At 44.3% G+C, this 71,900-nt stretch overlaps 3 protein-coding genes and 1 pseudogene across 5 annotated transcripts; 2 read left to right on the forward strand and 2 right to left on the reverse strand.

Moving 5' to 3' along the window:
• The first annotated feature begins 15,455 nt into the window (after positions 1-15,455).
• Positions 15,456-18,469, forward strand: LOC125509299 (protein TIFY 6b). The gene is made up of 7 exons (XM_048674242.2): positions 15,456-15,863; positions 16,455-16,615; positions 16,712-16,986; positions 17,065-17,149; positions 17,239-17,590; positions 17,695-17,752; positions 17,887-18,469. The coding sequence occupies exons 1-7, from the start codon at positions 15,752-15,754 to the stop codon at positions 18,089-18,091; spliced, it is 1,248 nt and encodes a 415-aa protein (XP_048530199.1). The 5' UTR covers positions 15,456-15,751; the 3' UTR covers positions 18,092-18,469.
• Positions 18,470-20,939: 2,470 nt separating this feature from the next.
• TDX (tetraticopeptide domain-containing thioredoxin) lies at positions 20,940-25,463 on the forward strand. Of its 3 annotated transcripts, none has more exons than XM_048674241.2 (9): positions 20,940-21,192; positions 22,737-22,853; positions 22,962-23,049; positions 23,205-23,285; positions 23,367-23,431; positions 23,518-23,658; positions 24,166-24,279; positions 24,647-24,677; positions 25,035-25,463. In XM_048674241.2, the coding sequence occupies exons 2-9, from the start codon at positions 22,752-22,754 to the stop codon at positions 25,370-25,372; spliced, it is 960 nt and encodes a 319-aa protein (XP_048530198.1). In that variant the 5' UTR covers positions 20,940-21,192; positions 22,737-22,751; the 3' UTR covers positions 25,373-25,463. The 3 variants fall into 3 exon arrangements, with proteins under 3 accessions (XP_048530198.1, XP_048530196.1, XP_048530195.1); XM_048674239.2 differs by having other exon boundaries at positions 20,940-21,159; positions 22,740-22,853; XM_048674238.2 differs by having other exon boundaries at positions 20,941-21,159.
• A 144-nt stretch (positions 25,464-25,607) lies between these two features.
• Positions 25,608-30,246, reverse strand: LOC125509297 (ABC transporter G family member STR). The gene is made up of 4 exons (XM_048674237.2): positions 29,015-30,246; positions 28,725-28,904; positions 28,015-28,283; positions 25,608-27,874 (listed from the first exon to the last, which is right to left on the reverse strand). The coding sequence occupies exons 1-4, from the start codon at positions 29,684-29,686 to the stop codon at positions 26,284-26,286; spliced, it is 2,712 nt and encodes a 903-aa protein (XP_048530194.1). The 5' UTR covers positions 29,687-30,246; the 3' UTR covers positions 25,608-26,283.
• A 21,981-nt stretch (positions 30,247-52,227) lies between these two features.
• LOC147971631 (uncharacterized) lies at positions 52,228-53,561 on the reverse strand (annotated as a pseudogene).
• Positions 53,562-71,900: the final 18,339 nt, after the last annotated feature.

Genomic DNA, 71,900 nt, shown 5'->3' on the forward strand with positions numbered 1-71,900 from the left:
GATAAAATGCCATAATGTTAGATCTAGAACCAAACAGCCCCTACGTAACAAGTTATTCCTCGGTACTGTCACTGTGGCACGTATGGGCAAGCAAAGCTTGTCTTCTTAAAAAACGTGGTAAGCAAGCAAAGCTGCCTAGCTCGCGAGAGAGGAAAAAAAACTTATACAGATGCGTTCTTATAATAATGGAATAAAGGAAAATGATTAAAGTATGTAGTCCTATATCAGAAACAGAGTACCTTGCCTGATATGGGAAGACATGGCTCAGTGACCGTCACGTGGCGCCGTACCGTCCGGGAGCGTGGTGGGCCCGTCCGGTGAGAGGCCGCTGTCAGACTGGCAGGTTTTGTTTTCCCTTTTCTATCTACCACGTGAACATCGCTGGCGCATTGTACCACGGGTGTTAACCTCGAGGAGATCTCGATTTGTCAGTCATGATTCCCTAATAAATGCTCAACCGCTACTCCTAGAGCATCAATTTATCACGACCGAGTTGTACTAACAATCCTAGAGCAATTAGTGCTAAGCATCGAGTATCCGGAAAAAAAATCGTATCGTGCAGTTTGTTCTTGGTGAGAGAAACAGTACGCGCCAATACTTTTGAAAAGCATGCAATGCCAATTTGCCAAATACACTGAAAAGTCGAGAAAATGATTTAAAAAACGTGACTTTCAAGAATATCACAAGCACGCGCGTAAGACGCAACTTCACGTAGCCCCACTCGTTTGAACGGGAAACATAAAAAAAGAAGAAAGGCCCCACTTGTACGAGATCGTTAATAAATCCGGCACGCCATGCTGATATCATTGGGGAGGGCGAGCGACGGGTGGACGGATATGGACACATGGCTTGGGCGAGGCAGCGCAAACACATGGCCATCGACCCGTACCGGCGGCTGCTGTCACGCTGGAATCTGTGGATATGTCTCAGCGCTGATCCATCCATCGGGTGCGCGCAGGACGACGGGGGCGCAACCACACGCGTACGCGATGGCCCAACCGCAGTTCCGATCCATCGTACGCCCCGGATGCGCCACACCGCAACGCCCCGTCCGTCTCGGTGCGGCTGGGTGTACTGTGCACGCAGGGTTCACATGCCACGCGCGGCCGGTATGTCGACGTCTAGTAGCCAAAATGATTGGAGTTAAATCTCTTCCTTTTTTTTTGGCGAAAGGAGTTAAATCTCTTTCGGGCTCTGGTTAAGGAGTTTCAGTTAAGACTCAAGCACCGTGTGACGTAGATATGTTCTCGATATAGTGTGCTATGCATATATTTAAGAATTGTCTGCTACATCTGGATTTGCCAATTTTGTTTATCGGTTTTTGTAAAGGTTGATTAATTCATTATTTTTTTTGATCGATGACTAGTTTGTTATGCTGCCTTGGCATGTAAGCACGGCCAAAATCACTATTTTTGACCCTTTGGACTAAACTTGGCGCAAAAAAACCCCTGCTAAAAACTTTAGCAATGATATGACCCTTTTTTGCAAGATGCAAGTCACGGCGTTGTTGCTGTACCGAAAAACGCCAAAGTTTCCGACGTTGCACCCTTGGGCAATGCCATAGTCTCAATCGCTGCCCCCACTACAATGGTGACTGGTGCTAGTACGGGGCAGCTCGGGGCAACACCATTGCCCCTTACGTTGCATAGTGCAATTTCAACGTCAGAATGTTGGGCGTTTCTAATGGTCAGATCGGGTGAAAGTTTTTAGTAAAAGTCATTTCGTGCTAAATATCAAAAAGGGTCAAACACTATGATTTTGGCATGGAAGCGTGTATGATGCAGTTTTTTTCCTTCTAAACCATACACGAGAGTTGCATGTCAATTCTTCGAGAAAGAAGATGATACAACGCTAAAGAAAGGCATGACCCATACAAGCAGAACAAACACAACTGGAGAAAAACTTAAATGACTAAGGAGAGTTGATCTAATAGTCGGCGATCCACGACTCGAAGATGACCAACCCCGGCCTAGGCTAGAACGAAAATATACAACACAAGCCATAAAAGCAAGAATCATCTGCTCCAACAACCATAACATAGTCAACTACAACATAGCCCCAATGTCAACAACATGGTGACTACGACTGCAATGGCAGAAGCACGACACTGTTGGGACGAATGTACCACCAACCTTGAGACTGCACCACTTGCATGATCATAGACGCAACATCCCGAGCAACGAGGCCACCAACCCGAAGCAGCCGAACCTGTCCACACATAGGTCGCAGAGGGAATGCCATATGTGGGAACATGCACCAGTCGAGGTGATGGGGAGGAGGGTGCACAGGAGGACCAAGGACGAAGCCTACAACAAGTTCCACAACCAACAAGCACATGGCTACAAGCTAGAACACGACCAATGACCAAGTGCTCCGACTGGCTGTAGACGAGCCGACATGAGATGGATGGGCTATATCCAGTGGAACTACTACCAAATATGGCAGATAACGAGTGAGTGGGGGCGAGCGACACATCGGGGAGGGCAAGGATTGGGAGGCTCTCCTGGACGACCCAGAGAAACAACCGTTGTGCGAGTGAACAACCATGAGCCGAAGCCCATCCAAAGCACAGTCACAGTGACCAAACTAGGCTTAGCGACGACGCAACCAACTGAAGGAAATATGCCCTAGAGGCAATAATAAAGTTATTATTTATTTCCTTATATCATGGTAAATGTTTATTATTCATGCTAAAATTGTATTAACCGGAAACATAATACATGTGTGAATACATAGACAAACAGAGTGTCACTAGTATGCCTCTACTTAACTAGCTCGTTGATCAAAGATGGTTATGTTTCCTAACCATAGACATGAGTTGTCATTTGATTAACGGGATCACATCATTAGGAGAATGATGTGATTGACTTGACCCATTTCGTTAGCTTAGCACTTGATCGTTTAGTTTGTTGCTATTGCTTTCTTCATGACTTATACATGTTCCTATGACTATGAGATTATGCAACTCCCGTTTACCCGAGGAACACTTTGTGTGCTATCAAACGTCACAACGTAACTGGGTGATTATAAATGTGCTCTACAGGTGTCTCCAAAGGTACTTGTTGGGTTGGCGTATTTCGAGATTAGGATTTGTCACTCCGATTGTCGGAGAGGTATCTCTGGGCCCTCTCGGTAATGCACATCACATAAGCCTTGCAAGCATTGCAACTAATAAGTTAGTTGCGGGATGATGTATTACAAAACGAGTAAAGAGACTTGCCGGTAACAAGATTGAACTAGGTATTGAGATACGGACGATCAAATCTCGGGCAAGTAACATACCGATGACAAAGGGAAAAACGTATGTTGTTATGCGGTCTGACCGATAAAAGATCTTCGTAGAATATGTGGGAGCCAATATGAGCATCTAGGTTCCGCTATTGGTTATTGACCGGAGACGTGTCTCGGTCATGTCTACATTGTTCTCGAACCCGTAGGGTCCGCACACTTAAAGTCACGATGATAGTTTCATTATGAGTTTATATATTTTGATGTACCGAAGGTTTTTCGGAGTCCCGGATATGATCACGGACAAGACGAGGAGTCTCGAAATGGTCGAGACATAAATATCGATATATTGGACGGCTATATTCGGACACCAGAAGTGTTTCGGGTGATTTCGGAGAAAACCGGAGTGCCGGAAGGGTTACCGGAACCCCCCGGGGAAGTATTGGGCCTTAGTGGGCCTGAGGGGAGAGAGAGGGCAGCAGCCCAGGAGGTGGCGCGCCCCCTCCCATGGGGAGTCCGAATTGGACTAGGGGAGGGGGCGCGGCCCCTCTTTCCCTCTCCCTCTCCCTCTCTTTCCTTCCCCCTTCCCTCTTCCTAGTTGGACTAGAAAAGGGGAGTCCTACTCCTACTAGGAGGAGGACTCCCCCCTCCTTGGCGCGCCTCAAGGGCCGGCCGGCCTCCCCCCTTGATCCTTTATATACAGGGGCAGGGGGGCACCTCTAGACACACAAGTTGATCTTCGTGATCATTCTCTTAGCCGTGTGCGGTGCCCCCCTCCACCATAATCCTCGATAATATTGTAGCGGTGCTTAGGCGAAGCCCTGCGACGGTAGAACATCAAGATCGTCACCACGCCGTCGTGCTGACGGAACTCTTCCCCGACACTTTGCTGGATCGGAGTCCGGGGATCGTCATCGAGCTGAACGTGTGCTAGAACTCGGAGGTGTCGTAGTTTCGGTGCTTGATCGGTTGGGCCGTGAAGACGTATGACTACATCAACCGCGTTGTGCTAACGCTTCCACTTCCGATCTACGAGGGTACGTAGACAACACTCTCCCCTCTCGTTGCTATGCATCACCATGATCTTGCGTGTACGTAGGAATTTTTTTGAAATTACTACGTTCCCCAACAGTGGCATCCGAGCCTAGGTTTTATGCGTTGATGTTGTGCACGAGTAGAACACAAGTGAGTTGTGGGCGATATAAGTCATATTGCTTACCAGCATGTCATGCTTTGGTTCGGCGGTATTGTTGGATGAAGCGGCCCGGACCGACATTACGCGTACGCTTATGCGAGACTGGTTCTACCGACGTGCTTTGCACACAGGTGGCTGGAGGGTGTCAGTTACTCCAACTTTAGTTGAATCGAGTGTGGCTACGCCCGGTCCTTGCGAAGGTTAAAACAGCACCAACTTGACAAACTCTCGTTGTGGTTTTGATGCGTAGGTAAGAACGGTTCTTGCTAAGCCCGTAGCAGCCACGTAAAACTTGCAACAACAAAGTAGAGGACGTCTAACTTGTTTTTGCAGGGCATGTTGTGATGTGATATAGTCAAGACATGATGCTAAATTTTATTGTATGAGATGATCATGTTTTGTAACCGAGTTATCGGCAACTGGCAGGAGCCATATGGTTGTCGCTTTATTGTATGCAGTGCAATCGCGCTGTAATGCTTTACTTTATCACTAAGCGGTAGCGATAGTCGTGGAAGCATAAGATTGGCGAGACGACAACGATGCTACGATGGAGATCAAGGTGTCGCGCCGGTGACGATGGTGATCATGACGGTACTTCGGAGATGGAGATCACAAGTACAAGATGATGATGGCCATATCGCATCACTTATATTGATTGCATGTGATGTTTATCTTTTATGCATCTTATCTTGCTTTGATTGATGGTAGCATTATAAGATGATCCCTCACTAAATTATCAAAGTATAAGTGTTCTCCCTGAGTATGCACCGTTGCGAAAGTTCTTCGTGCTGAGACACCACGTGATGATCGGGTGTGATAGGCTCTACGTTCAAATACAATGGGTGCAAAATAGTTGCACATGCGGAATACTCAGGTTTAACTTGACGAGCCTAGCATATAACAGATATGGCCTCGGAACACGGAGACCGAAAGGTCGAGCGTGAATCATATAGTAGATATGATCAACATATTGATGTTCACCATTGATACTACTCCATCTCACGTGATGATCGGACATGGTTTAGTTGATTTGGATCACGTGATCACTTAGAGGATTAGAGGGATATCTTTCTAAGTGGGAGTTCTTAAGTAATATGATTAATTGAACTTAAATTTATCATGAACTTAGTACCTGATAGTATCTTGCTTGTCTATGTTTGATTGTAGATAGATGGCTCGTGCTGTTGTTCCGTTGAATTTTAATGCGTTCCTTGAGAAAGCAAAGTTGAAAGATGATGGTAGCAATTACACAGACTGGGTCCGTAACTTGAAGATTATCCTCATTGCTGCACAGAAGAATTACGTCCTGGAAGCACCGCTAAGTGCCAAGCCTGTTGCAGGAGCAACACCAGATGTTATGAACGTCTGGCAGAGCAAAGCTGATGACTACTCGATAGTTCAGTGTGCCATGCTTTATGGCTTAGAACCGGGTCTTCAACGACGTTTTGAACGTCATGGAGCATATGAGATGTTCTAGGAGTTGAAGTTAATATTTCAAGCAAATGTCCGGATTGAGAGATATGAAGTCTCTAATAAGTTCTATAGCTGCAAGATGGAGGAGAATAGTCCTGTCAGTGAACATATACTCAAAATGTCTGGGTATCATAATCACTTGACTCAACTGGGGGTTAATCTTCCTGTTGATAGTGTCATTGACAGAGTTCTTCAATCACTGCCACCAAGCTACAAAAGCTTCGTGATGAACTATAATATGCAAGGGATGAATAAGACTATTCCTGAGCTCTTCGCAATGCTAAAAGCCGCGGAGGTAGAAATCAAGAAGGAGCATCAAGTGTTGATGGTCAATAAGACTACCAGATTCAAGAAAAATGGCAAAGGGAAGAAGAAAGGGAACTTCAAAAAGAACAGCAAACAAGTTGCTGCTCAGGAGAAGAAACCCAAGTCTGGATCTAAGCCTGAAACTGAGTGCTTCTACTGCAAGCAGACTGGTCACTGGAAGCGGAACTGCCCCAAGCATTTGGCGGATAAGAAGGATGGCAAAGTGAACAAAGGTATATGTGATATACATGTTATTGACGTGTACCTTACTAATGCTCGCAGTAGCACCTGGGTATTTGATACTGGTTCTGTTGCTAACATTTGCAACTCGAAACAGGGGCTACAGATCAAGTGAAGATTGGCTAAGGACGAGGTGACGATGCGCGTGGGAAATGGTTCCAAAGTCGATGTGATCGCGGTCGGCACGCTACCTCTACATCTACCTTCGGGATTAGTATTAGACCTAAATAATTGTTATTTGGTGCCAGCATTGAGCATGAACATTATATCTGGATCTTGTTTGATGCGAGACGGTTATTCATTTAAATCAGAGAATAATGGTTGTTCTATTTATATGAGTAATATCTTTTATGGTCATGCATCCTTGAAGAGTGGTCTATTTTTGATGAATCTCGATAGTAGTGATACACATATTCATAATGTTAAAATCAAAAGATGTAGAGTTAATAATGATAGTGCAACTTATTTGTGGCACTGCCGTTTAGGTCATATCGGTATAAAGCGCATGAAGAAACTCCATACTGATGGACTTTTGAAACCACTTGATTACGAATCACTTGGTGCTTGCGAACCGTGCCTCATGGGTAAGATGACTAAAACACCGTTCTCCGGTACTATGGAGAGAGCAACGGATTTGTTGGAAATCATACATACAGATGTATGTGGTCCAATGAATGTTGAGGCTCGTGGCGGATATCGTTATTTTCTCACCTTCACAGATGATTTAAGCATATATGGGTATATCTACTTAATAAAACATAAGTCTGAAACATTTGAAAAGTTCAAAGAATTTCAGAGTGAAGCTGAAAATCATCCTAACAAGAAAATAAAGTTTCTACGATCTGATCGTGGAGGAGAATATTTGAGTTACGAGTTTGGTCTACATTTGAAACAATGCGGAATAGTTTCGCAACTCACTTTTGTTGCTAAATTCGGAGTTTTTCTACAGAAGGAGTTTCTCTCGAAAGAAATGAGTGGGAGAAAAGTAGAACTTGATGAGGTAACTGTATCTACTCCCTTATTGGAAAGTAGTTCATCATAGAAACCGGTTTCTGTGACACCTACACCAATTAGTGAGGAAGCTAATGATAATGATCATGAAACTTCAGATCAAGTTACTACCGAACCTCGTAGATCAACCAGAGTAAGATCCGCACCAGAGTGGTACGGTAATCCTATTCTGGAAGTCATGCTACTAGATCATGATGAACCTACGAACTATGAAGAAGCGATGGTGAGCCCAGATTCCGCAAAATGGCTATAAGCCATGAAATCTGAGATGGGATCCATGTATGAGAACAAAGTGTGGACTTTGGTTGAGTTGCCCGTTGATCGGCAAGCAATTGAGAATAAATGGATCTTCAAGAAGAAGACTGACGCTGACGGTAATGTTACTGTCTATAAGGCTCGACTTGTTGCAAAAGGTTTTCGACAAGTTCAAGGGATTGACTACGATGAGACCTTCTCACCCGTAGCGATGCTTAAGTCTGTCCGAATCATGTTAGCAATTGCCGCATTTTATGATTATGAAATTTGGCAAATGGATGTCAAAACTGCATTCCTGAATGGATTTCTGGAAGAAGAGTTGTATATGATGCAAACTAGAAGGTTTTGTCGATCCAAAGGGAGCTAACAAAGTGTGCAAGCTCCAGCGATCCATTTATGGACTGGTGCAAACCTCTTAGAGTTGGAATAAACGCTTTGATAGTGTGATCAAAGCATTTGGTTTTGTACAGACTTTTGGAGAAGCCTGTATTTACAAGAAAGTGAGTGGGAGCTCTGTAGCATTTCTGATATTATATGTGGATGACATATTATTGATTGGAAATGATATAGAATTTCTGAATAGCATAAAGGGATACTTGAATAAGAGTTTTTCAATGAAAGACATCAGTGAAGCTGCTTACATATTGGGCATTAAGATCTATAGAGATAGATCAAGACGCTTAATTGGACTTTCACAAAGCACATACCTTGACAAGGTTTTGAAGAAGTTCAAAATGGATCAAGCAAAGAAAGGGTTCTTGCCTGTGTTACAAGGTGTGAAATTGAGTAAGACTCAATGTCCGACCACCGCAGAAGATAGAGAGAAAATGAAAGATGTTCCCTATGCTTCAGCCATAGGCTCTATCATGTATGCAATGCTGTGTACCAGACCTGATGTGTGCCTTGCTATAAGTCTAGTAGGGAGGTACCAAAGTAAACCAGGAGTGGATCACTGGACAGCGGTCAAGAACATCCTGAAATACCTGAAAAGGACTAAGGATATGTTTCTCATATATGGAGGTGACAAAGAGCTCATAGTAAATGGTTACGTTGATGCAAGCTTTGACACTGATCCGGACGATTCTAAATCGCAAACCGGATACGTGTTTTTACTGAACGGTGGAGCTGTCGGTTGGTGCAGTTCTAAACAAAGCGTCGTGGCGGGATCTACATGTGAAGCAGAGTACATAGCTGCTTTGGAAGCAGCAAATGAAGGAGTCTGGATGAAGGAGTTCATATCCGATTTAGGTGTCATACCTAGTGCATCGGGTCCAATGAAAATCTTTTATGACAATACTGGTGCAATTGCCTTGGCAAAGGAATTCAAATTTCACAAGAGAACCAAGCACATCAAGAGACGCTTCAATTCCATTCGGAATTTAGTCCAAGTGGGAGACATAGAAATTTGCAAGATACATACGGATCTGAATGTTGCAGACCCGCTGACTAAGCCTCTTCCACGAGCAAAACATGATCAGCACCAAGGCTCCATGGGTGTTAGAATCATTACTGTGTAATCTAGATTATTGACTTTAGTGCAAGTGGGAGACTGAAGGAAATGTGCCCTAGAGGCAATAATAAAGTTATTATTTATTTCTTTATATCATGGTAAATGTTTATTATTCATGCTAAAATTGTATTAACCGGAAACATAATACATGTGTGAATACATAGACAAACAGAGTGTCACTAGTATGCCTCTACTTGACTAGCTCATTGATCAAAGATGGTTATGTTTCCTAACCATAGACATGAGTTGTCATTTGATTAACGGGATCACATCATTAGGAGAATGATGTGATTGACTTGACCCATTTCGTTAGCTTAGCACTTGATCGTTTAGTTTGTTGCTATTGCTTTCTTCATGACTTATACATGTTCCTATGACTATGAGATTATGCAACTCCCGTTTACCGGAGGAACACTTTGTGTGCTACCAAACGTCACAACGTAACTGGGTGATTATAAATGTGCTCTACAGGTGTCTCCAAAGGTACTTGTTGGGTTGGCGTATTTCGAGATTAGGATTTGTCACTCCGATTGTCGGAGAGGTATCTCTGGGCCCTCTCGGTAATGCACATCACATAAGCCTTGCAAGCATTGCAACTAATAAGTTAGTTGCGGGATGATGTATTACGGAACGAGTAAAGAGACTTGCCGGTAACAAGATTGAACTAGGTATTGAGATACGGACGATCAAATCTCGGGCAAGTAACATACCGATGACAAAGGGAACAACGTATGTTGTTATGCGGTCTGACCGATAAAAGATCTTCGTAGAATATGTGGGAGCCAATACGAGCATCCAGGTTCCGCTATTGGTTATTGACCGGAGACGTGTCTCGGTCATGTCTACATTGTTCTCGAACCCGTAGGGTCCGCACGCTTAAAGTCACGATGACAGTTTCATTATGAGTTTATATATTTTGATGTACCGAAGGTTGTTCGGAGTTCCGGATATGATCACGGACATGACAAGGAGTCTTGAAATGGTCGAGACATAAATATCGATATATTGGACGGCTATATTCGGACACAGGAAGTGTTTCGGGTGATTTCGGAGAAAACCGGAGTGCCGGAAGGGTTACCGGAACCCCCCGAGAAAGTATTAGGCCTTAGTGGGCCTGAGGGGAGAGAGAGGGTAGCAGCCCAGGAGGTGGCGCGCCCCCTCCCATGGGGAGTCCGAACTGGACTAGGGGAGGGGGGCGCGGCCCCTCTTTCCCTCTCCCTCTCCCTCTCTTTCCTTCCCCCTTCCCTCTTCCTAGTTGGACTAGAAAAGGGGAGTCCTACTCCTACTAGGAGGAGGACTCCCCCCTCCTTGGCGCGCCTCAAGGGCCGGCCGGCCTTCCCCCTTGCTCCTTTATATACAGGGGCAGGGGGGCACCTCTAGACACACAAGTTGATCTTCGTGATCATTCTCTTAGCTGTGTGCGGTGCCCCCTCCACCATAATCCTCGATAATATTGTAGCGGTGTTTAGGCGAAGCCCTGCGACGGTAGAATATCAAGATCGTCACCACGCCGTCGTGCTGACGGAACTCTTCCCCGACACTTTGCTGGATCGAAGTCCGGGGATCGTCATCGAGCTGAACGTGTGCTAGAACTCGGAGGTGTCGTAGTTTCGGTGCTTGATCGGCCGGGCCGTGAAGACGTACGACTACATCAACCGCGTTGTGCTAACGCTTCCGCTTCCGGTCTACGAGGGTACGTAGACAACACTCTCCCCTCTCGTTGCTATGCATCACCATGATCTTGCGTGTACGTAGGATTTTTTTTGAAATTACTACGTTCCCCAACACCAACCGCCACAGATGACTAGGAAACCAACGAGCGATGGCGTCGATGGGGGAGGATGTCGACTAAGAAAAATTGTGAGCAATGTGGGGGAGGGATAAAACATGATGGGAAGAGGAAACAAGAAACAGAATGACTACCTCCCACCCCGCGCCCCGTCGTTGCAATCACTCACTAGGGCCGCCCAACGGCATCTACCGGGGACGGTGGGAGGGATGGAATCGTGGGGTTCATGAGCAGAGTCGAGGGTCAAATGCCTATCTCCTGAAGTCACATTCAATGTAGATATGTTCTCGGAATGATATGATATATAGGGATGCAAGTAAAGCTCGGGGCTTGTGAGTTGTTCAAGATCAACTCATTTTTTGGTCGGACTTGATATTCACTCGAAAAAACTAAGTGAAGTATAAACAGTTTGTATGGTTTGATCGGAAACGAGTTGATCTTGAGATGAGAGTAGAGTAGCTCGCTCGATTTCAACTCGATAGCTCGATGCACCAGAATTTTTTTACATGATTCGGTTAAATATTAAATAAAAATCGATAATCTATGTTATCATCTAAGAGTACATGATTTTTTTTCCATTTTATCTACAAGCAAGCATGAAAAGTTAATTAAATGTGAAGTAAATTTATGCCTTAGTATGGTAGGTGGTCGTGTGCTAAATATCTTGTTCAACATCTTATGTTTTCCTATGTTGTTGTAGCGGCGTATCTAGCTTGTAAAATGGTCTTACGCTATAGAATTTTTATCGTCTTATTTACCTTGAAATTAATTCAAGATCCACAAAAATCGATTTGAACCCGCTCGAATGTTATTATAAGCTGAGTTGAGCCTAGGCCAGCTTGCTCGAAATCAACTAGGTTGCCCTGCAACTGGTATACTAGTACATATGAATTGTGTGCGACCTCAAATGGGCTCCCTCTAGCTCGACAAGTGTCATCATATGTGGCCAAAAAACCAGCATTAAAAAAACGACACCGTATGCTAGGAGGCATGAATAAACATGGCATCTGTGGAGCACCCCACACGCATACATGTGGGTGTGACCCCTCGAAATTTTCAAGATCTCATTATTGATTCCAGAAGAAAACGATGTGGACATGTACATTGTATACCTTTCCGTATAGAAATCGGTTATTGTCATTTTCTGGAATAATTTGGCGGTTCGTGCTAGACCGTTCCACACATATGCTTTATACATATCAAGAAGTATCCATCATTTGTAGTTTCTTATTGGGCTCATGGAGCAGGAGTACGAGCATGTGAGGACTATAGAAGATCAGATGAGGCTACGTATAATACTCTTGTGTGTGTGCCCAGGAGTTGTTCACAACGTTTTGGCCACCCATGCGCCACCCGATCTAGTTTGTGCACTGTACCCAGCGCCCACGGCCCACCTGCGAATAGACAAACAAAACAATCTCCAAGCCGATTAATTTCCTACAAGAATCTCACAGCGCATCAGCTGGAAACCAAATTAATACGGGGCGTTCCAGAAGTTTCAATAGCATTATCTTCAACGATATACTAATTCGCAAGTGCACGTCCTTGATATTTCCAGCATCCACATAGCCAAAAACAACTCAAAAGTATTGCACAGACTGTGGACTTGCTAATTGGTTAACCAAACACACACACACATATTGATTTAAATCAACTACTGGTTGATTATATGAAGTCCACAGTGGGAGTTTAATACTGGATCACGCTAAGCAATTTGGGATCTCTAGGCACGTTGTTTAAGCGGGGTCAATCGCACCCACTGGCCCCTGCACCGCATTTAATTTTAATTTGGCGGCCACATCTCTTTCCACAAGTCGCACAATTTGTTTAATCGCGAACCCGTGGGTGCAAAACCTGTGGGCGCAAATCCGGTTCGTGGCATGTGGCGCATGGCAATGGCATCGTAGCTGAAATTCAAATGATGAGGCGGTGCATGGATGGCATGCCTCCTTTTTAATCATGGGGCGCATGATGCGTGTGTGTGCATGGGAGCTTAGGCCCAGCGTTTTGCATAGAATATATGTTCCGTCCAGCTAATCGGATTTGATGCCCTCATTTCGATTCGGTTATCTGCTCGTGGCCATGTTTATATTTATTGAGAAGCTCGACGAATTGTAGCCAATACATGGCATGCACTCGAGTATGAGCTAGCCCCACGTCTAATTTCCTCAATTGTGAGATCCATGGAGATCCTACAAAACGAGTTCGACCTTTTTTCCAAAACAGCGTAGAAGCAGCATCTCTCATGCTGATTTGGCGGCCAAACAGAAATTGGTGAAGATCTTTGTAATTTGTTTACCAGATTTAACTCTAGTACTTTGTTTTGATGGAACAACACCGGTGAAATTCCGTGCGCGTTCCTCGCAACAACAAAAAAGTGTGAGCCATAGGTTAATTGTTACTACTCCCTCCCGCTCCCTCCAGTTCACAACAAAGTGAATACTTTGAAAACTTGATTCATATTTCATATCTTTAAAATAGTATAATATCGTGGGCCACATATGTTGTGAAAGAAACTTACTTTTGGCACCACTTTTTCCTAAAACAGGACAGTACAAAAACAACCAGATTCATCACTCCATGTTTAATTAGTGCTACATATACTTGACAGTTGGGAACTAGAGTGGCAGTCAAGATCGAAGAAGAAGACCGGCTTAAAATGTTGCTTGGGAGGCGGCTACAAAGGCGCGCACAGAGAAGAAAGCACATGCATCCTGCATGGGAGGATGGACAAGCCTCTTTAACAAAGCTTACGCTAAATGCTAAGCCGCTATCATCACGCCCTAATGCAACCGGGCGTCGCCACGTAGGGAGACAAACCTGCATCATGTACAGTAATTAAGTACTGCTCCACTACGCAACCGATGAGCACCTTGTTAAAGTAATCAACAGGGTCGATCAGCATGCTAACTGCTCCTCCTCCTAGTAGAGTGGCGTGGAGTATACTATTGCTAATACTGCTAGCCGGTAGCTCCACATGGCCTGTACCTTATCTCCCTAGATTAACATTTAACAAAGTACTACTACTACTAATACTACTTAATCGTGGGATGCAGACGGGAATCTTGCACAGTGTCTCGGACAAGTTTGACAAGACTCTGCTTGTATCACTAAATGATGTTAAGGAAAGTACTCCATCTAGTCATCGTTTTACTTTTCATGGGTGCCAGTACAGTAGAGTATAGTCCATCACATAAAAACTTGGGAGATAAACAAAGTTATCTCAGTGTACCAAGTGATGCTACGGGTACCATAGGAATTGACAAGAAGACGTGTTTGAATAGGAAACCATAATTTCGGGGCAAGAAGAGTTAACACACCATGATTTGGTACTACTACCAGTAGTACTCCTATCCAATAGGTCACGGTCCGTGGTTCATGTTGATTTGATATTTACTCCAAAAAAACTCTCATTTTAAGCCGACATACAAAAGCTGTAAATTTGATCAAAAAGATCACCTGAATGTTGCGTCGATAGATTCCTAAAAAATGCTACTCCACGAAGAACAAATTCATTTGAAAATCCACGAAAGGCCCTCGAACTCGCCTCGAAAGGCCACGCACGGCCGTCTCCTTTCCGAAAAGGCAACGTCACCATCTCTCTAATCTACTCACCGAACCTATAAAACTTCGCTAAACAAATCCCGCAGCCTAAGCAAGGAGTAGTACGTACAAGTCCAGCAGACGACCACATTAGCTCAAAAGAAAAAGCAGATGACCACATAGAGAAGAAAAAAAAACATGGCGCGCACATGGCACATGGCCATGGCCACAAGACATAAACAAAACCGGCGCAGCACGCCAGCCCCACCCCACTCCACCCCCCGTGACGCAGTTTTTTTAATCATCAGACACGCAAAAGAAGGAACATCACGGGATTATTATTATATTATTATTATTATTATTCCAGCCATAAACCCAAAAGTCTACCGCGAGCTCGGGCGCCGGGCCCCCCGCGACGCGCAGCACGTGGTCTTCCCCCGCGACCCACGCGCAGCGAATCCCGCGGGCCCACCGCGTCAGCGACGGCCTGGTAATTCGGCTCGTGTGACCCAGCCGGGGGATGCACGTGTCGCCACTGCAGCCGCCGCCACGGGCCCTGTGCGCGGCCACCCGCGCCGGGCGGCTCTCACCGACGCGCGGGGCAGGGGCAGGGGGCGGGGGTTTGACCGGGCTGTCAGTGGCAGTGCGGGACGCGCTCGTGCCCGACCACGTGGGGGCGACCGGGCCGGGGCAGGCGGCCGCGGGACCCGCGCGAGATGGGAGGGCGTCCCCGGTCCGCTCACCGCGGTGGCCCACCGCCGTGCTCGCCACACCTTTCCTCTCGCTTGATTAATCACTTTTGTTTATTTATTTATTTAATAATAATCAATCATCTCGCACCCGATCTAACCTCCTGGGCCGAAAATAAATAAGCGATTAGCGGCACCACAAGCGCGCGCACGCACGCACACTGCCTAGAGGCTAGGCTTGGCTAGAGGTACTGGAGCAGTATACATACGAGAGGCAGGGGGGGGAAAGATAGCGCGGTCAAGGCTGGGAGAGAGGTGGAGAGCACCGTCGTCGTCGCCGTCATCGTTCGTTCGTTCGTTCGTTCGTTCACAGAGGAGTGGCGGTGTTGGCAGTGAGAGAGGGTGAGAGGAGGGAGGAAGGAAGGTTCAGGGGAGGGGAGTGAGAGACGAAATCCATTTATTCCCCCGTCTATCGGAGGCAAACCCGCGGCCTCCTTTCCCTAGCCGGCTGGATGGAGAGGGACTTCCTGGGCGCCATAGGCCACGAGCAGCTGCAGCAGCAGCAGCAGCAGCAGCAGCGCCAGCGCGCCGCCGCCGAGGACGACGCCGCCAGAAAGGAGTCAGGTATGATGCTACTGCCCTCCCCCTTTCTCGATTTGGGCGTGTTCGGCCAGTTCGGCGTAACGAATCTCGGGATTGACAGCGTAGGCCGCCATGCCCGTGCCCCTCGCCCGCCGGTAGTCTCTCTCTCTCTCTCTCTCTCTCTCTCTCTCTCTCTCTCTCTTCTATTTTGTTTTCTCCTCTCACCGTCGCGCCACCGCCACGGCGCCGTGTCTGGCCGCCTGATTCACCTGCTGGCGGTGCCGGGCGGGCTCAATTCGTTCTCGCCTTTCTGTCAGTTCCCTCCGCTCCCCATCTTCTTCTCTTGTTTTCGGGAAAGGCGAGCGCGTTAGGTATGGGCTGCCGAATTCCTTTCGGCGGCTCCCTCGCCGCGGATGGCGCCTCGGGGAAGCGACGGTTCTGGTTCCAGGGATGGAGGGACACGCCAAATCTTTCCGGTGGCCGCGCATGTGGCTTTGCTGATTCCGATTAGCCTCCGCCTCGCTGCTGGGATGGGGATGTTTAACGGATCCGTGCGCGTCCGCCCTCCTATATGTACGCCGTCGTCCGAGCCTAACTCAGAATTGTCTCTCTGTCTGTGTGTGCAATCCGCAGCTTACTTTGGGGGAGGAGGAGTGCCGCCCATGGATTGGTCCTTCGCTGGCAGGGCCGGGGCCGCGCCGGCGGTCATGTCCTTCAGGTCGGCGCCGAGGGAGGAGCAGCAGGGCGAGCTCGCCTACCCCAAGCAGCAGGCCTCCCGCGTCCTGACGCCACAGGTAGCTGGAGCTGCTGCTGCTCTCGATTTATGCACGCACGGTTCATGTCTGCCTGCCAGTTTTGCTAATTGTTGTGTGCTCGTTATGGTTGTGCAGAGATCGTTTGGTGCTGAGAGCCACGGCAGCGTGCAGTACGCCGCCGCCGCGCGTGCGGCTTACGGCGGGCAGCCTCCGCAGCAGCACCAGCATGCTCCTAATGGTGCTAGAGTGATTCCAATGTCGTCGCCGTTCAATCCCAACAATCCCATGTTCAGGGTTCAGAGTTCGCCTAACCTCCCGAACGGTGTTGCTGCTGGTAGCCCATTCAAACAACCGCCTTTCGTGATGAACAATGCGGTGGCTGCTTCGACTGTTGGTGTCTATAAATCAAGGTAGATAATTTGCCCTGTTTGATTCTCTGTAAATCCCAACTTTAGACTGAAATATAACTTAACTTATTTGTAATAAAGGGACACGCCGAAGCCAAAGACAGCGCAATTAACCATCTTCTATGCTGGTTCTGTCAATGTATTCAACAACGTCTCAGCAGAAAAGGTACAGCACAATTTCTTCTTATTGGTAATGCATTTTCATGTCGTTTAGGTTTGTTGGCTAAGCTGAATAATTGTTCCCGTTCATTACAGGCTCAGGAGCTTATGTTCTTGGCTAGCAGAGGATCTCTTCCAACTGCACCCACTACTGTTACTCGCAGCCCAGATGCAACCTTTTTCACTCCGGCTAAACTCGCCGCCCCTGAGGCTTCACCTGCAAAGCAGATGCTAGCTCAGATACCACAGCGTGTTTCACCTCCTTTGCCAGCCATTTCCAAACCGATGTCCATCATGTCTCAAGCTGCATGTCTCCCCAAGAGCACATCTAGCTCCAACACCGATTCCGCAGTGCCAAAATCTTCAGGCCAGTTGGTTGTGCCTCCCACAAGTCAGCCCTCGTCGTCGACACTAGCGTCCACCACTGCAGCAAGTATTATGCCAAGAGGTATGGATGCTTACGCGTGCATCTTGTGCTGTTTGATGATGTTTAGTATGTCTGTTGAATTGATACGCTGGATGCTGTATTGACGTTGCTATTTTTTGTTTCAGCTGTTCCTCAAGCTCGGAAGGCATCCCTTGCCCGATTCTTGGAGAAAAGGAAAGAAAGGTACTACAACCTTAGAATTCAGTCTTCACTATCCGAGTGTTGCAGAACATTTACCAGTGAACTAAGCTACATACCATAGCCTGTATTTGTGATCATAGGCTGATATTCATCATGTCTTCGTGCTTGTTTTGCAGGGTGACGACTACGGCGCCATATCCATCAGCCAAGAGCCCGATGGAGAGCAGCGACACGGTCGGAAGCGCCAACGACAACAACAGCAAGTCCTCATCGTGCACAGAGATCGCCTTCTCAAGCAACCATGAAGAGTCGCTGCGCCTAGGCCGGCCCAGGAACATCAGCTTTAGCGGGGAGTCCCCGAGTACAAAATTACACATCTGATCCGATATGATCTTCCGGTTGTCCATAGATTCAACCACGATGGCTGATGCAAAACCGCAATAAGAAGATTTTGCATCCAGCCAGGCAGGCAGGCAGGCAGGCAGGAGGAGGGAAGGGATATTGGGAAAAGGCAGGCAGCATGATATATGTTATTGATGATGTTGTTATTCTTGTTTATGATGTGTTTTGTTTTGGTTAGCTCGCAACCTGTAATGCTGGCCTAGCTGGTGCAACACCCCACCTAACTAACAAGGGAGCTGTCGCTTGCAGACTCTTGATTGTTATTTTTTTGCTTTGCCCCCGCGCCCATTGTATTGCAGAAGAAAGAAACATGTTGATTTAGCAGTATGAAAATTATAGGCTTACAAATTTCCACCATGGGTCGCAGAGCTGTGTGCTGTTCTTGTTCTTCTTCTGTTTTTACCAACTTCTACAGGCCGCGGGATACAATACAAGAGCCATTGAAACATTTGTGCACTACAGCGCTGTGTGAATATCTGTATCTAATTGTAGAGCTGTCTAGTTCAGATCTGGCTTCAGATAACCACCCTGGGCCAGCCACTACGGGGATACTTTAATTTAGGCGGTTTTGCTTGAAACTGTGGATGCCAGATGGTACCCCGCAACGCAATGAATGGATGTACTGTACGTATGTTCTTTCTTTTCCTTTCCTTTCCTTTTATTTTATTCTCCGTTGGTTGTTTTATTTCTTCAACCTCTCCAGATGAACACTGAAAGCTTCATGGGCTTACTTTGGCCGTACAGTACGTACTACATTTTGTTGGGAATTCCAAGAAAGATGCCCCCAAATTGCTTGTACTAGTGGTTATTGCTTTGGGTTTCTTGATATTTTCCCAGCTGAGCTCACAGGTTGAGAAAATGGCCCTTTTAACGTGCAGTTCCTTTTTTGGTCGAGCACTTTTAAAGATTCTCACTCGTCGCGGGTAAGTGTGAGAATATAGGTACTCTCAGTCTCGGTGCTAATTTACTCCCCAGCTCAGATGCACCCGCCATAAACAGTAAAAAAAGTAGAAAGGTTAAAAAAGCAATAAACTATTTTGGCAATAAAGATTGCTTGGTGTTCTATCTACGTGTAAATTTTTGTGAAACAATGGAATTCAGGCCGGTGAGCTGGGTAAAAATTGCTTTTAATGATAGCCTTTTGGAGTACAGTTTTTTTTTTCTATCATAGTGTTGTCAATGTGTTCTCTTCATGAAAATTCACGTAGTGGAACGTCCAAACATGTTTGTTGCTAAAAAAATTCATTCTTGTCTCTTATTCCCCCCCCCCAGATTTTACTGTCCATCAGGAGACAAAAATCCATGCCCCCATGTGTCGAGTACAGAAAGGAAATGAGTTAAATGGACCCGGGCAATTGGTTATCTACCGTCCATCTTCTCATAGACTGTTAATTTGGATGTGTCTTAAAGATTCTATTATTTCTATTATAGACATGTGTATTGCGCTGCTTTTAGTGTGGTACTTACTGCGCTTGCACCATTTTTAAAACTATACTCCCATCTAAGGACAGAGTGCAACGTCAAAAGAAATTGGGTTTAGGTGAGTTTAGGTGACAAAATATTAAGATACCTAAGAATAAGGCATGCCTTAGATGATGATTGGAGTGATCATACCTCTAGTCCAGCGAGGATTAGATCTCATTTTTTGATATTCAATGTATCTTACTAAGATAGATTATCCTTTTAGCCTCTCACACAAAAAAAGTTTATCCTTTTAGTGTCCTCGCAAGAAAAGAGTATCCTTTCTAGAGTAGATGACATATCCTTGGTAGTTAGGCATCGGTTATGATTTTATGAATCTCAGCGCTCCATGACTTCAGTCTTTTCTGAACGCCATTGACGCATTTGGTAGCCCGCATGAGGTTCAATTAGACCCATGGAATGTAGTTTTAGTTTATTTGCTTGTGTGCTTTGCATCAAAATCTCGCCTCCTGCGATGTTTAAAGCATCTCCGGGCCTAATTGAGGAGAAATGCTCGAATCGAGCATTTTCAACGAGTCAGGCCCGAGCGATGCAATGAAGCGCACGTGGATGGCTCTTGCCATGCAAACTAGATGACACATGGTCCATGGGTGTAGCTGGTTGTACTTGGTTATGTTCTCATCAACCTCTTACTTCTTCGCTTAGTCCCTTTTAATCTACACAGCGGTGCTTCGATTCGAGATAAGCTGTACACGAAAAAGATGCAGGTCGACAATTTGATTTCATTCGAGTGATTAGTTTGTAGTTTCGTTGATTGTATATGTTGAATTTCATGTTTGGAGCCTTTTTAGACAAATCTCGGCAAATTCCTCTGCACATTGTCAATGTTTTCATGTTGCAATGTACTCTCTCCGTTCCTAAATATTTGTCTTTTTAGAGATTTCAAATGGACTAATACATATGGATGTATATAAACATATTTTAGAGTTTAGATTTACTCATTTTGCTCTGTATGTATTCATTTGTTGAAATCTCTAAAAAGATAAATACTCCCTTTGTTCCTAGATAGTTGGACTACCACATACGGATGTATATAGACTTATTTTAGAGTGTAGATTCACTCATTTTTCTTCATATGTAGTCACTTGTTGAAATTTTTAGAAAGACAAATATTTAGGAACGGAGGGCGTACAATTTTTACTCACCCTTATTTTTTCTTTTGAGAAAAACTCACCCTTCTTTTTTGAGAAAAACTCACCCTTCTTATTTAACTTTTCAGGCACGGGCTTCGGGCCAACCGTGGATGCATGGGTTCTGTCTAAACGGGCCACAACTAGCACTTGCTACTAAAGGGCCCACAAATTAACCTAAAAAAAAGGAAAGGCCCACAACTAGTGTTGGCGAGTAAAGAACTTGCACGGTTGTTGCACCGAACGGCCGTGACCGCGAGACAGACCCGACAGCTCCGACTAAGAACGGCCGGCGGCTAGGGCGAGTCTACCTCGGTCGTTCTACCAAGTCCAAGCTAGGACACGGCGGCCGTCAGGGCTCCAACGAGGAACACCGGCCCTCTCGACCGCGAGGACCTGCTCCGTGCGGCGGCATCGGCTCCTCGTCAAGACAAGGTCAGCGCCTTGCCTCCTCCTCGATCTGCGCTGGTACTTACCCTAGAATTTCCCCATCCACGGTGTGCAATTTTGAGCAGTATATACATGTGCTCCGACCTAGTTGCGAGCCTTCGTGATGTTTGATTTGGCCGTGCTCAGATTTGGGCACCCCCGTTGCTGATTCAGCTTCATAACATGTGCGTCGTATCTGAATTTCGTTGCGAACGTGCGCTGGTAAAATTCTCTAGCGTTTATTGCGGGCCGATGAAGTAGTTCATTCTGCCTGTGGCTGTAGCATCTGGTAGATTGCAAAAATCTGGGTACTAGGTTCTCCTGGTTGTGGATTCGGTGCGGCGATTTTAGTTTATAGAGTATTGATTCTCCCATGGTTGAGTGAGTTGCGCGCTGCCCTTCCTGAAATTCTGTCATGGTTCTGTTGCCCAATTCAGTTCCAAGCTCCTCTTGCATGAGAAGCAACCACTGTTCATATAAACGCAACTATAAACTATCACTTGCACCAAAGCTACAAACTCCGTGGTTGGTAATTCTGTCATCGATGTTAAAAGCATAATCATGTACAAATATGCAAACCTAATTATACGCGGAAATCCTCTCAGCTCAAATTGAATTGTAACAATCTCCCACGTTGTCAACGTCACCCCTCTTATGCGTGGAAAATATCGCAGCCTATGGTATTTGGGTGATCATGCAAATTTTGCACATCATCTACACATGTATTGCGAGAATCGATTTCGACATGGTTTTATGATGGAAGTATTTCACAAAATATTACTCCCTCCGTTTCTAAATATTAGTCTTTTTAGAGATTCCACTATGTACTACATGCGGAGCAAAATGAGTGAATCTACACTCTAAAATATGTCCATATACATCCGTATGTAGTTTGTAGTGGAATCTCTAAACAGACTTATATTTAGGAACGGAGGGAGTATATGGAAGTATACAGTTTCTCTGAATAAGACTTATGCACAAGACAATCCCTACATAAATACCCATGGCCGATCTGGCAGATAAAAATAATGAGCACAAAAGATACATCTAATCTACATCTCCATGGGACGATGGTCTGGACGATGCGGTGGTGGCCCAGCTGCAGTTTCTCATCGCTCGTTGCCTCTCCAAACCTAGTCTCCTCCACCATCCCTCCCTCTTCTTCTTTGTGGAAACCTCATCAAGTGATCTCGCTCGCTCGGATTCTTTGCTTATCCTGTTGCCACCAAAGTGAGAGGAAGTATCGAAGAAACCATTTTGTTATGGACTTCGACAAAGCCTTTAGTACCCCCGGTCCCCCTCTCCCTTTTTTTCCGATGAAGTTTATTGGTTCTGTTGTGCTTGACATGCTTCTTGGTCCTGTTCTCAGCCTTGGAGCTAGGTTTCCGGTAATCTTTCTTGGTATCTTCATTGTGTACCGCTGACACCATATTGTTGATGATTTGGGCGTCATTGATGTGCAAGATTATCTTTATTGGTTCTTTATGTTGGATGCAGTTAGTCCTAGTAGTTGGTTTTGTGCAAGTTATTCAAACAAAAACTTTACAGATTAGTTGAACTTTAGTGAATTTTGTTTTTTGCAGAAGGCATCAGAAGGCATGGCGAAGGTGGGAGAGAACAGCTTCGAGGATGAAATCATGGAGTCGGACATTGAATTGGAAGGGGAAGTTGTTGAGCCAGACGATGATCCTCTGCAGAAGGTCAGGATTTGGGTGAAAAGTCGTTTGTTTTTGATAGAACCATCAACCATATGTTCTGTGCTGGTGGTGTGGAAAATTGATGTTGTGCTTTTCCCTTATCTGTTACAGATGGGAGATCCATCGGTTGAAGTCTCTGAAGAAATGCGCGACAAGGCACAGCTCTACAAAAAGAAGGGTGTTGATGCGCTTTCAGAAGGTAAGGTTTAATTATTGTCACAGGGATGTGAGGCAATTAATCTTTGCATATGCAATATAAGAGAATGGATGTGAGCTTTTGTAGTTTGGTGAAACTAGATACTGAAAGTTCTCCTCCTATTTGAATATTTGAATAAATGTGGATTTGTGTATTAGGTAAACTGGACGAAGCAGTCGAGCACCTGACGGAGGCCATCTTGCTGAACCCCACTTCAGCTATCCTCTATGCAGCCAGGGGTATCAAGAGTTACTATATGTAATCCTTCAATTTGATCTTGACTTTGTATGGCGCTCTTATCTTTGATGCACTTTATGCAGCTGGTGTTTTTGTGAAGATGAAGAAACCAAATGCAGCGATTCTTGATGCGGAGGCAGCATTACAGGTTTGGATGCCTCATGGATAATAAATCCCATTGCTGTCCATAGATATGCTCACAATCAAGTTCCTGTGTAATGTGTACTTGCTCAGATAAATCCAGATTCTGCTAAAGGATATAAATCACGAGGGATGGCAAAAGCTATGCTTGGGAAGTGGGAAGATGCTGCTCATGACCTACACTTGGCAGCAAAATTGGATTTTGATGAAGAGATCAGCTCAGAGCTTAAGAAGGTAAGATATTAACCATTAACATCCAAAATGCCCTTTGGACCCCGGGCTTAGTGATCCTGGACTTTCGAGAAATTCGAAAATAAATATTGAGGTGTTAAAATTTGTTGAAGATAGCAAACATCACATACTCTGTTTCTTTTACAAATCCACATTTTTTTATGTAGCTCACAAAAGTAGTTATTAATGGAATTTTACACTGCATATTACATCTCTCTCTCTCTCTCTCTCTCTATATATATATATATATATACATACATGTGGAATTATTTTAGGATTTTTTCAAAACTTTTGATATGATTTTTGATTTTTTTTAATTTCTGGGATCATGGAGCCTTTTTTTTCTCTCGAGAAAACGCAAAAGCCTCACGTTTCAATGCATTCCCTGAGCTCCAAATCGCCGCACTCCTGTTAACATAGCCTACCATGGAAAAAAAGGAGAGTAGGGAGGACACTGATCATTTCCGCTTGAAGTAAAGCTGTGTCTCAGACATGCATTCCCATGTACAGGTTGAACCCAATGTACACAAAATTGAGGAGCACAAGAAAAAGTATGAACGCCTGCGTAAAGAGAGGGACATGAAAAAAGCTGACTTGGAAAGACAGCGTAGGCATGCTGAGGAGGTAATCATCTTTCCGAATGGTTGATAGAAGTAGGAAGGTCTCTACAAATCCTTTGTGTTTCCGAGTGTTATCATTAAGACTGAAACTCGTTTACTCCCTCTGTTCCTAAATATAAGTCTTTTTAGACATTCCAATATGGACCACATACGGAGCATAATGAGTGAATCTACACTCTAAAATATGTCTATATACATCCGTATATAGTCCATATTGAAATCTCTAAATAGGCTTATATTTAGAAACGGAGGGAGTAATTAGTAGGAAGGTCTTTACAAATACTCAAACCATGTTTGGTATTGTTGTGACTGTCTTGATACCTCAAGCAACTTCTGTATACTAATGTTTTCATATACATTGTGTTACACAGGTGTCTGCTGCTTCTGCTATTCTAAAGCCTGGTAAGTTTCGTATATAATTTGTTAGATTATCTCCATACAGACTTATACTCCCTCCGTTCCTAAATATAAGTCTTTTTATAGATTCAAATATGGACTACATACGAAGCAAAATGAGTGAATCTACACTCTAAAATATGTCTATATACATCCGTACGTAGTTCTTATTGAAATCTCTAAAAAGACTTATATTTAAGAACGGAGGGAGTATATACAAACATTCGAAGGAAGTACACACAATATTTTTTGCTTGCTTTCTGTGTTCTGATAACATTTCCTCTTCAAAGTGAAGTGATATATTGTTGCTGATGCTGGATTTAATATGTCTGACGCACATATTATTTTGTGATGTTCTATCAGGTGATGTGATCACTATCCACTCATCTAATCAACTGGAAGAAATATTTACAGCCGCGTCAAAACTGTCGAAGCTTGTGATTCTGTATTTTACTGCAACATGGTGTGGACCATGTCGTTTTATGGGCCCTGTTTACAAAAGCTTATCTGAACAGCACCGAAATGTCGTATTCCTTAAGCTGGACATTGATCAACAAGGCAATATTGCCCATCGCTGGAATGTCTCAAGTGTTCCAACATTCTCCTGTGTGATAAATGGCAAAGAGATTGATAAGGTTGTCGGGGCTGACAAGACCGGCCTTGAGAGAAAAATTGCGGAGCATGGCTCTCGTAAACAGTGAGCTGTATCATGTTACTCCTATGTTGTACTCATATGGACTCAACTCAATAAATGAGTGGTTATGAATAAAAATTGACCTACATGTGTGGAAATTCTGGCTGTCTCTGTATTTTCATATAGTATTAATTTATGTGCTTTAGTAGTGGTCGTGGTGCATGCACATACACCCGAGAGAGTATGTATTTTGATGTTCCATGGAAAGTTACTCTAGCAATCTACATGTTGAAAGTTTACCTACAAAACTAAAGTTGCTTTTGCAGGATTCTTTTAGCTTTCTGTCTAAAATGAACTATATTTCTTGTTAGTAGTACTGTGAGTCTGTACCTTGTTCTACCTATGTTGTTATGTGTTTTTAATTCACAAAATCTAATAGCTTCAACATTCCTCATTCGATCTCTGAAAAGTATTTCTCATATTGTAGACTACTTGTGTGAATCTGATTTGCTGTTGATGCCATCATAGTTTGCTTGTCCGTGTCCATTGATAATTGATGCAGTAGCTTTTGTAAACCTAACGGAGAAATAAATACAACATTTGATAACAATATTCCACACCTTTGTTTTGTAAGTTATTCATTGTAAAATGTGTGCCAGTTACATATTCTATGGTTCTTATATGTAAGAGCACATCACAGTATGACTTCCTGCATGATTGCATGGCGACCTACAACAAAATGCTGCACGGTGCAGCCTCTGGGGCACATCTACCTGAACTAGTCAAAATAAGAAAGAATGATGTTGGCTTTCGCTTGATGCTTTTGAAGGCAAACTTTCCATTACATCGATTAAAGCTGGTAGCAATGTGCTGAAAGGAGATAACAAATGCATTCTGCCAAAAGAGAATGAGAAAGATCACAAATGCACACAAAGAGATATGGGATACATATTTGGTATGCCTTTGCTGGAGAGCTATTTACTTCCTCTCATTCTTGGAGTAGAATCTGAGGACCACATAGAAGAAGAGCCGATAGAGCACACCCCAGGCAAGGAGGATTGCAACATCAACCCAGATGCTGTCCATTGTGATGTCCATGGAGGTGAGCACATCCTGGCCTATCAGGGGACATGTTGTGATGTTTGGGTTCAGTTGATCATGGAGGCCACTCAACTTGATTTCTCCCAGAGGTCCTGGTGACAGCTGATTTTTTGTGCCGGTGTAGCAATGGCCGCCTTTGAACTCGTTGACGAGCAACGCCTCAAACGGGTACTTGATTGCGGAGATGTAGTGAAGCCATCTCCAGTAAATCGGGATCTTGTTCCGCTTCAGGAAGAACCCGCAGGTGAGGAAGAAGAGCGCCGTCGTTGCAATCACGACGGCGTAGCCAGTGATGTAGCTCGGAACAAGCGCGCTCACCAGCATCACATAGGCATTTGTTGTGATGAGCGACGCAAAGAGGACGATCCAGAAGTAGAGCAAGCTGCTATTCAGGTGGAGCATGAACTTTGTGATCACCGCAAAGGTGAAGCCCTGGATGGCGAAGAAGGGAAGGTAGACAATGAGGGAGGAGATCACGTAGGTCGAAGCACGGTATGCATTGTGTGACCTCTCGCGGATGAAGATGAAGCGTTCCTGGATGAATGTTGGCACTGCATCATTCGAGGAGAAGAAGACGAGGCAGACTGCAAAGATGTAGAAGTTGAGGATGCGGTTGATGGTCAGGAAATCGGAACCGCTGAGGCGATGGAACAGCGTCGAGAGGATGAGCGCCATGACGGTGAGCACAATCTCACGAGAGAGGAACAACTCCGGTGTGCGCACGACATTCAGTGCGGTACGCCATGAAAGTACAGCCACCTCCCTGAGCCAAGGATTGGCGAACTTGGGCCCGTCCTCTGGTGCATCTAGTGGCTCAATGTCAAGCCCCTGCTCCTCATAGTCTGGCTCTTCTGGCTTGAACACTGGTTCTTGGGGAGACGGAGGAATTGACCTGTGCGGCGTATTCACACGGCTTCGCTGGTAGCTTGACATTGGGGTCCTTGCCGGTGTTCGAGCTGGAGTCCAAGTTGGCCTGCGCTGCGGCGTCCCTGCGACACCATTGTAAACCCAGACTGAGAAATCTTTGTAGAACTGTGAAGCTAATCTTGGGTGGTAGCCCGAGTTTGCAGGATGCATCGGTGTCTGTATTTTTCTCTCAAGAGAATTGTCGAAATCACCCTCCTCGTCATCAATATTGTAGGACTCAAAGTTTGAGAAGGGGTTAGCATGAGGCGTTGCGCTTGCAAGTGAAAACTGGTTGCTTTTGAGTTGCATTTGCCTGAACTGGACTGACTTCTGGTATGGTGTCCTCGGTGTTCTCGGCACCGGAGTCTTTGCAGCTTCAGTGGGTTTGCTGCCATCCCTCTGGTATGCAACCAAAGGCTCAAGTCCCAGTGTCGATTCATCGTACTCCTTGATGACATCCAGTAGATACTCCATGCTGTTCTCTCCCTCAGGTACTGGCCGGCCGAATCCAGCAAGGTATGTGGGAAGTGTGGTTGGGTTGCCTAGATAGATCAGTCGTCCTCTGGATGAAATAATTGAACCAGTTAGAAGAGTATATAGCATAGTGCAATACGACTGGAATGCAATGTAACCATTAACAGCCACAATGGGAAGTTATTAACAGGCCTGAGAGCACCAGATTGAATAAAAATGGAATACTACCTTGCAAGGATGACAATTCTGTCGAGAAGCATCTGGATCCTGAAAGATGGTTGATGGATAGTCATGAGCACAATGCTTCCTCCTCTTGCGATATCCTTCACTTTCTCCACCACACTGTGTGCACTAGTGGAGTCGAGGCCGGAGGTTGGTTCGTCGAGAAACAAGAGAGATGGCTTATGGATGATGTCTGTGCCGATCGACACTCTGCGGCGTTCCCCGCCAGAGACCCCTCGCACCCCTTCATCCCCAATGTATGTGTGAGCGGTTGTCTGTCATTCGGCAAGGGTATGCTTGTCAAAAATCTGAATAATTTTCTCAGGAACTATTTTTCATGTAGTTCCGGTGGACCAGATATTATTGGATTATTACTGTGCCCACTAAGCTTCTGAAGTTCGGTTGCGATTCGTAGCTACTATTGGACAGTTGCATCGCATATTTGCGCAGGATTACAATCTAACATGATTTTGGAATTACTTAACAAACTTTGAGCCATAATTGAACAAATTTTATTGTGGTTCGTAGCAACGCACGCACTCCTTGCTAGTCAAACAATAAATTAGGAAACATGAGAGTTCTGAACTAGTATTGTCGCTAGAGATGCTTATGTGATCAATTTAAGGTTCAGAATGTGGCAAAGCAGTGCATAAATTGAACCATTATTATTGGTTGACTCATTTAGGGATGCTTGAGTAGGGAGAATTAGGGGTTACCTGCAGACCAAGCTGCTCAATGAGTTCCCACACCCTCTTGAGCTTCTCAGCCCTTGAGAGGGATGGCGGGAGCCTGACCTCAGCTGCAAACGTGAGCGTCTCCAGCACCGTAAGCATGGGAAACAGCTGATCGTCTTGCATCACGTAAGAGGAAATCTGCTTCATGTAGCTCGTGGTGACCTGATCAAGTTTCAGTTCAGAGCATAAGAAACTCCACCGTTTGTTCTTTTTGTCTCTTCTTGTAATGAAAATGCAACATAACCATCGAGTCGAGTGTTAAAAAATCTTACGGGTCGTCCGTCGATGCTGACAGACCCTTCGAGGCTCCCCTTGGCGATCCTCCCGGCAATGGCGTCGAGGAAAGTGGACTTGCCGGCGCCGCTGGGGCCGAGGATGGCGGTGACCTGGCCGCGGAGCGCTTGCCCGGAAATGTCGTTGAGCAGGTACACCTCCTTCTTGATCTTGACCCCGTCCTTCTTCTGCTTCTTGATGACGCTGTAGGAGAGGTTCTTGAACTCGAGCCCCTGGCCGGGGAAGGTGGTGATCTTCTCGCCGACGGCCGGCACGGGGCCGCCGCGCTTCCCCCGCACGTCCGCGGCGTCCAGGAGGCTCTCCAGGCTCTTCTTCCTCTCCGTCCGGCGGGCGGGCATCTCCGCCGCTCTCCGGGCGGTGGCCGCCGTCTCGCCCGCCCTCTCGGTCCTGTGGGCGGCGGGCAGCACCTCGGCCGCCCTCTCCGTGCGGCGTGGAGGCGCCTCGGCCGCCCTCCGATGCGCCGTCTCGTCCGCCGCCGCCCTCCGGTGGTCCCTCTCGCCGTCCCTCCGCATGGCCGTCCTGTGCTGCTGCTGCGGCTGCTGCATCTTTGCTGCGGTGGGCTTGCGGCTTCCCCTTCGCCCCGCTTGATTCCTTATATGATGCCCGCAAACAAGAAAATTTCTGAGTACGCGATGCGCCGGTGGACGCATCCCAGGCCGCCAAACGCGAGGTGTTTTGTCCTGCGTCCAGAAGCTTTGGAGGCGATGTTCCCGCTGGCCGCGCCTTGGTTTCGCAGGTGGGCGTGGCGCCCTTGGCGCGTTGCCGCGACGTTGATATTGAGGCAGTGGTGGCGGCCACGCCGCGCCTGCCTTGGCCTGTGCTTCTCTTGGGGCTTGCAAGTTCCACTAATGGTTACCTTTGCTGGCTTGCTGCAGCTTGGACTGGCGCAGAATTACGATGACTGATTCAGAGCCTCTGCTGCATGCTGCTGAAGCTGAATATTTGGGCAACGGAGAATACGGAGCGGCAGAGCATCTAGTATTACCAGGTCGTAGTTACACAGGGTTAACGACCGGAAGAGAACTGAGCTGAGCTTACCAGGTCGTAGTTACACAGGGTTAACGACGGGAAGAGAACTGGTCGCGAGCAGTGTGACTCTGATCTGCCGCCGAGTGTTTCCCGCTGGCATTCGTTCGAAGCTGAGTCTTGAGGAGCGTACCAACTACGGAGGGGCATCGTCGTCGTCGTCGGCGGCAATCGGGAAACACATTCCCAGCTTATTTCCTCGCGGTCGCAGGAGAGACAACCTTCATCTGCGGGAATCCAGCCGGCGATCGGCGCCCGGTCTCTAGCCGCAGTCTTGTCTGGCATTTCTCCTCTCGCAGGTCGCAGCGTCCGTCCCGTTGGGTGTTGGAGCGGGCTGTGTGCGGCCCGCTATGCATGCCAAGAGCTGTTTATCGCCTAATGCGAGGCAGAGCTCCGGCTCGCCTCTGGCGCGGTGCTACCGGGCCGGTCTAGCACTGTAGCTGCAGACGCGAGTTTTTTTCAATGGCTTTTTTTTATCAATCATTGTTTGCATCAGTTTTCTTTGTATTTCTATTTCTAATGGTTTTACTTTATTTCCCTTTTTTTACTATTTTTCTTCGTGTTTCTTGATTTTTTTGTCAGTCTCTTCGGTTTTCTTTGTTTTTTCATTTCCTTAACACATGTCTAAAATTTTCATACACATTATACATTTTTTTTATAAATTAGAAAAATGTTTTTATACACGTTTAACATTTTCTAAATAAATGACTAACATTTTGATGTCTGTTTCATCGTACAGATTGTAAAATTTTGTTATACATCTAAAGTATTTTTACAAACGTTTAACAATTTTTAAATGCCTGATTGTTTTAAATACATGTTTTTGAATTCTTTTTTAATACATGTTAATTGTTTTCACAAATACACGTTGAAACCTTTTATTGAATGATACAAAACACTTTATAAGCTATGAGGAGATTTTTTACATTGTACAAACACTTCTAATTTTCACAAACGTAGTTTTAAATACATGAACATTTTTTGCATTGTATAAATACTTTTAAAAACTTCAGAAACATATTTTTAAAGTGTAACATACTATTTTAATAGTACAAAACATTTTTAATTACATCAATATTTGTTTTACGTTCTATACCATTTTTCTAAAATGTCGCGTACATTATTTTGGAACACATGCACATTTCTTAATGTCATGATTTTTTTGGAATGCTACCAACATCATTTATAAATTACACCTTTTTTTACACTGTTAAAAATTCGTGACGTTTTTTAAAGAAGTAAGTAAATTATTTTTTGTAATACATTTATTTATAATATTTTCAAAAGTAAAAAATAAAGAGGCCAAAAGTTACTGGTGCATGTGTACCTGCGTGATCATGGGCGCCCATTTAGGGCATCCTTGAGGTGAGACGTGCTATTGTTACTGTTTTTTGAGATACCTTACCAGGCTTGATGACGGGAGCACCTATGTGCCGCTTACTGCGGAAATCAGTCGGGGCTAAGAAGGAATCAATCTCACGACCGCGCACTTGTATAGCGAGGTACCTAACCACTATCCTGATTGCTGCTTGAGGTGATATGGCAATGCGAATACTATAGAACTAGTCACATCACCAGATCCGGTTATTTTTCCAATTTTCGATCTTTAATAGTAATTTCTGAATATATTTTTAAATGTAAGAACATTTTTTACGAAAACACATGAGTTTTATTTTTTAGCAATTTTTGAATATGTAATCAAATTTTAAAAAAGGAACAAATTTGAAGTTGTGGACAAATATTGAAAAACAGGAACATATTTTAAAATTACGATCAGTTTTGATTAAAACAGACATGTTTTTTGAAAATGTGAACAATATTTTGAATTGTTGAAAAAAACTAAAAACAGGAACATATTTTGAATTTGTGAACAAATCCTGAAAATATTTGAACATTTTGTTAAATGCCGAACAAAAATTCACAATCATGAACAAGTTTTGACAAAATGCGAACATTTTTTGATTTTGTGAACACTTTTAAAAAAGAGGAGCATTTTTTAATTTGTGAACAAATTCTGAGAACAGGCACATTTTTTGATTTGTGATGTTTTTTGAAAACGGGAACATTTTTTTAGAATGATGAACAATTTTTTAAAGATGTGCTTTTTTTCAAAGAAAAAATTACCAAATAAAATTTGAAAAAGGATCAATTTTTGAAAATTGAAAACAAATTTTGAAACATGAGTGATTTTTGAAACATTCCAAAACAATGTTCTCAAACCTGAAATTTGTTCAAAAATGTAAAAAAATGGTCTATATGTTGAAAAAGTGCGTACATATTTTGAATTTCTGAACATTTTTATAGACAAGAACAGTTTTTACCTATGCGAACAAAAAATTTGGAACTACAGAAAATGTTTTTGAAAAACATGAAACTTTTTTCAAGTTGCGAACAAATTATGAAATTCTGAACAAAATTTTTAAAGCAAGAACATTTTTTGAATTTTTGAAGAAATATTTGAAAATGAAACATTTCATGAAATTATGAACATTTTTTGAAACAAAGCGAACAAATTTTGCAAGCTATGAACAACATTTGAAAACAGGAACATTTTTCGTAAAAATAAACAAAATTTGTAAAATGCGAACATTTTTTGAAAAAGAAAAAGAAATCTTAGAAAGAAACATGAAAATGAAATGAAAAGAAAATCAGAGAAAAAAGAAACAAAAAGGAAATAGGTAAAGAAAATAAACAGAAAAAGGAAACAAGGAGAGAAATGGAAAAAAGAAACAGAAAAAAAAACAAAAAGATAAACAGAAAAGGAAGAAATCCGGTTCAGGAACCTTCTAGAAGGTTCCCAAAACCGTAAAAAAACGTCTGGGAACGTGTTCCCAAAACCGGGAACGCTGAAAGCGCTTAAACAGGCCGGTCCAATACGACCTATCGAATCGACCGCGTGTGCGAACCTGCGACTTCTTGCCACAGAGAGCGGCGAATAGGAAATTCCCTTGATGCCTGGTTGCTAGTGTTACTATTGTGGCTCTATTTTTACTACTCGGGCTGCAGCCGGGTGCTTCCTCCTTGTTTCCTTTTTCAAATCAATGAACTTTTTTTTAAAATTGATGAACTTTTTTGAAATTTGATGAACTTATTTTAATAAAATTTGATGTACTTTTTTCAAATCAATGGATTTTTTCTTCAAATTCGACGAACTCCTTTTCAAATTCCATTAGCTATTTTTTCAATAATAGATTAACTTTTTTCACATTTTGTGATTTTTTTCCAATTCTATGAATGTTATTAATCCTTATTTTTCAAAATCAATGAACATTTTTCAAATCGATGAACTTCTTTTAAATTCATGGTTTTTCTATAATTTTATGAATTCTTTTGCAAATTTATGTTTTCTTTTTGAAAATAATTTACACTAGGTATATAATATATGTTATGTGCAGTATTAAAAGGGTTAGATGGTACAATCTCATGGTATTAGACAATAAGTCATGGACGATCTAGTGGTTACCACGGCAGGGCGTCAATCGACAATGTGGTGCTAAGTTTGATTCCTCCTTCTCACTTAATGTTTTCTTGGCGTTTCCTTTTTAGCATGTTGCTGCCGGCCCGCTAGGCACCGCGTGCGAGCGCCAGCACAGTTAACCGGCACTTAGGGGTTGTTTGGTTTCTGTCCCAGAGCCCCACACCAAATCCTAGGTGCGCCAAAAAGTTGGCGGCCATTCGTTGCCCCAGTTTCGCCCGTTCGTTGACGCAAAAGCAGAAGAGGAAAAGGTGGGGTGTGCGGGCGAGCCAAAACATGGAACCCATCTAAACGACTCGCGCTGCCTTGGTCAACGCCAAAATAGGCTGGGCAGACGACGGCTTTAATCCAAACAGCCTCGTAGAGCGCCGAACATGAGCACCTGTGCGGCCGCAAATCCATAGCGCCAACTGATTTAGTGCAAGTACACGTACCTTTAAGCCCATCATGTAGTTTAGAGATGTCAATAAAAAATGGTGTACAATGAATTATTTGTTAGTCTTATTTCTATGAAAATGCTAAAAATCCTACGTTAGATTTTAGGGATGGCAAATTAAACATTTTTTTGTGGGAATTTATGTTGGCGCGAGAATGACAAATTCAGTTCAGTTGACGAGTATGACAATTTTCTAGCAAAAAAAAGAGAAGAAGTAAGACAGATTTATCATGCTCGCTAACTAAACTTGCCACCCTCGTCAAACATAATCTTTCATAAAAAATGTTTGATTTATCATGCCTAAATATCCAATGTTCGTTGGATATTTGGGTTCTAGTTTTAATATCTGGATATAGCTAAATATGTGGTGAGACATGGTTCCTAAGAGATCATCTTTTAATCTTTAATTAAGAGAAGACCAACTTTACTTTGAATTTTTGTCTACTTCACCTCAACATTTTTCCATATGACATTTTTAAAATAACATCATTGTACATGTTCTAAAAACACACATTTACAAACATGCACGTACCCTAGCGCAAACACATGTTGAAACTCATAAAAATGGAAAATGGGGATAGCACAAGCAGTACCTAAGAAAAACACCTTGATAGGGGCTCCTCCGGCATCCGTCCACAGCTCCGCCTCCTTGTCGGAGTCCAGGTCTGTGAGGACTTCCTCCAGCTCCGCGTCCGCCTCGCAGAGGTAGCGCCTCGCAGAGGTAGCGGCGGTTTGCCTCGCCCTCGAGCTTCGACTAGATGAACTCGAAGATGGCTTGCTGTTCTGCCGCCTCCTCCCCTTGGGCCACCTCAAACTCGGCCAGCGTGTCATCCAGCCGAATCCGGCAGCAGGAGCCGCCGAATCCGCCTCGCTCCTCCTCCTTGTCCTCTGCCTCTGTATCCGTCGCTCCCTGCTTCGGCGCTTGTTGCTCTGGAGAGTCCGGAGGCAAGCCAGCTGCAATCCAAGCGGCGCGCCGTGCCCGTATCTCCGCTAGGAGTTTCGACCGGCGCTGCAGAGTGAGCATCTTGTACGTGGTGATCCTCCGGCGGACCATGATTATCGGCGGACGGCGAGCTTGGAGCGGATTCAAAGTGGCGGCGTTGACGGGAGGGAGAGAGTGGAAATGAGAGTGGGTAGAGTTGGGGCTCTCTGTCCGGCTTAAATAGCCGAATTTGACCCCTTGAGCGGCAGGTCGGACTGACATCCTCAGCGGACCAATGGGTTTCCATGTGTGCCCGTGTGGGTTCGACCCGCCAACCCGTCGTGGCAGACGCGTTTGAGCCTCCTTAGCCTGGATGTATATGGGGTTGCCGGTTTAAGAAGCCTGGTTGAGTCGTGATTTTGTGATCGGTCACTGAGTGGGCCATCCATCCGAATGTACACGAGTTTTGAGGACCCCGGACGTAGATGCTTTGAGCCATGCGCAATGTTGGCTCGTAACAACATAAGGGCATCTTCAAAGCGGTCTCTCAAACCTTCATCGGACCATAGTGTCTGGATCACTTTTGTCATTCAACAAGGACCTGTATATGTCCGCTTAGCAGTCCGGACATACGAATTCCTTTATCCTAGAGACAAATGTGGTTTTTTTTGCTGAAGTACGGACATGCGCTTGACCAACACAAAGACTCCGCATGGTCCTCCTCTCTTTTATCTCTCTTCATATGCATGCTCCCCCTCTCCTCTCTCTTTCCTTCCAACCGGACACCACATCACAATATTCCATCACATGTATGATCCCCACCCACGTTCTCTTCTCCCTGTATGATTGCATGATGTATTGCTCCTCGTGCATAGGCACGTATATATGATGTACAAAGGTGGGCCACGGACCTCAACTATACAAGAAACTAGGAGGCAGGCCCAATACACAATATGCACATAACACATATACTCAACACCCCCCCCGGCAGTTGAAGCGGCACTGCGGCTGACGCAAAGACTGGACCGGAACTCCTCAAATGATGCCGTAGGCAAGCCCTTGGTCATGATATCTGCAAATTGTTGGGAAGTAGGGACGTGTAAAACACTAATATGGCCAAGGGCCACCTGTTCCCGAACAAAATGAATATCCAATTCAATATGCTTGGTCCGTCGATGATGCACCGGGTTAGCGGAGAGGTAGACCGCCGAGACGTTGTCGCAGTAGACCACCGTGGCACGGTCAACAAGGAAAAAGAGCTCCTGAAGCAGCTGGCGCAGCCACGAACACTTGGCGACGGCGTTGGCCACCGCACGATACTCAGCCTCAGCACTGGAATAAGAGACCGTAGGCTTCCGCTTGGACGACCACGAGATAAGCGAGGGTCCAAGGTAGACACAATAGCCCGAAGTGGAGCGACGAGTGTCAGGGCAGCCCGCCTAGTCTGCATCGGAGGGTGAGGGCGGTGTCAGCGGAGGCATGAAGCGTGACGCCAAGATCCATAGTGCCACAGATATAGCAGAGAATCCGCTTGCCGGCAGCCCAGTGAACGTCTCGAGGAGCATGCATATGAAGACACACCTACTGCACAACATACTGGATCTCCGGTTGAGTCAGAGTGAGGTACTGGAGAGCACCAACGATAGACCGATAGAAAGCAGCATCCGAAGTAGGAGAACCATCCGCCGCAGAAAGCTTGGCCTTCGTATCAATAGGCGTAGCGGCGGGCTTGCAGTTAAGCATGCCAGCGCGCTCCAGGAGCTCGCGAGCGTACTTCCACTAATGAAGGAAGAAGCCATCTGAACGGCGCACCACCTCGACACCGAGGGAGTAGTGCAAAGGACCCAAGTCCTTGATGGCGAACTCAGTGCGAAGACGAGCCGTGGCTGACTCAGGGGACCAGCCGTACATGCCGTTAGGATGATGTCGTCGACATAGAGCAGCAAGTAGGCCGTGTCAGAGCCCTGATGATAGACGAAGAGCGAGGCGTCCGAGCGGGTAGAGCGGAACCCAAGCTGGTGGAGAAACGCCGCGATGCGCTGGTACCAAGCACGCGGAGCCTTCTTGAGTCCGTACAAGGACCGTGAAAGCAGGCACACGTGGTCGGGAAGCGCCGGGTCAGCAAACCCGGTGGGCTGCTGGCAGAAGACCTGCTCCTCAAGGTGACCATGGAGGAAGGCGTTGGAGACGTCATCTGGTGCACTGGCCAAGCACGAGAGACCGCAAGGTGGAGAACCGTGCGTATCGTGCTGGGCTTGACGACTGGAGCGAAGGTGTCGGTGAAGTCGATGCCAGCACGCTGTCGGAAGCCACGAACGGCCCAACACGCTTTATAGCGATCAAGGGTACCATCAGGACGGAGCTTATGTTTAAAGACCCACTTCCCGGTAATCACGTTGGCATGCCAGGGACGGGGAACAAGCTGCCACGTCCGGTTGCGCAACAGGGCGTCAAACTCCTCTTGCATCGCAACCATCCAGAGCGGGTCACGAAGAGCGGTCCGAACTGACGACGGCAACGGTGACGGCTCAGAGGTGAACACCGCATGGACATAGTCATCCGTGGCGTAGCGCGAGCTCGGGCAAAAAATGCCCGTACGGGCGCGGGGGAGGGGGGAGGGGGCGTCGGTGGGGGGAGGGGCGCCGAGGGGGCCGCGCCTCAAAGCCAGGGGCGCGTGCCTCAAAGCCAGGGCGGGACAAGAGAGGCGCGCGAGCGCCCTAAGAGAGGCGTCGACGAGCCCACGTCATCGGTGGCGGGAGGAACAGCCGGGGGTACCTGCTGAAACGGAAACACATGCTCATCAAAGTAAACGTGTTGGAAGTGAACACACGGTGGGAGACGGGATTGTAGCACCGATATCCCTTGGAGTTGGAGGGGTAGCCGATGAAGATGCAAGCGACAGAACGAGGTTCGAGTTTGTGAGGAGCGGAGTCAGCAGTGCTAGGATAGCAAAGGCACCCGAAAGTATGCAAGCCATCATAAGATGGGGGCGTATCGAAGAGAAGATGGTGAGGTGCATAATTCCACCGTGGGCGGCAGGGGCGAAGGTTAAGAAGAAGTGAAGCAGTAGCGAGTGCGTCCGGCCAGAAACAAGGCGGCACATTGGCATGGAACATGAGCGTGCGAACGCAGTCATTCAGAGTGCGAAGGATGTGTTCGGCTCGACCGTTCTGCTGGGAAGTATACAGGCATGCGAGACGAAAAACTGTGCCGTGGTGTGACGGAAAAGGCGAAAAGCAAGGTTGTCGAACTCTTTTCCATTTTCAGTCTGAAGAGCAAGGATGGGATACCCAAACTGCATGCTGGCATAGGAGTAAAAAGTCGTCAAAGTGGAGAGTGCATCCGACTTTCGTCGTAAAGGAAACGTCCACACATAGTGAGAATAATCATCAAGGATAACCAGATAATATAAATAGCCCGAGTTACTAGGAACCGAAGAGGTCCACACATCACTATGAATCAACTGAAAAGGAAAAGAAGCTATGGTGGTGGAGTTATTAAACGGGAGGCGAACATGTTTGCCGACACGACAGGCATGACAGGTGTGATCCTCTATCTTATTACAACTGAAACTGAAACTCCTAAGAATATAATGAAGTGTGACGGGATTGGGATGACTCAGACGAGCGTGCCAGAGATCGACGCCGATGGAGAGAGCAACCGATGCAATGGTGGAGGTGGACGACGGATGCACCGGATATAGCTCATTGAGGCTGTCACATCGGTGAAGTACCATCCTGGTTCGAGCGTCCTTGACACAGAAACCAAGCTCGTCAAATTCAACAGTAACATGATTTTCACGAGTTAAACGACGAACGGAAATAAGGTTCTTAATAAGATTAGGTGACACAAGTATGTTAGACAAAGTAATATGCATGGAATTAGAAGGAAAGGAAGTGTGCCCGACATGTGTAATAGGGAGTGTGGAACCGTCACCGACAATGGTGCGGCGACCGATGATAACGGGAGTGAAGGAGGCAAGATTATCAGGATGAGCAAACATGTGAGCTGTAGCCCCAGTGTCCATGTACCAATCACCGCCGCTAGTGTAGTTGTTCGGCGTAGGCGCGGTGTGCAGCGCGGTGGGGAGCGTCGGATCCCAAGGCGCCGGTGGCAGGGCCGGCGAGGGCGGCGGTGGGGCCGCAGGGAGACCGTAGGCGTCGCTCAGCTGCGGTAGTGGGTATCCTCCGTATGGCTGCAGAGCAGCGTAGTACGTCTGATGCGCCGACGGGCGCGACACGGGAAGAAGTGTTGGTGCAGGAGCCCATGGAACCGGCATGGTGTAAGCATGAACAACACCGGTCCACGGGTTGTAGCCGGAGGCCCATGGAGGGGGCACCTGGAACTGCTGCGGCTGTTGGTGTTGCTGACGGGGCTAGCCGGCACCCTGCGGCTGCTGTTGCTGACTGCTGCGGCGGCCCCACCGCGCCGGCCGCCGCGGTGCCATTCGGCGGGAGGGGCGGGCGGACCATAGGGCAGCAGAAGCAGCCCCAGCTGCTGGGGCGCCGGGAAGAACGCCGGGTGGCGCGGCGGCGGGGGCACGGCTGGGGCGGCTGGAGGCGCTGAGGGCCCGCCGCGGGTGGTGTCGGCAGCGAGGGCGGTGTGGATGGCCCGCGCCTTCACCTGCTTCATCCGCCGCTCCTCCAAGCGAAGGTACGCAACGAACTTGGCGAAGGACGTGTTGGGGATGAGGCTGAGGTTCGCCGCGGCGTTGCCGAAGTCCTCGTTGAGCCCGGCGATGAGCGTGCTGAGGAGGAGGTCATCATCGGTCTTCGCGCCAATATCGCGGAGCTCCTCAGCGAGAGTCTTCAGGCGGCGACAATAGTCATCGACGGAGGTGCTGTCCTGGTGACACCCAAAAAACTCTTGCTGAAAAAAATGCGACGTTGGAGCTGGTTGTCGGTGAAGAGCCCATTCAGCTTGGTCCACACGGCGCAGGCATCGTCACCGTCCGCCACGACCGTCTGGAAGAGGTCCGGTGAGATGGTGAGGAAGAACCAGCGGATGATCGTGGTGTCGATGGTGGACCAGTCATGAAACTCGGGAACGGGGCTGGAGTCGACGGTGCCGTCCACGTGGTCGATGAGGTGATACTTCCGGAACACGAGGGAAAAATACGTCTTCCACGTGTAGTAAGAGGAGTCCGCCTACGAGAGACGAACCGGCACCCGCTCGAAGATGTTGAGGTTGCGGATGTCGTTGACGTCGGGCGGGTTGGCGTCGGCGAACGGGTTGGAGTTGGTGGACGCGGAGGAGGTGGCGGACGACATAGCGAGGCGGCTCGGGTCAGTGGCAACAGCGGCTTGCGAGGCGCGGGTGCTGGCAAGGCGAGCAGACGAGGCGGGCGGCTGGCGGATCGGGCATGGCATGGAGCGGCTGGCGGCTGGTGGATCGGGCGTGGTGCGAGTCGGCTGGCGGCTGACGGATCGGGCGTGGCATGGCCCGGCTGGCGGCTGGTGGATCGGGCGTGGCACGGCCCGGCTGGCGGCTGGCGGATCCCGCGTGGCGCGGGATCGGGCGGGGCAAGCAGCTCGGTGGGCGAAGTGTGCAACGATCGGGCCGAACGCGTGGGATGATGCAACGAGCGGGCGAGCGTGGCGAGCCGGATCGCGCGGGGTTGGACAAGGCGGAATAGCTGCGGCGGCTGAGGAGTAGATGGGCGGCGGCGGCGGAGCGGCAGCGGACAGCTAGATTAGAACCTAAAAACTGATATCATATATAATTGCACGATGTATTGCTTCTCATGCATAGGCACGTATATATGATGTATAAAGGTGGGCCATAGACCTTAACTATATAAAGAACTAGGAGACGAGCCCAATACACAATATGCACATAACACATATACTCAACACTCCCAACCGGTTTACTTTGTGAATCAGTTTTGCTAAGTCTCAGTCGATTGAGATTTCGTTGTGTCTTAATCGATGCTATCTTCTATTGATTTTGCATGGAGATTCGTACAATTGTTTTTCTATTTTTTTTTCTTCTTACATATTATATCACTTGACTGAAACTTGGTTAAGTCTCCGTCGACTGAGATCTAGCCACATTCTTGTGAATAGCATTCAACGACTTTCTCCTGCATCATGTCAGTGGATCACGCCCAAACATAAAAACGAACATATATGGACATTTACACGTGAGTTTTGAGCCTTTGAGGATGCCCTAACATCATCGTAAGCCTGACATCCCTCCCCAAATTTCAAAACCCATCAGAGGCCCGTCCAGCTCCAACGAACGCATGGTCAGCCCGTACCCTATCGACACGGCCACGCCGCCGGCAGAACGTCATGTCACCACAACGTAATACATCTGCCGGAATGGTGCCCAAAACTAAATCGCAATCATCAGCACACTCAGGACCTGCACTAACCACAGCCAGTGGACAGTGGTGGCCAGTCCACGATCGCAGTTCTGCATGCAAAGCAGCAAAGGGCGGCCCAGCCTCTAACAATCCTTTCGCCTTTCCTCCGCAACAAATTCACCATCAATCTGTTGCTCTGAAAGTGGTCTGGTAGGGCAGTCCCCCATCTTTCAGGCCGTGGATCGCAAAGGCCATGGGGGAGCGCACACCCATATCCCTGATCTGGTGAGATGGTGCTGTTTATTCTCCCACTCACGTGGGCCTTCTTCTTCTTTCTCTCGCTGGTGCGGTGGTGCCGGCCGCGAATCTAGGTGTGATGATCGTACCGGAGATCGATTTGTCGGGCGAAATATTCAGAGGTGTCATGGATTAGCCGAGTTCACTGCTCCTTTTTCTTAGCCCTGGCGTTGGCCTTTTGGGGCAGGCGTGCACCGGCTCCACTGAAGAGGACAGTATTTTCTCCCATGAATTGTCAGAACAAATGCGCATGCACAGATGCACGCACATGTACATCGATGTCAACGAGCAAGGTGGCAGAAATACTTTGGACCTGGATTGGGTCTCCGGTCTCGGGTGACTATATTGGCTTCAGTTTCATCTTGCGTTCATGTGTGAAACAGAGGACGTGTATACGTTTGCAACTTGGAAACTCAGAGAGACTACTGTATGCAAAGTGCCAAGCCTTCTAGCAAGCGCGTAGTCAAGTATCCCAAATGGCGCTCTAGATATTATAGGTATATCGTTATGTACACGTGTGAACTGTAAAGCCATGCTCCTGCCGACTATGTCCTTTTTCTGTTATCTTGGAACTTTCCACTCGCAGATGTCTATTGTATCTAGTAGCAGCTACGTTCGCATATACGTAGGCAGGATTGCCAACCCGGAAATGACCCATCTATTTAAATTTCAGTTTTGCTAAAGCATATCTAGATGTGCTTTAAGTATTGCTCATTTAAATCACATGTTATTGATTTTGTCCAAATATTTGTGCGGGTAATTTCTCTTTTAGCTACTATCTAGTACACTGCTTTTTTTTAGCTCTTATGTTCGCCTTGTCAGGGAAGAGCCTAATTCGACGCTTCAAGGGGTATATAAGGAGGGATAAAGTCAATACTCGGCCAGCCAAGAGGGAGGGGGGAGGTCGAATCTAACCTTAAGTTGGTTTTCTAAAAAAAAATGCATGTCGTCTTTTACTCTGAAAATACATAAGTCTAACCCAAAACTATAAAGTGCACGTAGACTATGGATAAAATTATAAAGTGTCATCTTGTATATTTTATCCATGTCCTTCATATGTTATCACGGTGATTTCAAAGTCCTAAAATCATCACTTGAAGCCCCATCTTGGCTCCTTGTGCGCCTGCTGCTGCCTTCTCCATGCTTGATCATACTCTAGCAAAAATCATGCTTGTCTGTGCTAGGTCCTTCATCCATAGGTAACACAAATATATCCAACTTAGGAAATATCATAGTCTTAAGTACGTGGAAGTGTTCCTAAAACGTAAGTACCTGACATTTGAGTTGACGTGTGCGAGCTCTAATCATTGACCCTTATATCTCAACTTGAACTGATGTAGTGGTTATGAGTGTAATTGTGGTAGAATGCCCCCATCATGTTGCTGATTTTACATTATCATGTGAAGATTTATATGCGCCCTTGACCATTTGGAGTCTAGCCCCTTCGTTTTAGCTCAATGCGTTAACTGCTATGTCGATTGACGATGCCATGCCATAGAGGTATAGCCACGGAGGGAAGAGTCGGCCCAGCTACCATGAGGTGGCCCATGCCCACGACTTGAAGCTCACCTAGCATGCTAGAGCGCATCATCAACTCGGAGTACAAGACAAAGAATCTTCGGAAGATCTAGGAAAATCTCTGTCGGTTAGATTAGATCGCAACCAACTCAGAGTATAACCACAGCCTTGACCCCAATATAAGGTGAGGTAGGGACACCCCGGGCAATACCTCATTGTACACACAAAATCTAGTTATCATATGATGTTAAAACAAGAACATCTAGACAAACATGAGTTGGCTCTTACCGCATTCCCGAGAATCCGACCTAGGTAAACTCTCCTCGTGTGCTTCCCATCTAGATTACATGCTCATGTGGTACCCCCTGAATACTATTGGTGGGAAAATTCTATGACCGGTCCTAACTAATTTGCATTATTACATGTTAATCGGTATGTCATGATATGACACTCATATTATTATGCCCTCATTATTTTATCCCGATTCTCTCAATGTCACTTTAAATCCAAGAGAAGCTAGGGATCAAGTCTCCAATGTCACAGATTCTGGTTCAGATTCTTTCCAGAAAGGAATACAGTAGGGGAGCCCCCTACAAGATTTTATATTTGAAAGAATAAGATCCCAAATTTGCACCCATGAAGAAATAAACTCGGGTTGCTGGGTTGTACATCCACTCAGCTAAATCTAGGCATTGATTAGGTCGGGCCTTGCAAAGACGACATGAAAACGCCAAGCCCGTGCCCACTATTTTCTAGCTATTTTCCTATTTAAATTTATGATACGTCTCCATCGTATCTACTTTTCCAAACTCTTTTGCCTTTATTTTGGACTCTAATTTGCATGATTTGAATGTAACTAACTCGGACTGACGCTGTTTTCAGCAGAATTGCCTTGGTGTTATTTTTGTGCAGAAATACAAGTTCTTGGAATGACCTAAAAATTTACGGAGAATATTTTTGAAATATATAAAAATATTGGCGAAAGATTCAACCAAAGGGGGTCCACCCATTGGCCACAAGCCTGGGGGCGCGCCCTGGTGGCTTGTGGGCCCCGTGGACCTCCTCCGACCCTAACTCCAACGCTATATATTCACATCCGCGGAGAAAAAAAAATTAGAGAGAAGGATTCATCGCGTTTTACGATATGGAGCCGCCGCCGCCTCCCGTTCTTCATCGGGAGGGCTGATCTGGAGTCTGTTCGGGGCTCCGGAGAGGGGGATTTGTCGTCATCATCATCACCGACCTTCCTCCATCACCAATTTCATGATGCTCATCGCTGTGCATGAGTAATTCCATCGTAGGCTTACTGAACGGTGATGGGTTGGATGAGATTTATCATGTAATCGATTTAGTTTTGTTAGGGTTTGATCCCTAGTATCCACTATGTTTTGATATTGATGTTGCTATGACTTTGCTATGCTTAATGCTTGTCATTAGGGCCAGAGTGCCATGATTTTATATCTGAACCTATTATGTTTTCATGAATATATTTTTGTTCTTGATCCTATCCTGCAAGTTGTAGACACCTATTACGAGTTATGACCCGCATACCCCAAGGTGACAATAATTGGGATTCTTTCCGGTGATTACCATAGTTTGAGGAGTTCATGTATTCACTAAGTGCTAATGCTTTGTTCTGATTCTCTATTAAGAGGAGGCCTTAATATTCCTTAGTTTCTATTAGGACCCCGCTGCCATGGGAGGGTAGGACAAAAGATGTCATGCAATTTTTTTTACCATAAGCACGTATGACTATATACGGAAGACATGCCTACATTATATTGATGAATTGGAGCTAGTTCTGTGTCACCCTAGGTTATAACTGTTGCATGATGAATGTCATCCGACATAATTATCCATCACTGATCCATTGCCTACAAGCTTTCACATATTGATCTTTGCTAAGTTACTTCCGTTGCTACTGTTACAATCACTACAAAACTGCTACCATTACTTTTGCCACCGCTACTTCCATACTACTTTGCTACTAAATATTTTGCTATAGATATTAAGTCTTTCAGGTATGGTTGAATTGACAACTCAGGTACTAATACTTGAGAATATTCTTTGGCTCCCCTTGTGTCGAATCAATAAATTTGGGTTGAATACTCTACCCTCGAAAACTATTGCGACCCCCTATACTTGTGGGTTATCAAGACCTTTTTCTAACACTGTTGCCGGGGAGCATAGCTCTATTCTCTGGGTCACTTGGGATTTATATCTGTTGATCACTATGAGGAATTTGAAAGACAACAAAACCAAGTTTTTTCCCTCTACTATGAGGGGAGGTAAGGAACTGCCATCTAGCTCTGCACTTGATTCACCTTCTGTTTCGAGTAAGCTTGCGACACCTACACCTGCTATTGATTCTGATATGTTGCATGTTATTGATGATGCTACTTCTGCTATGAATGATGCTTATGATGCTACTACTTTGTTTGATAAGACTGTGCCACTTGGTGAATTTCTTGATGAACAAATTGCTAGAGTTAATGATTTTGAGAATGTTGAAGATGATGATATTTCTGAAACTGATGAAATTATTGAAACTGAAAATTTTGAAACACCTGATAAGACTAGCTCTCCTAGATATGAACTTCCTGTTATACCTGAGGGTTATGTTATGGATGGAGAGGCAACTAAGGCTTTCTTGCTTGTAAGGATAGATATGATCTTAAGAAATTATTATGCAAGTGTAAAGAAAAATCTTTGAATGCTAGAATGCAATATGATCCTAAGTTTGCTACTTCACATATCTTTCTTACCGACAAGGATTATGAATTCTCCGTCGATCCTGAGTTAATTACTTTGGCTGAATCTGATCCTTTACATGGTTATGAATCTGAAACTATTGTGACACATCTTACGAAATTGAATGATATGGCCACCTTATTCGCTCATGAGGAATTTTTTTCGCTATTACTATATTCTCAAGTTGTTCCCTTTCTCACTAGAGGGTGATGCTAAGATATGGTTTAATTCTCGTGCTCTTGGTTGTGTGCGTAGTCCCCAGGATATGATTTACTACTTCTCTGAAAAATATTTTCCTGCTCATAAGAAACAAGCTGCTCTACAGTAAATATTTAACTTTGTGCAAGTTGAAGAAGAGAGTCTCCCACAAGCTTGGGGGAGGCTTCTCCAATTACTTAATGCTTTGCCTGATCATCCTCTCAAGAAAAATCAAATACTTGATATCTTTTATAATGGACTAACTGATGCTTCTAGGGACCACCTAGATAGTTGTGCTGGTTGTGTTTTTAGGAAACGAACTGTTGAGCAAGCTGAAAAACTATTGAATAATATATTTAGTAATGATAATGATTGGACTCTTCCCGAACCACCTCCTAAGCCAACTCCTAAGAAAAGAGGTATTCTATTTCTCAGTCCTGAAGATATGCAAGAGGCAAAGAAATCTATGAAAGAGAAATGTACTAAAGCTGATGATGTTAAGACTTTGCCACCTATAACCTATTGAGGAAATACATGTCTTAATACTCCGACACAGGTAGTAGAGGTAAATTCTCTCTATAGATTTGATGAAGGTGATATTCCTTGTAATAAGTCCACTTGTCAATGCTTGGATGAATTTTATAACTTTATTGTTAAACAAGAAAACTTCAATGCTTATGTTAGTAGACAATTGAAACATAATGCTTATATGCTTGAACGCTTGGGTGATTATATGTGTAGAACTGTTAATGATCTTAAGCTTATGAGTAAACATGCTTCTGTGGTAAAAACTCAAGTAGAACAAGTACTTAAGGCACAAGATGATTTGCTCAATGAAATGAATAGTAAGAACAATGATCATGCTGTTAGAGTTATGACTAGAGGTGGTAAGATGACGCAGAAACCTTTGTATCCTGAAGGTCATCCTAAGAGAATTGAGAAAGATTCTTAGAGAATTAATACTGATGCACCTAGTCCTTCTAATAAAAAGAAAAGGAAAACTGATAGGACTCTGCATGCTTCTAGTGAACCTGTTATAGACACACCTGAGAATCCAAATGATATTTCTATTTCTGATACTGAGACACAATCTAGTAATGAACATGAACCTAGCGATAATGTTAATGATGATGTTCCTGCTTATGCTCAACCTAGTAATGATAATGATGTGGAGATTGAACCTGCTATTGATCTTGATAACCCACAACCTAAGAATAAACGTTATGATAAGAGAGACTTCGTTGCTAGGAAGCATGGTAAAGAAAAAGAACCATGGGTTCAGAAACCCATGCCCTTTCCTCCTAAACCATCCAAGAAAAAGGATGATGAGGATTTTGAGCGCTTTGTTGAAATGCTTAGACCTGTCTTTTTGCGTATGCATTTGACTGATATTCTGAAAATGCCCCCTTATGCTAAGTATATGAAAGATATTGTGACAAATAAAAGAAAGATACCGGATGCTGAAATTTCGAACAGGCTTGCTAATTATACTTTTAAGGATGGAATACCAAAGAAACTTGGAGATCCAGGAATACCAACTATACCATGCTCCATTAAAAGAAACTATGTTAAAACTGCTTTATATGATTTGGGAGCCGGTGTTAGTGTTATGCCTTTCACTTTATATCGTAGACTTGATTTGAATAAGTTGACACCAACTGAAATCTCTTTGCAAATGGCGATAAATCAACTGTTATACCCATCGGTATTTGTGAGGATGTACCTGTCGTAGTTGCAAACGTTATTATCTTAATTAACTTTGTTATTCTTGATATTCCCGAGGACGACAGTATGTCAATCATCCTTGGTAGACCCTTTTTGAATACTGCAGGGGCTGTTATTGATTGCAACAAGGGCAATGTCACTTTTCATGTTAATGGTAGTGAGCATACGGTACACTTTCCGAAGAAACAACCTCAAGTGAATAGTATAAATTCTATTGGAAAAATTTCAACTATTGCTGTTGGAGGTTTTGAATTCCCTCTTCCTACTGTCAAAAAGAAATATGATATTCTTATTGTTGGGGACATGCATATCCTCGTTGAGATAACCTAGTGCTATTCGAAAATTCTCAGGTTTCATGTCATTCGAAAGAAGTTTGTTAATAAGACTTGATCAACCTTATTAATGGATTCCTTTTGACGGGCTTGAGATGGATGAATTTAGAAAGCACAACTTTCTGTACCCACTTTTTACTTCCTGTTCTTTAGAATAAATAAAGCAAAAATACTATTATTCCTTTGTTTTCCGAATTATCCGTGCAATAAAAAATATCCCGAAAATAAAAGTTATCCAAAAGCCCTGAAAATTTAGTATGATTTTTTATAGAATATTTAAGAATTTTTGGCAATGAGAACACACTAGGGGCTGCACCAGTGGGCCATAAGCCCTGGGGGCGCGCCCTGGTGGCTTGTGGGTCCCACGTGGGCCCCCCTCACTTATTCCAGCACCCATCCACTTCGTCTTCCTCCAGAAAAAGTCCCACCATTGCTCAAACCCGTGTTCTAGCTTTGCTGCCATTTTCGATCTCCTAGCTCAAAGCTTCATTCACAAAACTGTTTTGGGGGATTGTTCTTCGGTATTTGACTCCTCCAATGGTCCAATTAGTTTTTGTTCTAGTGCTTTATTTATTGCAAAATTTTTCTTCTGTGGCGACTTTGTTTTCGATCTTGCATGTCAAATTTATATGGTCCAAAGTAGTTTTGATGCATGATATAGGCTCTAGCCACTTGTGGGAGTAGTTGCTATCAATTTTGTTGAGTTTTGTTGAGTTTTATTTTGTGTCACTAATTTTTTTTCAGAAATTCTCAGAGAAAAGAAATGATGAAGAGATGGTTGAGGGGCTCTTCGAGCCGGGGTTCTAAAGAAAATTAGAATGAGGAGAAGAAGAAGCCCAAGCACAATGGCCGTGTGAATGGCCAAGTGATACATTCTTGACCATGTCCGGAATTTATGAGGATTTCTATTATCTGGCGAAGAATGCAGGCATCACCGACTTCCTCCATGATAAGTGTGACCAATACCTCCTACTCACTAATACCTTCATGCAAAATTCACTTTCACGCTAGGAAGTCACCACCCATGGTAGAGTTTTATTTATATGTTGAACATAAGGAGATTACGCTTTATGATTTTTGCAAGGTTTACAAATTACCTTATGGGGGTAGCGTCAGTGAACCATGTCCTAGAGATGTGGAAGATTTTATTGACGAAGTTACCGTAGGGGAAGAGAGAGGGGTGTCGGAAGCGAGAGTGGCTAGCTTATATTTTCCTGTTTTACGCTATTATTCATTATTTGCGGGGAGGTGTTTGATTGGTCGTGGGGAGAGTGGCGGCCTTAGTGCCCCTGGCCTTGCTATTTTGCGCCATGCTTTACTTCATGATAGAACTTTTAGTTTGGGCGCTATTGTTGCTCGACGGTTGAGTTTAAACCGTTCGAGGGGTCCTATCTTTGGAGGTATCTATGACTCCCGCCTTGCTAGACGCTTTGAGATACCCATTAGGCACGATGAGGAGGAGGAGATGCTGCTACCCACTAGATACTTAGATTATAACAATATGGCAGCGCACGATTTTATTAAGAAGGATAAGGAAAAGAGACTCCTCTACAACTTAGTATTTAGTCAGGGTACCTATGAGACTATTGCTTTGCCTGCTTCTTCTTTGTTCGATATTTATTCAGGCAGGTACACTACCGATTTTGGGGTCTTTCACAACCCCCTACACCTGAGCTAGCACCAGTTCCTGATCCATATCAGGAGCCTGCTTGTCAGTGGGAACCACAGGAGCTCGCCAACCAGTGGAACCCTGAGGACCTTCCGGAGTATCGAGGAGAGGGTTATTTCCAGCCGTGGCCCTAGACCAACTTAGGCCAAAAGCCTAAGCTTGGGGGAGTACGTATTTCTCACCGACATTACATTCATGTCCACACACTCATTTCAGTTGCGAGTGTTCACACTTTTTCATTGTATTATCCCTGTTAGTTTATTTCTTTTTCTCGTTTTCTTCTTGCGTGTTTGAAAAACTTTGAGAAAATCCAAAAAAATTAGTTGTCACTTCTTTTTAGTTTTATTTTCCATGTTTATTTAGTAGTAGTATTAAAAGAAAACCAAAAAGATTCTCGTCCTTCTTTTGTTTGTTGGGAGCTTTCCCGTCTAAATAGTTTTTCTCGTTCTTATTTTACTTTCTTCAGAAAAACTAAAACTCAAAAAATATTTCAGTGTGTTTCTTTGAAATTCTTTTTTCCTTTCTTTGGGTCGTAAGAAGAAGACCACGATGAAAATGTTGAGTGGCTCTCATATGCATTATTGTTGATCTAACAGAGAGCCTATATTACCATGTCTTCTCCGTTGTATAAATGTTTGCAGATTCCAGCTTAGTCCAATGCACGTGCACTATTATTATTATTATTATTATTATTATTATTATTATTATTATTATTATTATTATTATTCACACCGCTCGGTCGTGCAAGTGAAAGGCAGTAATGACGATATATGATGAAATGATTGAGATGGAGAAAAGCCGGTACGAACTCGACCTATTTTGTTTTTGTAAATATGATTAGTTCATCGTTCTTGATTCAGCCCATTATGAATGAAACATGTTTGCAATGACAATTAGAGATTATAGTTACTCATGCCATGCTTAATTAGCTAGGAGTTTATAATGGTTTACCTTGCGTGCCAACATGCTTTTAAAATGGTTGTGATGTAGTATAATAGGATGGTATCCTCCTTTGAATGATTTGAGTGGCTTGACTTGGCACATGTTCATGCATGTAGTTGAAACAAAAACAACATAGCCTTCACGATATTTATGTTCATGGCGATTTATATACTACTCATGCTTGCACTCAATGTTGGTTAATCCCAATGCATGTTTATGACTGTTGTCGCTCTCTAGTTGGTCGCTCCTCAATCTTTTGCTAGCCTTCATTTGTACTAAGCATGAATACTGCTTGTGCATCCACTTCCTTAAACCCAAAGTTGTTCGATGAGTCCACTATAGCTACCTATATATGGTATCTACCTGTCGTTCCAAGTAAATTTGCATGTGCCAAACTCTAAACCTTCAAATAATAATCTGTTTTGTATGCCCGAATCGCTCATGTAGCGACTGGGGGCTGTTAGTATCTTCCATGCTAGGTGGGTTATTCTCATGATGAGTGTTTATTCGCTCGTCATTCACGAGAAAGTGACTGGTAATCGGGATGCCCAGTTCCATGCTGAAATCAAATCAAAATATAATTTCAAAGAAAACTCCCCAGGAATGTTGTTGGTATGGATGGTACCTATTGTTTCGGATCAACCATGGAGTGTGATTGTTGGTGGAGGGGGAGTAAAAACTTTACCATTCTGTTTGGAAACCGCCAATAATGTATCTAGCATGGAAGATAGTGAGATTCCTTGGTTGTTATGTTGACAATGAAAGCATAGTGCTCAAAATTATATTCATCTCTGTTTTAAAAGCTCGAGCTTTGGGACCTGTGCAAATCCGTGCTTCCCTCTGTGAATGGCCTATCTATTTACTTTTCGGGTTAATTGGATCTATGCCACTACAATTTTCGTGAGTTAGAAATATGCCATTACAAATGCTCAAGTTGGAAATATGCCACTACAACTTTCCTATACCTCTATCCATGCCATTTTCTCAACTTAAACCAATAACGGTTCAAATAATACATGTATTCCAGTTTGTACTGACGTATTTACCATACTACCCCTGTTTCCAACTTTCATCACGTTTGGGACTTCCCGGTGTTAAAAAGTTCAAATAATTCAAATTTTAGCCCATAATTCAAACTTCTCAGAAAAATTTATAAAAATTTACAGAAAATCCTAAACACTATTATGAGTGTACTGTTCAAATATGAACCATTTCTGGGCACATATGAACTCTCAAACTGACATTCTAATTTCTATCCAGAAATTCATCAAATTTTGGCCAAAAATTGTACTTCTCAGAAAAATCTGAATTTTTTTTACAGAAAATCATTAACACTATTATGAGCCTACTGTTCAAATATGAGCCATTTCTGTGCACGTATGGGCCCTTAAACTGACATGCAAATAATCTGGCCAGAAACTTCAACAACATTTCTGCTCAGTTTAACTCAAATTAACAAGCACAATTCATATGGATTCATAAACAGGTTCACAAGCATGATTCAATTGAGTAAATAGGTTCACAAGCATGATTTAGTAGAGTAAATAGGTTCACATACACAGGTTCACAAGCACGATTTAATTTCGGTAGCCGCTAGCCACCAAGCCAATAAAGAAGGCTTCTTTTTGCGCCATTTGTAGGCTGCCCTTCTGGAGGTGGAGGTGGAGGTGTAACATGCACAAATGGAACATTCTTCTTGACTTTCTTCCCTTTAGATGTGTTCTTCTTGGCTTTCTCTTGTGATGCAACTTTCTTCACAGGGGTCTTCTTTTTGATTTTCTGTTGTGTTGTAGCTTTCTTCACAGGAGTCTTTTTCTTGGTCTTCTCTTCTACCGCAACTATCTTCACAGGTGTCTTCTTCTTGGCTGGTGTATTGACCTTTTCAGGTGCCTTCGGCTTCTGTGGAGTTGTTCTCGCCCTTTTCCCGCATTGACAACATATGTTTTAGATTGAGTAATAATAGATTAAGGCAAGTGCAGTAATTTACCTTATAAGATTGATAAGTACTTCATCATCTACTGCATCACCATCTGTTGTAGCCGTTGTTTCACCACATTTCTTCCTGCGGTACAAACAAGAGAAATCAGTTTTGTGATAGATTAGTCATGAAAACAAATTCAGAAAATACTTATGCTATAGCAATTGTTGCATTACCTTTTGTTTGTAGGTGTAGATGGATCCTCTATAGGTATATCATCATCTACCGCCATATATTCAGGATTAGGAACCTTGCATGTCTTCTGCATGTGCCCAGGTTCACCACACCTCTTACACTTGACTATTTTCCTTCTAGGCTCTAGCCATCCTTTAATTCTCTGAACTCGTGGCCTACCAGCCACTGTTTGCTGCAAATGAGGATGCACCTTGAAACCCAAATCCACTTGGATCCACTGTGACTTATCTGTTATGGAAAGGATATTCCCAACATACGTTGCCTTGAACTTATCCACAGAATAGTAATCATCCACATATGTTTGAATCTCAGCACCATTAATGCTACAAATGAAGGCCACTGCATGCATGCATGGCTTTCCTGAAACTTGCCAAACTCTACAAGTACATGTTCTATCTTTCAAGTTGACAATGTGTCTTTTGACAAATTTGAGATCCAACAATGTGACTTCTGCCTCATGTTCACTGGTCCAAAGAATCTTGTTTCGACCAATGGTTTTGCTGAGAGCATTTAGCTGCTTAATGACATGAGGAAGAATCCTACCCTTTAGCTGCTTACTTACTTGTCCTCTAATATAGAACTTCTCTGTGATGATCTCCCTAATTTTGTCAAAAAGGTTCAGGACATTGAGCCCTTTGAAGTCTTTTATTTGCTTGTTGAAACTCTCGGATATGTTGTTTGTCAAATAATCAACCTTACTGGCCTCTCCAAAACCACATCTATACCACAACCTATTGTGATGAATATCTAGATATTCAATAGATGCTGGATTTGCATCCTGGATTTTCTTCATATGATGCATAAACTTTCGATGTGAGAAAGACCGTGCAGCTGGATAAAGATCATCTGTGTACACTTTACCATGGAATTTCTTCATAAAATTTGCATACAAGTGCCTCATGCACTCTCGGTTTTCACAATTAGGAAAGACAAGGTCAATGGCAGTCTCTAATCCTTTGCATGCATCACTAGAATTAACAAGACTAGGTGGGGAACCTATAGCTCTATGTAATTGTTTCATGAACCATTTCCAGTTTTCACTAGTTTCAGAATCAAACACAGCAAATGCTACATAATATAGCCAGTTATGCCCATCTACAGTAGTTGCTGATGCTAACTGGCCCTTAAACTTGCCATAAAGTGATGTTAAGTCCACACCAACATAAGGCCTACAACCAGCTAAGAAACCATCGATGCAAGGCTTGAATGCAACAAACATTCTGTTAAATTGGTATTTATATCCATTTTTAGGAGCTCTATCTCTACAATACTCCCCGGGCATTTATGTTCTATCTCACCTTTCTAGTTAAAAAGCAATGGAAAACAATCTTCATAACTACCATGGATTTGATCAAGTGCTACCTTCATACCGTACCAAGCCTTGTTGTATTTCAGCTTGATGTTGAACTCATCTTCCAACTTTCCTTTGGCATCCTTTGCACCAACATCAGGATTTTTGTTCACCCAATCCCCAATCTTATCTGCAATCCATCCTTGTGAAGCCATTTTGCAAATTGATAATTTTGTAGTTGGACAATTGTGCTCAAATGGAAGCGTTTTTATCTGCAAAAAGCACAAGGACTACATAAATGAGATGCAACAAAAAATAACTACATAAGATAAATAATAGCATTGTAGACAACCATACCATGACTGTTCTACCGTCTTGCAATGTGGATGCATGTATGCGCCATGGACATGGCCCATGTGCACACTCAGCAATGAATCTAGTTTTGTCCTTTTTGATTTTAGCCAACTTAAACCCAACTAAAATAGCACGTTGCCTTATAGCTTTTCTGAAAGTCACAATGTCAGGAAAGAGAGCCCCAACCCTCATGTCTGGGTTATCAATGTCATGCACCACAGTATAGCCTGCAGGATCAATAATAACCACTTCTTCCTCCTTGTGGTGCACAAATACATCAACGCCATCATCTTCTTTCTCCTGAATGTTGTTGCCCTGCTCAACAGATGCTGCTAGGACAGGGGAAAATGGCTCAACAATATACATGTACTCATCATCTACCCCTATGTACTCCTCAACCATGTCAAATGGATCATTTTTTAGATTCTGGGCAGATGGCTCTACTTGTGCAGATTGCTTTAATGGTGTGTTTGCATGAGATGGTACATTCTTACTAGGAGTTAAAGGACAATCTTGCGTATCCATCAGCAGCACATCATTGTGAGAAATAGTTGCTTCAGGCACATGAACAACATTGTCAACGACGGGTACAAGAGTTTCAGAATCAGAGTTATCAAGCACAACAACAACCAATGTAAGCTTCTTCTCTGCTCTGTACATGTCAAACATCACATGAAGTTGATCCTTATGAGTTAGTCTAACATCTTGTGCCATTATCATGTCAAAATACCACACAGTAACACTCTGATTCCTGCCAACTCTCAGCTCAGCACCTAAGCCATCCATTAGCACATCAATTGTGAAATCCTCCGAGTCTACGTTCCATCTAATTGTTTTCCCCTTCACATATGATTTCCTACCGCTCAGTTCCTTCAATAGAAACCCTTGAAGAACTAGGTCTAAGCTAAAAATATTCGTTGGCTCCATCCTACAAGTTTCATGTAAAAATAGCACAGGTAAAAGCCTATTTCAATTAATATCTATGGAAAAAAAATTCAGTCAACAATCAATAAGAAAAGGGGTTGGGGCATGAGGTTCAGGCATGATGTTGGGGCTCGGGAACTCACTCGTACGGCGAGTTGGGGGTTGGCGACTCCATGGGTGTTTCAGCAGTCGCAACAGCGCGAGCCAACAACTGGGAGCTTGCTTTCCTCCACCACAGGCCACTACCGTGGCACGCAGCTCCAGTCACCGCGGGCCGCGGCGCCCGCCTCCCGCCGCCTTGGGCCCCGCCGCGTCGCACCCAACGGCGCGAGAGAGCGAACATCCGTGAGCCGCGGCGCCCGCCGCCTTGAGCCCCGCCGCGTCGCCCGCGCCTTCAGCCACCGTCTCCCGCGCCTCCAGCCGCCGCTCGCTAGGGTTGCTGTGTGTGAGTCGGGGTGGAGAATGGATAAATGTGTATGTGCTAGCTAAGGGTGTGTGTCAATTGGATACGTATGTATGTGGGACCCTATGGATGTATATGCGCACGTATATGGGAAGTATATGGCTGAGTATTGGAGAAAATGGCATAGATAGATGTACGAGAAAGTTGTAGTGGCATATTTCCAACTTGAGTTTTTGTAATGGCATTTTTCCAACACGTGAAAGTTGTAGTGGTATGAATCCAATTAACCCTTACTTTTATTGCTGAGTCATCATCCTCTTATAAAAAGCACCAGTTAGAGAGCACCAATGTCATTTCTATGCTTTCTTATTAATTGATATTGAGTATGACTGTGACTGGATCTCTTTTACCATGAATTATAATGTCTAGTCAGTCCTTGATCTTCAAGGGTGCTCTGCATTTATGTTTTGCGGTCTCAGAAAGGGCTAGCGAGATACCATTATATCATGATTAAAATTTGAAAAAGTGTTGTCATCTGAGATTCATTATTATTGCTCGCTAGTTGATTATGCCATTGATATGGGTAAATGTGAGACCTAAATGTTATTGTGAATATGGTTAGTTCATAATCTTTGCTGAAAACCTAAATGCTGGCTATACATATTTGCAACAACAAGATCAAACAGAGTTTATATAAGTTTTTCTTTGGCACTTTCAGTTTGTCAACTGAATTGCTTGAGGACAAGCAATGGGTTAAGCTTGGGGGAGTTGATACGTCTCCATCGTATCTACTTTTCCAAACTCTTTTGCCCTTGTTTTGGCCTCTAATTTGCATGATTTGAATGGAACTAACCCGGACTAGTGCTGTTTTCAGCAGAATTGCCTTGGTGTTATTTTGTGCAGAAATAAAAGTTCTCGGAATGACCTGAAAATTTACAGAGAATATTTTTGGAACAAATAAAAAATATTGGTGAAATAATCAACCAGAGGGGGTCCACCCATTCGCCACAAGCCTGGGGCGCGCCCTAGTGGCTTGTGGGCCCCCTCGACCTCCTCCCACCCTAACTCCAACGCTATATATTCACATCCATGGAGAAAAAAAATCAGAGAAAAGGATTCATCGCATTTTACGATATGGAGCCGCCGCCTCCGGAGAGGGGGATTCGTCGTCATCATCATCACCAACATTCCTCCATCACCAATTTCATGATGCTTGCCGCTGTGCATGAGTAATTCCATCGTAGGCTTGCTGGACGGTGATGGGTTGGATGATATTTATCATGTAATCGAGTTAGTTTTGTTAGGGTTTGATCCCTAATATCCACTATGTTTTGAGATTGATGTTGCTATGACTTTGCTATGCTTAATGCTTGTCACTAGGGCCCGAGTGCCATGATTTTAGATCTGAACCTATTATGTTTTCATGAATATAATTGTGTTCTTGATCCTATCCTGCAAATTGTAGACACCTATTACGAGTTATGATCCGCATACCCTAAGGTGACAATAATTGAGATTCTTTATGGTGATTACCGTAGTTTGAGGAATTCATGTATTCACCAAATGCTAATGCTTTGTTCCGGTTCTCTATTAAAAGGAGGCCTTAATATCCCTTAGTTTTCATTAGGACCCCGCTGCCACAGGAGGGTGATACGTCTCCAACGTATCTACTTTTCCAAACACTTTTGCCCTTGTTTTGGACTCTAACTTGCATGATTCGAATGGAACTAACCCGGACTGACGCTGTTTTCAGCAGAATTGCCATGGTGTTATTTTTTGCAGAAATAAAAGTTCTCAGAATAACCTGAAAATCAACGAAGAATATTTTTGAAATACATAAAAAATACTGGTGAAAGAATCAACGTCAGGGGGGCCACACCCTATCCACGAGGGTGGGGGGCGCGCCTACCCCCTGGACGCGCCCCCTGCCTCATGGGCCCCCTGACGCTCCACCGACCTCAACTCCAACTCCATATATTCATGTTTGGGGAGAAAAAAAATCAGAGAGAAGGATTCATCACGTTTTACGATACGGAGCCGCAGCCAAGCCCTAATCTCTCTCGGGAGGGCTGATCTGGAGTCCGTTCGGGGCTCCAGAGAGGAGAATCCGTCGCCATCGTCATCATCAACCTTTCTCCATCACCAATTTCATGATGCTCACCGCCGTGCGTGAGTAATTCCATCGTAGGCTTACTGGACGGTGATGGGTTGGATGAGATTTATCATGTAATCGAGTTAGTTTTGTTTGATCCCTAGTATCCATTATGTTCTGAGATTGATGTTGCTATGACTTTGCTATGCTTAATGCTTGTCACTAGGGCCCGAGTGCCATGATTTCAGATCTGAACCTATTATGTTTTCATGAATATATGAGAGTTCTTGATCCTATCTTGCAAGTCTATAGTCACTTATTATGTGTTATGATCCGTTAACCCCGAAGTGACAATAATCGGGATACTTACCGGTGATGACCGTAGTTTGAGGAGTTCATGTATTCACTATGTGTTAGCGCTTTGGTCCGGTACTCTATTAAAAGGAGGCCTTAATATCCCTTAGTTTCCAATAGGACCCCGCTGTGACGGGAGGTTAGGACAAAAGATGTCATGCAAGTTCTTTTCCATAGACATGTATGACTATATTTGGAATACATGCCTACATTACATTAATGAACTTGAGCTAGTTCTATGTCACCCTACTCTATAATATTGCATGAGGAATCGCATCCGACATAATTATCCATCACTGATCCATTGCCTACGAGCTTTTCATATATTGTTCTTCGCATATTTACTTTTCCGTTGCTACTGTTACAATCACTATAAAACCAAAACTATTACTTTTGCCACCGTTACCACTACTATCATATTACTTTGCTACTAAATACTTTGCTGCAGATATTAAGTTTCCAGGTGTGGTTGAATTGACAACTCAGCTGCTAATACTTAAGAATATTCTTTGGCTCCCCTTGTGTCGAATCAATAAATTTGGGTTGAATACTCTACCCTCGAAAACTGTTGCGATCCTCTATACTTGTGGGTTATCAAGACTATTTTCTGGCGCCGTTCCCGGGGATCATAGCTCTATTCTTTGAGTCATTTGGGATTTATATCTGCTGATCACTATGAAGAACTTGAAGGATAAAAGAACCAAGATTTTCCCTCAACTACGAGGGGAGGTAAGGAACTGCCATCTAGCTCTGCACTTGATTCACCTTCTGTTTTGAGTAAACTTGCGACACCTACACATGCTATTCATTCTGATATGTAGCATGTTATTGATGATGCCACTTCTTCTTTGCATGATACTTATGATGAAACTACTTCTATGCTTGATAATACTGTGCCACTAGGTGAATTTCTTGTTGAACAACTTGCTAGGGTTAGAGAGAATGAAATTATTGAAACTGATAATATTGATGAAAGTGATGATGAAGATTCTCCCCCTAGATATGAATTGCCTGTTGTGCCTAAGGCTTATGTTATGGATGAAGAAACTGCTAGAGACTTCTTAGCTTGCAATGATAGATCTGATCTTAAGAAATTATTAGCTAAGCTTAAATAAAAGTCTTTGAATGCTAGAATGAAATATGACCCTGCTTTTGCTACTTCACCTATCTTTATTACTGATAAGGACTATGATTTCTTTGTCAATCCTGAGTTAATTACTTTGGTTGAATCTGGTCCTTTTTATGGCTATGAATCTGAAATTGTTGTGGCACATCTTACTAAATTAAATGATATAGCCACCCTGTTTACTCATGATGAGAAAACTCGCTATTACTTTATCTCTTAAGTTATTTCCGTTCTCATTAAATGGTGATGCTAAAACATGGTTTAATTATCTTGATCATGGTTGTGTGCGTAGTCCCCAGGATATGATTTATTACTTCTCTGCTAAATATTTCCCCGCTCATAAGAAACAAGTTGCCTTAAGGGAAATATATAATTTTGTGCAAATTGAAGAAGAGAGTCTCCCACAAGCTTGGGGGAGGCTTCTCCAATTACTTAATGCTTTGCCTGATCATCCTCTCAAGAAAAATGAAATACTTGATATATTTTATAATGGACTAACCGATGCTTCCAGAGACCACCTAGATAGTTGTGCTGGTTGTGTTTTTAGGGAAAGAACTGTTGATCAAGCCGAATTGCTATTGAATAATATGTTGAGTAATGAAAATGATTGGACACTTCCTGAACCAACTCCTAAGCCAACTCCGAAGAAAAGGGGTATTCTACTCCCTCCATTCCAAAATAGATGACTCAATTTTGTACTAACTTTATACAAAATTGAGTCATCTATTTTGGAATGGAGGGAGTATTTCTCAGTCCTGAAGATATGCAAGAGGCTAAGAAATCTATGAAAGAAAAAGGTATTAAAGTTGAAGATGTTAAGAATTTACCACCTATTAAAGAAATACATGGTCTTGATAACTCGACACAGGTAGTAAAGGTAAATTCTCTCTATAGATTTGATGAAGGTGATATTCCTCGTTATAAGTCTGCTAGCCAATGCTTAGATGAGTTTGATAATTTTATTGTTAAACAAGAAAACTTCAATGCTTATGTTGGTAGACAATTGAAACGTAATGCTTATATGCTTCAACACTTGAGTGATTATATGTCTAGAGTTAAAGGTGAACTTAAACTTATTAGTAAATGTGCTGCTATGGTTACCACTCAAGTAGAACAAATACTTAAAGCTCAGAATGATTTGCTCACCGAGTTAAATAACAAGAAAAATGATAATGTTGTTAGAGTTATGACTAGAGGGGGTAAAATGATTTAGGAACCTTTGTATCCTAACGGCCATCCTAAGAGAATTGAGCAAGATTCTCAGAGAACTAATGTTGATGCACCTAGTTCTTCTAAGAAGAAGAAGAAAAATGATAGGACTTTGTATGCTTCTAGTGAACCTGTTGTAGACACACCTAAGAATTCCAATGATATTTCTATTTCTGATGCTGAAACACAATCTGGTAATGAACATGAACCTAGTGATAATGTTAATGATGATGTTCATGTTGATGCTCAACCTAGCAATGATAATGATGTAGAGATTGAACCTGCTGTTGATCTTGATAACCCACAATCAAAGAATCAACGTTATGATAAGAGAGACTTTGTTGCTTGGAAGCACGATAAAGAAAGAGAACCATGGGTTCAGAAACCCATGCCTTTTCCTCCTAAACCATCCAAGAAAAAGGATGATGAGGATTTTGAGCGCTTTCTTAAAATGATTAGACCTATCTTTTTGTGTATGCGTTTGACTGATATGTCTAAAATGAATCCTTATGCTAAGTACATGAAGGATATTGTTACAAATAAAAGAAAGATACCGGAAGCTGAAATTTCCACCATGCTTGCTAATTATACTTTTAAGAGTGGAATACCAAAGGAACTTGGAGATCCAGGAGTACCAACTATACCATGCTCCATTAAAAGAAACTATGTTAAAACTGCTTTATGTGATCTTGGAGCCGGTGTTAGTGTTATGCCTCTCTCTTTATATCGTAGACTTGATTTGAATAAGTTGACACCTACTGAAATATCTTTGCAAATGGCTGATAAATCAACTGCTATACCTGTCGGTATTTGTGAGGATGTGCCTGTTGTGGTTGCAAACGTTACTATTTTAACGGACTTAGTTATTCTTGATATTCCCGAGGACGATAGTATGTCGATTATCCTTGGTAGACCCTTTTTGAATACTGCAGGGGCTGTTATTGATTGCAACAAAGGCAATGTCACTTTTCATGTTAATGGTAATGAGCATACGGTACACTTTCCGAGGAAACAACCTCAAGTCCACAGTATCAATTCTATTGGAAAAATTTCAACAATTACTATTGGAGGTTTTGAATTTCCTCTTCCTACTGTCATGAAGAAATATGATATTCTTATTGTTGGGGACGTGCATATCCCCGTTGAGGTAACCTAGTGTTACTCGAAATTTTTTCGGTTTCATGCGATTTAGAATGAGTTTGTTAACAAGACTTGATCAACCTTGTTAGTGGATTCCTTTTGATGAGCATGAGATGGATGAAGTTAGAAAGCACAACTCTCTGTACCCTCTTTTTACTTTCTGTTATTTATCTTAAATAAAGTAAAAATAGTATTTTCTGTCTGTTTTCTGAATTATCCTTGCAATAAAAAATACCCTGAAAATAAAAGTTCTCCAATTGCCCTGAAAATTTAATATGATTTTTTCCAGAATATTTAAGAATTATTGGCATTGAGAACACACCAGGGGGCTTCACCATGTGCCCATGAGGGTGGAGGGCGCGCCCCTTGCCTCGTGGACCCCACGTGGCTCCCCTCTACTTATTCTTGCACCCACACACTTTGTTTTCCTCTAGAAAAAAAATCATCCACCAGCTCAAACCCGAGTTCTAGCTCATCTTGCCGCCATTTTCGATCTCCTTGCTCAAAGCTCCATTCAGAAAACTGCTTTGGGGGATTGTTCTTCGGTATGTGACTCCTCCAATGGTCCAATTAGTTTTTGTTCTAGTGCTTTATTTATTGTAAATTTTTGCTACTTAGGTGACCCTGTTATTGTAACATCCCAAATTTTCAATTTGGAATGTTATACATAGATCATTCTTGCATATCATGTTTTATTGCATTTCGTCTTGTGATCCTCAGAAATCCTAAGCAACTCAAGGACCCTCGGAGAGAGTTGGGGATTTCCCAGATTTCATATTTGATTTTTATCAAATATTGAAACAAGGATTTTTGGTTTTAATTATTTTCTCTCCGAAAATATTTCACCTTAATATATGAGAGGAGATAATATAACGTCTCCAAAATAAATGAAATATTGGAGGAAAAATTTTCGGAGAACAATGTTCGTCAGTTTTCTTTTATCAAATTAATCCTTTGCATAGGGAGGATGATGTGATTTACATAGCTAGGGGGGTAAATGTGAAAACGCCCTGGCTCTTCACATTCGCTCGACACGTGGAAAGTGGCCATTATTGGGCATAGAAGCCAAGGAGTACAAACCGTCACAAGGAACCGAACATTATTTCGACAGGTACACAGAATTTGGAGAGGAACCCGCCTTGCAATGCCGAAGATAATACTGCGCGCCAGACTCATCGTCATTGAAGCCTGGTTCGGGGGCTACTAAGGGAGTCCTAGATTAGGGGGTCTCCGGATAGCCGGACTATCTCCATTGGATGGATTGTTAGACTATGAAGATACAAGATTGAAGACTTCGTCTCGTGTCCGGATGGGACTCTACTTGGCGTGGAAGGTAAGCTAGGCAATACGTATATGGATATCTCCTCCTCTGTAACCGACCTTGTGTAACCCTAACCCTCTCCGGTGTCTATATAAACCGAAGGGTTTTAGTACGTAGGACAATAATCACAACATACAATCATACCATAGGCTAGCTTCTAGGGTTTAGCCTCTCTGATCTCGTGGTAGATCTACTCTTGTAACACCCATATCACCAATATTAATCAAGCAGGACGTAGGGTTTTACCTCCATCAAGAGGGCCCGAACCTGGGTAAAACTTCGTGTCCCTTGCCTCCTGTTACCATCCGGCCTAGACGCACAGTTCGGGACCCCCTACCCGAGATCCGCCGGTTTTGACACTGACAACTACCCATATGCACATGAGACAAACACAATCGTTTCACTCAATCAATCAAGCAAGGGCATACAATCGGTCTAGAACTATCGCAAAAGTGCTCGGACTACTCTATTTACATGGTGGAATACTACTACTGATGTGGTGGTCTACTAAAAATATTCCTCGGTTGCAGACTCCATGATATCTGCTCCAGCTTCGTCTTCAAAGTCATCATCGCTAAGGTCGGAGTCGGTGTCGTCGATGATGATGTAGTCTTCCGGGCGAATCTCCTTGGGTTCTTCGTCTTCTTCTACTGGTGTGGGGTCTCCCATGAATATTCCGATCTTCTTAATCAGGTCGTCATTCTTCTCCACTAGTACGACGATTTCATCCTCATAATCTTCACGTGTAGCCTTGAGTTCTTCCTCCAGTTCCGCAATACTAGTCATTGCTTTCTTCAGATCTATCATGCCTGCGCACATCTGATTCTCCTGGCGTCGAATGTGCTGTTTTAGTTCCTGGATGAACGCTGCAATTGATCTATCCTTCCTGGTGCTGATCATCTCCCATTGCTCGTCTCGGCGCCCACAAATCTGGTAGATAGTGTCTTTAAGCTCCTTTTGATAAACTTCTCCAATGCGTCCCATGGTGATGTGAGCTGCCATACTCTTTCCTAGACTCCAGGTTGGTGCATCGAAGGAAAACTCTATGGGTTTAGTGACTGGCATGAAGGTCCTTCCTGGAACTTGAACTTGAATCATCCATCGCTCCTCTTCTGGTAAAGTGGCGTTGTAGGTCCCGGTGAATCTTGGTATTCCTATGTTCAGGTACCTAGTGACTTCCTTCAGGTGTCGTCCAAAAGGTGATTCTTCCTCCGGTTGGGCAAACTTGTTCCTTGCATCCGCCATCCTAAAGAGTAGAAAATGGAGAGGAGTCAGAAATGAGAAGAGAATAGTGATCTATGGCTTTTAGCTTAGTGGTCGTGTCCTACACTCAGCGTGTGCTCTGATACCATCTTGTAGCGACCCGACCTCAAACGGTCAAGTCTCTGTGCTTCAGTGTCATCCCTGGATCGGTAATGCTGACACACACAGTACTCGAGGATTTATAACAGAGTAGCAATCACACACTTATTACATCGACTACCTCAAAAGAGAACTTATTACAATAAATACGGCTTAAGGCCATCTAATAGGATAACAGCGGAAGGCTTGGAAGATAAAGTGAGTCCATCAACTCCAACGGCATAGCTGAGTTGCACGGCGACGACCTAACGAACCTTACTCCTCGTTTGAAAGTATGCAAGATAATACATTGCAGCCCAAAAACGGGTCAGCACATGGAATATGCTGGCAAAATAACACAGTAGAGCAAGAACAGAATAATGCTATCACTACATGCATATTTGGCTGGTGGAAAGCTCTATGGTTATAATTTTTGCGAAAAGCCAATTTTTCCCTACAACAAAGGAATATATTTTAATTTAACTATCATGGTAGTTGAAACATCATTGAGAAGGTTCCTCCAACTCAATCCCAATTAAGGTAATTAACAACCCAACAATATTAGTTTAGAGTGATGAGATACTTAAGATACTCCAAGTACTAGATACTCAAGATTGTCCATAACCGGGGACACGGCTAACCATGATTAGTTTATACACTCTGCAGAGGTTTGCGCACTTTTCCCCACAAGACTCGATCTCCTCCGTTGGTTTTCTCGCACTACAGGGTCTTTGAGAAACGGATGACCGAGACACGGTCTTTTAGAAACATTAACTCTCTACTCCAGGCAGACCATACCAAACCTACAAACCCACTACCTGCTGATCCACCTCTTCAAGAGCTACACGTAACTTACTCAACTATGCTAGAGCCCATAATAGCTTGTGGCTGCACACGTAAGTTTCCAGCATGAAAGATCTTAGTTCCCTTTGAGCCTGGGTGGCGGTCCATAGGAAGATCACACGGGTACTCCGTGATTTCCAAAAAATACAGGCAACACTGGGTACTCCAGGTGCCTCAATCCACCCAGATGTGTATTTAAGTTGCCACCTTAAGTTGAGCCATTAATTAACAATCTCACATCTGTCATGGATTTCACTCACCCAAACCACATCTACGAGCATATCATAGCAATATAAGCAACGCGTAGAAGTAACTCCCAAGGGTTTGAATGTAACAGGGTAATAGGTTCTACCTCATCAACTACTTCCCAACCCACATGTTAATGACATCCTAACCATGCAATGTTTGAGGATTGGAACTAATGCATAAAAAATGGGTGATAAAGGGGTATGATCAAAGTGTTACTTGCCTTGTTGACGATCCGTGTAACCTAGAGACTCCAAATAACACGCTTCGCACTCCGGGAATTCTATCGCAAACAAACAATAGCATACATAATCAATCAAGCAAAGAAACACGGCAAATCTCAAATAAGAAGATCTAACCAGAAAGTTCAACTTAAGAACTCCGGTTTGCAAAAAGAATCAAATCAAACGGAGCAACGAAACTCAAACGGTGAAAGAAACAAGATCCGTTTACTAATCTGGACCTAGGTCAAATTTTACAGTAGCAAAAACTTGTGCAAGTTGGTTAAACGAAAAGAGGGTCTCGAGACGAAGATCTAGGCGCTTGAATCGCCTGATTCCGAATAACGAGCGAAAAGATAAACTAGAACGAAAATCGGATCAGAAATCACGATCAGAAATAATCGCGGATTAATTTGATAAAAGAAAACTGACGAAGATTAATTTGATAATCGCGGATTATTTCTGATCGCGATTTCTGATCCGATTTTCGTTCTAGTTTATCTTTTCCCTCGTTAGTCGGAATCAGGCGATTCAAGCACCTAGATCTTCGTCTCGAGACCCTCTTTTCGTTTAACCAACTTGCACAAGTTTTTGCTACTGTAAAATTTGACCTAGGTCCAGATTAGTAAACGGATCTTGTTTCATTCACCGTTTGAGTTTCGTTACTCCGTTTGATTTGATTCTTTTTGCAAACCGGAGTTCTTAAGTTGAACTTTCTGGTTAGATCTTCTTATTTGAGATTTACCGTGTTTCTTTGCTTGATTGATTATGTATGCTATTGTTTGTTTGCGATAGAATTCCCGGAGTGCGAAGCGTGTTATTTGGAGTCTCTAGGTTACACGGATCGTCAACAAGGCAAGTAACACTTTGATCATACCCCTTTATCACCCAGTTTTTATGCATTAGTTCCAATCCTCAAACATTGCATGGTTAGGATATCATTAACATGTGGGTTGGGAAGTAGTTGATGAGGTAGAACCTATTACCCTGTGACATTCAAACCCTTGGGAGTTACTTCTACGCGTTGCTTATATTGCTATGATATGCTCGTAGATGTGGTTTGGGTGAGTGAAATCCATGACAGATGTGAGATTGTTAATTAATGGCTCAACTTAAGGTGGCAACTTAAATACACATCTGGGTGGATTGAGGCACCTGGAGTACCCAGTGTTGCCTGTATTTTTTGGAAATCACGGAGTACCCGTGTGATCTTCCTATGGACCGCCACCCAGGCTCAAAGGGAACTAAGATCTTTCCTGCTGGAAACTTACATGTGCAGCCACAAGCTATTATGGGCTCTAGCATAGTTGAGTAAGTTACGTGAAGCTCTTGAAGAGGTGGATCAGCAGGTAGTGGGTTTGTAGGTTTGGTATGGTCTGCCTGGAGTAGAGAGTTAATGTTTCTAAAAGACCGTGTCTCGGTCATCCGTTTCTCAAAGACCCTGTAGTGCGAGAAAACCAACGGAGGAGATCGAGTCTTGTGGGGAAAAGTGCGCAAACCTCTGCAGAGTGTATAAACTAATCATGGTTAGCCGTGTCCCCGGTTATGGACAATCTTGAGTATCTAGTACTTGGAGTATCTTAAGTATCTCATCACTCTAAACTAATATTGTTGGGTTGTTAATTACCTTAATTGGGATTGAGTTGGAGGAACCTTCTCAATGATGTTTCAACTACCATGATAGTTAAATTAAAATCTATTCCTTTGTTGTAGGGAAAAATTGGCTTTTCGCAAAAATTATAACCATAGAGCTTTCCACCAGCCAAATATGCATGTAGTGATAGCATTATTCTGTTCTTGCTCTACTGTGTTATTTTGCCAGCATATTCCATGTGCTGACCCATTTTTGGGCTGCAATGTATTATCTTGCATACTTTCAAACGAGGAGTAAGGTTCGTTAGGTCGTCGCCGTGCAACTCAGCTATGCCGTTGGAGTTGATGGACTCACTTTATCTTCCAAGCCTTCCGCTGTTATCCTATTAGATGGCCTTAAGCCGTATTTATTGTAATAAGTTCTCTTTTGAGGTAGTCGATGTAATAAGTGTGTGATTGCTACTCTGTTATAAATCCTCGAGTACTGTGTGTGTCAGCATTACCGATCCAGGGATGACACTGAAGCACAGAGACTTGACCGTTTGAGGTCGGGTCGCTACAAGATGGTATCAGAGCACACGCTGAGTGTAGGACACGACCACTAAGCTAAAAGCCATAGATCACTATTCTCTTCTCATTTCTGACTCCTCTCCATTTTCTACTCTTTAGGATGGCGGATGCAAGGAACAAGTTTGCCCAACCGGAGGAAGAATCACCTTTTGGACGACACCTGAAGGAAGTCACTAGGTACCTGAACATAGGAATACCAAGATTCACCGGGACCTACAACGCCACTTTACCAGAAGAGGAGCGATGGATGATTCAAGTTCAAGTTCCAGGAAGGACCTTCATGCCAGTCACTAAACCCATAGAGTTTTCCTTCGATGCACCAACCTGGAGTCTAGGAAAGAGTATGGCAGCTCACATCACCATGGGACGCATTGGAGAAGTTTATCAAAAGGAGCTTAAAGACACTATCTACCAGATTTGTGGGCGCCGAGACGAGCAATGGGAGATGATCAGCACCAGGAAGGATAGATCAATTGCAGCGTTCATCCAGGAACTAAAACAGCACATTCGACGCCAGGAGAATCAGATGTGCGCAGGCATGATAGATCTGAAGAAAGCAATGACTAGTATTGCGGAACTGGAGGAAGAACTCAAGGCTACACGTGAAGATTATGAGGATGAAATCGTCGTACTAGTGGAGAAGAATGACGACCTGATTAAGAAGATCGGAATATTCATGGGAGACCCCACACCAGTAGAAGAAGACGAAGAACCCAAGGAGATTCGCCCGGAAGACTACATCATCATCGACGACACCGACTCCAACCTTAGCGATGATGACTTTGAAGACGAAGCTGGAGCAGATATCATGGAGTCTGCAACCGAGGAATATTTTTAGTAGACCACCACATCAGTAGTAGTATTCCACCATGTAAATAGAGTAGTCCGAGCACTTTTGCGATAGTTCTAGACCGATTGTATGCCCTTGCTTGATTGATTGAGTGAAACGATTGTGTTTGTCTCATGTGCATATGGGTAGTTGTCAGTGTCAAAACCGGCGGATCTCGGGTAGGGGGTCCCGAACTGTGCGTCTAGGCCGGATGGTAACAGGAGGCAAGGGACACGAAGTTTTACCCAGGTTCGGGCCCTCTTGATGGAGGTAAAACCCTACGTCCTGCTTGATTAATATTGGTGATATGGGTGTTACAAGAGTAGATCTACCACGAGATCAGAGAGGCTAAACCCTAGAAGCTAGCCTATGGTATGATTGTATGTTGTGATTATTGTCCTACGTACTAAAACCCTTCGGTTTATATAGACACCGGAGAGGGTTAGGGTTACAAAAGGTCGGTTACAGAGGAGGAGATATCCATATACGTATTGCCTAGCTTGCCTTCCACTCCAAGTAGAGTCCCATCCGGACACGAGACGAAGTCTTCAATCTTGTATCTTCATAGTCTGACAATCCGGCCAATGGAGATAGTCCGACTATCCGGAGACCCCCTAATCCAGGACTCCCTCAGTAGCCCCCGAACCAGGCTTCAATGACGATGAGTCCGGTGCGTAGTATTATCTTCGGCATTGCAAGGCGGGTTCCTCTCCAAATTCTGTGTACCTGTCGAAATAATGTCCAGTTCCTTGTGACGGTTTGTACTCCTTGGCTTCTATGCCCAATAATGGCCACTTTCCACGTGTCGAGCGAATGTGAAGAGCCAGGGCGTTTTCACATTTACCCCCTAGCTATGTAAATGAGCCGCCTATTTAAAAAGACGAGGATTCAGATCCAAATCACATCATCCTCCCTTGCCAAGTCTTCATCGGAGCGTACTCGACAGAGATCCATTCCACCATGGCCGGTTGACGCAGCTCCTCCTCTCGCACCCCTAGTTCCAAGCCTGGAGATTGGGAGAGATGTTCCATCCCGCACAGTAAATTGGTGATGCTTCAGTCCAAGGGATTTCTTCCCCCAGCGTACCTGGTCCCGGTTCGAGCCGGGCTTGCCACCTACAATGGCGGAGAGCAAGCGGAGAGCTGTCCCAATCCCTCCAAGGGAGAGCGGGTATGCCTTGTCCCTTATCTGGTAAGAGGGCTCGGATTCCCAATTCATCCGTTTCTCCGGGGGCTTCTGGAGTTCTATGGCCTCCAGCTGCACAACCTTACGCCTGCCTCCCTGCTGCATATCGCGGGATTTGTAGCCCTTTACGAGTTATTTTTGGGCTATGAGGCTCATTTCGCTCTGTGGAAGAAGTTGTTCTGCCTTGTGCCCCATTCCAAGAAGGGATCAATATATCAAGTGGGCGGAGCCGAAGTGTGGCGTATTGCCGGGACTGGATACCTGTCCGGGACCCCGAAGAAGACGTCCGAAGACTGGCCTTCATAATGGTTTTATATAGAAGATGTCCCCCTTCCGGACCCTATTCGGATCGGACTTCCTGAGTTCGACAACGCCCCTTTGAAGAAGCGCCGGAGCTGGCGTCCACGGAGCTCCCTGGAGGAAGACGACAGGGGCATTCTTTATCTGATGAGCCGGATAAGTTCTTTAGCTCGATCCGGATTGACCATGATCGAGGTCATGGCTATATGCATTATGCGGGGGGTGCAGCCGCTCCAGTATAGAGGCCACCCCATGTGGGATTTCAACGGGGAGGATGACGCCACCCGCCACGGCCGCAAAGGGCCGGGATCGGCTGCTGATCTAATAAAGATCTTGTCCACTTTGTACAAGGGAGAAGAGGAGGAATTCCTCCGTGTCAACCCGTAGGGCGGATTCTCTATGTACAATCCTCCGAGCTGGGTAAGCGGAGACTTTTTCTCGCCCATCCGTTTCGTATTCCCGTAGTTTAAGTATTCATTCTAGCGATTTCATCGCAGGAGCTGCGCTAGGTAGTAAAGGAGATAAACAGCCGTCCTCCACAGCCCGAGGACCCTGGACGGTCCCTTGACCCGGCCTCCCAGGAGGATCCAGACATATCCGTGGAGCTGATCGACGGGGTATTTTACCAAGGGAGTAATGACAATACCTTGGTGGCCATTACGGCCGATTACCCTGGGCTAGTTCCAGCCTCACAGGTGACTGAGATCGAAGTCCCATCACTTAAAAAGGGATCCGTCATTGTGCTCTTTTTTATTGCCGTATAACAGCCGTGTTTTGCAGGGGAGGTCCTCGGGGCAGAAGGCCGAGCCTGTGGAAACTAGCCAACAAAGGGCCGCTAGGCTAGGTAGGCTGAAAAGATCTGCAATCCGGATTGAGGCACTGGCGCAGCGGTATGGTGCGCCGTCTTTATTGCAAGACATTATTTACAGAGGCGTATTAACGCCCATGCCTTCTTTTCAGGAAAAAGAGCGCTCGCCGGACTATACCCAGAGAGGCTACCAATCGCGCCTCCACAAGCCAGGCTCCAAGGCCGGACTCAGAGGTGGGAACGAGTACAAGGCGTGCGCCGCGTGCTCCTCCGGAAGAGGATACAGATAGACTGTCCGCCACCCATTCCGAGGTGGAAAGTGCCATGAACCACAGGTGTCGCCGGACTGTTCTTCGTGATGCTTGTTTCTCCCAAGAGGCATTGGATGCCTTCAACTCGGGAGACGCGCACCTCCGTGCCGTACAAAATGGTCTAGCCAGAGCCACGGAGCAGTATGTAAAAGACATACGGGTGAGAAAATTTGATGATTATATATATCAGTAGCCCTGAGACTTGAAACAGTTAGGATAAATGGTTTAAGGATCATTTGTTATGTAGGTTCTTACAGAAAAGAATACTCAACTGTCCCAGGAGCTGGAAGAGTGCAAAGCCCAACTTCAGGCCGCACTGGCCGCAACAGGGGAGCCCAAAGAGACCCCCTCTAGTAACATATCCGTCAAATGATAAGTATCATATTAGAGTGCAGCTTTATATGCAGATCTGAAGATAAAATTGCAGATGACGCTGGAGTGAATCCGGATAAGCAACGGCTCATACGCCAGCTGAAGGCCGGTGAGAGCGTGCTTACAAGGGTGAGCCAGGAGAAGAATGATCTCCAAGATGCCAACACAAAGCTGGGCGTGGAACTAAAAGATGTTCGTGCCCAACTGTCGGACTCTGTTAAGGAGAATCGGCGGCTTCGACGCGGCATATTTAGTAAGTG

Source organism: Triticum urartu, chromosome 5A, assembly GCF_056163025.1.
Source record: "Triticum urartu cultivar PI428250 chromosome 5A, HENAU_Tu73, whole genome shotgun sequence".
In the NCBI taxonomy this organism is placed as follows: Eukaryota; Viridiplantae; Streptophyta; class Magnoliopsida; order Poales; family Poaceae; genus Triticum; species Triticum urartu.

Excerpts from the sequence above, each read along its gene's own strand:
- LOC125509299 (XM_048674242.2), top strand. The coding sequence starts at position 15,752 with ATGGAGAGGGACTTCCTGGGCGCCATAGGCCACGAGCAGCTGCAGCAG. Across the intron at positions 15,864-16,454 it reads CGCCGCCAGAAAGGAGTCAG|CTTACTTTGGGGGAGGAGGA; the intron begins GTATGATGCTAC and ends TGCAATCCGCAG. Across the intron at positions 17,753-17,886 it reads TTGGAGAAAAGGAAAGAAAG|GGTGACGACTACGGCGCCAT; the intron begins GTACTACAACCT and ends CTTGTTTTGCAG.
- TDX (XM_048674241.2), top strand. The coding sequence starts at position 22,752 with ATGGCGAAGGTGGGAGAGAACAGCTTCGAGGATGAAATCATGGAGTCG. Across the intron at positions 23,286-23,366 it reads TATCCTCTATGCAGCCAGGG|CTGGTGTTTTTGTGAAGATG; the intron begins GTATCAAGAGTT and ends CACTTTATGCAG. Across the intron at positions 23,432-23,517 it reads ATGCGGAGGCAGCATTACAG|ATAAATCCAGATTCTGCTAA; the intron begins GTTTGGATGCCT and ends GTACTTGCTCAG.
- LOC125509297 (XM_048674237.2), bottom strand. The coding sequence starts at position 29,686 with ATGCGTCCACCGGCGCATCGCGTACTCAGAAATTTTCTTGTTTGCGGG. Across the intron at positions 28,284-28,724 it reads TTGAGCAGCTTGGTCTGCAG|ACAACCGCTCACACATACAT; the intron begins GTAACCCCTAAT and ends GCCGAATGACAG. Across the intron at positions 27,875-28,014 it reads AGAATTGTCATCCTTGCAAG|AGGACGACTGATCTATCTAG; the intron begins GTAGTATTCCAT and ends TATTTCATCCAG.